General features: G+C 35.1%; 4 protein-coding genes across 4 annotated transcripts; 2 read left to right on the top strand and 2 right to left on the bottom strand.

Moving 5' to 3' along the window:
- Positions 1-12,189: 12,189 nt before the first annotated feature.
- On the bottom strand, positions 12,190-14,700 carry LOC113772652. Its single transcript, XM_027317252.1, has 3 exons — positions 13,536-14,700; positions 12,603-13,440; positions 12,190-12,460 (listed from the first exon to the last, which is right to left on the bottom strand). The coding sequence occupies exons 1-3, from the start codon at positions 14,698-14,700 to the stop codon at positions 12,190-12,192; spliced, it is 2,274 nt and encodes a 757-aa protein (XP_027173053.1).
- Positions 14,701-27,887: 13,187 nt separating this feature from the next.
- On the top strand, positions 27,888-29,437 carry LOC113779519 (spermidine hydroxycinnamoyl transferase-like). The gene has a single exon (XM_027325112.1). It carries the CDS (start codon positions 27,996-27,998, stop codon positions 29,358-29,360), a length of 1,365 nt encoding a protein of 454 aa, XP_027180913.1. The 5' UTR covers positions 27,888-27,995; the 3' UTR covers positions 29,361-29,437.
- A 20,885-nt stretch (positions 29,438-50,322) lies between these two features.
- On the top strand, positions 50,323-51,980 carry LOC113772636 (spermidine hydroxycinnamoyl transferase-like). The gene is made up of 2 exons (XM_027317251.1): positions 50,323-51,701; positions 51,809-51,980. The coding sequence occupies exon 1, from the start codon at positions 50,323-50,325 to the stop codon at positions 51,682-51,684; it is 1,362 nt and encodes a 453-aa protein (XP_027173052.1). The 3' UTR covers positions 51,685-51,701; positions 51,809-51,980.
- Positions 51,981-67,164: 15,184 nt separating this feature from the next.
- Positions 67,165-67,840, bottom strand: LOC113772620 (putative nuclease HARBI1). Its single transcript, XM_027317250.1, has 2 exons — positions 67,732-67,840; positions 67,165-67,613 (listed from the first exon to the last, which is right to left on the bottom strand). Exons 1-2 carry the CDS (start codon positions 67,838-67,840, stop codon positions 67,165-67,167), a joined length of 558 nt encoding a protein of 185 aa, XP_027173051.1.
- Between the last annotated feature and the right edge of the window lie 4,249 nt (positions 67,841-72,089).

Below are 72,089 nucleotides of genomic sequence, written 5' to 3'. Positions count from 1 at the left end.
TGTATTAATATTACTAATCCTAAAAAGAAAACAATTAAGACATATTGGAAGAAGGCCTGATACAAATTCTATGTTGAGAGGATATGAAATATGTCAATGAAATCCTTGATGGAAATCCTGCACACTTTATAGAAATATTACGAATAAGAAAAGAAATATTTATGAATTTGTGCACTCATTTTTGAAATAGAGGTTCGTTACAAAATAGTAGTTTTTCAGTTGAAGAAAAAGTAGCAATGTTTCTCACAACTATGGGTCATCATCATACAAATCACATGGTTAAAAAGAGATATAGTCATTCGACCCATACCACATATTTTTATGAAGTGCTACAAGCTATGCTACATTTTTCGAAAGAGATGATTGTCCCAAATTTTAATGGAAACCAACATGCAAGTCAACAGCAACGTTGACTTCTCCAAACATTTTAGGTATTTTCAAGTCTAAGTGATTTTTTTTTTCAATTTAAATATGTATCAAATTATTGATTTTTTGTCCTATTCAAAAGTGTTATAGGTGCATTAGATGGAACTCTTATACCTGTAGATGAACAAATTGCGTATCGATGGAGAGGAAAAGGCAATGCATGCAAAATGTACTTGCTATTTGTGATTTCAACATGATCTTCAAATTTGTTTTGGTAGGTTGGGAAGGTGTAGCACATGACTCTAGAGTTTAGTTAGAAGCCTTAGCAAACCTGACATGCAACTTTCCTATTCCTCCAACAGGTTAAATTTTTTTACAAATCGTGCTTTTTTTTGGCAATAGTTTTTCATCCACAAACATTTATGCTTTGATATATATATATATATATATATATATTTGTGTATATAGATTTTATTTATGTGACGCAACACTACAACAAAAATGGCCTTTAGCGGCATTTAAAGGTGTTAGTATAGAAATCTAACCTGACACTTTATCTATCCTGACACCTAGGGCGAGTGTTGTCCCTTCCAATGTGGGGATAGCCTCAAATCTTTAACAGCATTCAAATGTGTCAGGCAAACCATGCTGCTATATCTTTACCTCTGCCAACAAAATCCTTTTTTTGTGATAATCAAAAGTGTCTGTATAGCGTTAGGACATCAGTAAGGAATCAGTAGGATATCAAATTTATGAAGGCATCTTGAGTTGTCTTAATATATGGCTTTAAGGACACGTAGCCATGTGAATTTACAATGTGTTGGACGACATGCCCATTTGTTATTAGTGTTTTTTGAAGCTAAGCTATGCTGACACTTTTAATTGCCAGGAGAATTTTCCCTGGTTTTTTTTTATATGGAAGCAACCTGCAATTAGTCCTCCCTGCTGTACATTCCATCAACCAGAATCCCAAGGGACTTGTAAAATTATCCCAAAGAGCAGAATGCATATAGCAATGTAAAAGAAGAAGTTGATACTCAAATATAATTCATTGAATTAAAAGTCGATAACAAGTACAAACATAGCAAATACTAAAATCGCAAACAAGTGCTAAAAGCAAGTACTAAAATATCAAACCAGTACCAAAAGATTCTCATTTACAATAACTTGAAAGCTCTATCGGAAGCACAAAATAAAAGACTCTCATCCTAATAAGTTGAAAGAAGTAGAAGTAGCTTCCAAACTTTCCATTTTGTTGAGAGTCCTCAGGCATAACCACGAAGTCCCCATCATTCTTCAGCTGGTTCCACCTGTGCACAAAGACCAAGGGGATCATTAGATCATCATAACTAGAACTAAAATTCCAAAAAATCCGGAATGTATTTAAGTGCATATCTCACCCAATGACAAGGCCAAGCAACTGGTGCACCAAGTGCATCTTGAATCGTTTGCTGTAAATCATATGGTCTAATCAATTGCTCACGTGGAGTCATTGCAACTTGTATCTGTATTGTTGATCTTGATCCCTATCTTTTGATGTTTACAAAACAAATGGATATTACTAATGTCTCTTAAAAGATCTATTCAGTTATGAAGCAAATTAGTTCCAAAGATCAAGTGAAGCTGTCGGACGCTCAAGAAGTCAGGATCGGACGTCCGATAATCTTTGCACAACTTCGGACGCATGCTTCGGACGTCCGATAGGATCCTTCGAAGTCGACGAAACTATCGGACGCTGAATATGTCTCTACCGGACGTCCGATAGAAACAAGATAATTTCTCAAATCTGTTTGGTTGCTGTCGGACGCACAAAGAGCTTGCACCGGACGTCCGAAAGAATTGAAGAAAATCTCTAAAACTCACTGCCTGCTGTCGGACGCATACAACAGGGCTATCGGACGTCCGACACTCCAACGGCTAGTTGACTCTTCAGCTACTTTCTATCCGTTGGAAGCTTTAATGAGGCACTTTCTTGGTCCTATATAAATAGTGGTTGGTCAGACACTTCAAACAACTTTGGCACACTGAAGATACAAAAGATCTAGAGAGATTTTAGTGAGAAAATACTCCAAAAAGAATATTTGTAGTGTTAGTGGTGTGAGGTTCATTGTAAGCTTTTCATTTGTAAGTGAATTTTTCATGAGTGTAACTCTGTGAGGGTTGTCCTGAGGGATAGTAAAACGTCCTGGCTTGACCGAGTGCTGCTTGGGGCAAGGAGGAGGTGAACCTTCCTTTGTACACAAGAGTGATTGTAATTCATCAACTTGAAGTAGCTTGTTTCAATTAATCTACAAGCTCAAAAGGAGTTGGGTAGTTAATTGGTTTGCAATCCTTTCCTTTTATTTACTTACTGTTACATTTGTGATCTTTCCATTGTTTATGTTTGTCTCATTGGTTGTTTTCGGGCCTTACAATTGGTATCAGAGCTTGGTCTCCTAGAGATTAAGCTCAATCGGCTTTGGAGTAAAGATGACAACCAACAATGCTATATTTTTTGAAGGTCATTCTGTCATTAGACCACCTATGTTTAATGGGTCAAATTATGTGAGTTGGAAAGAAAGAATGATTATTTTTTTGCAATCTATTGATATTGAACTGTGGTTTATCATTAGTGAAGGTCCATATGATGCTTCTCTTATAGATGAAAATACTCAGAGATCTAGACCAAAAACAAGAAGTGAATTGACTGCTATAGATAGAACTCATCTCACCTTAAATGCAAAAGTTATGAATGTGTTATTTTGTGCTTTAGACTCAAATGAATCTATTAGAGTCAAAGGCTGCAAGTCAGCCAAGGAAATTTGGGATAAACTGAGAGAAATTCATGAAGGTAGTGAGAATGTTAGAGAACAAAAGAAGTCCATTCTAGTTACAAAATATGAATCTTTCAAGATGCAACCTCATGAAAATATTGATGAAATGTATTGTAGATTCAATGATCTCATTAAAGATTTAGAGGTGCTGGAAAAAGAATATTCTCTAGGTGAGAAAAATAGAAAAATTCTGAATGTCTTGTCCAATGATTGGGAAAATAAAGTGACTGCTATTGAGGAGGCTAAAAATTTGAATACTATGCCTATTGAATCTCTTATTAATTCTCTTACCTCTTATGAGCTGAAACTTAAGACTAAGGTGCAAGAGGAAGAGGATGCAAAAGTGCGAAAAAATATTGCTCTAAAAGCCTCACAAGATGAAGATGATTCTGCCTCCCTAGATGAAGAAGATGTGGAAGGTGATGACAATGATATCGCACTCATCACAAGAAGTTTCAAACGAATACTCAACAAGAGGAGATTCAGAAAAGGTGGACCTAGCAATTCATTCCCAAATCAGTTCAACAACTCGAGAAATAAAGGGAAGCTAGAGTTCAACAAAAGGCAAACTGATAAGTGTTTTGAATGCGGCCAACCTGGACACTATGCAAGTGAGTGTCCAATGATGAAGAAAGATGAAGGAAGAAAACCAAGATTCAACAAATTTCAATTCACATGGAATGAGTGCAACTCCGATGGTGAAAATGAAGAGGATGAAGAATCTGTTCAATTGACTTTTATGGCCATTGGAGATGATGAGGTAACATCTTCTAACTCTCAATTTGAAAGTGATGATGAAACTGATGATGATATTGAATCTTTCATTATAAAATTGCATGATAGTTTGAAAGAATCCTATGCTAGAAACAAGGAGTTAAAACAGAAAATTAGTTTTTTGCTTCGAGATAATGCAAATCTTTTTCAACAAAATAAAATGTTGAATGCTGAAAATAATTACTTCAAAAAGAGTGAGACTGCTTTACACTTTGAGCTTGATAGAAAAACAAAGCTTTGTGAGTTGTTCAAAAAGGAACAAGGTGATTTGAAAAGAAGAATGGATGGTTTAAATGAGTTGCTTAAACACAAGAAACAAGTCTGTTTTCAAAAGAATAGGTTGAATTCTAATTCCAATGAATTTGCTATCCATAGGAGAAGACAAGTAAGATTTATTAAACCTGTTCATGTTAATAACTCTTTGGTTATGTGTAATTTTTGTTGTCAAAAAAGTCACATGAAAAGTGATTGTTATGTGAGAAAGAATATGAGAAGAGGCATGAAATGCATGTGAATAGTTAGACATGATACTAACTTTAACAAGTAGGAGGTTTTGTCTAATCATTGCAGTGATTCTTGTTCATAATATTTTTTCTTTTGATACTTTGATCTGAGTTTTCGCTGATATCTTTGAATACTACTGAATCTATATGATTTCAAAAAGAGAGATAAAAGAATAATGCTGATCTCATGATGATTTGCTGTGATTGCTGTCATTTCTCTATTTTTTCTTGGAATATTGAATTCTCTGTTATTGTTGCTGGATTATAGTAGTTGATTTTTACTCTTATGATGACAAAAAGGGGGAGAAATGGATGCAATGTGTAAGGGGGAGTTATTCTGAGATTATGAGGGCGAGTTATTCTGAGATTATGAGTTTGGCTCTTAAAAGTTTTGGTTCCAATGATTGAGGGGGGAGCTTATACTTATTTTTGTTTCTTTCCATCCATTGTTTTGTCATCATCAAAAAGGGGGAGATTGTTGATCTTGATCCCTATCTTTTGATGTTTACAAAACAAATGGATATTACTAATGTCTCTTAAAAGATCTATTCAGTTATGAAGCAAATTAGTTCCAAAGATCAAGTGAAGCTGTCGGACGCTCAAGAAGTCAGGATCGGACGTCCAATAATCTTTGCACAACTTCGGACGCATGCTTCGGACGTCCGATAGGATCCTTCGAAGTCGACGAAACTATCGGACGATGAATAGTCTCTACCGGACGTCCGATAGAAACAAGATAATTTCTCAAATCTGTTTGGTTGCTGTCGGACGCACAAAGAGTATGCACCGGACGTCCGAAAGAATTGAAGAAAATCTCTAAAACTCACTGCCTGCTGTCGGACGCATAAAACAGGGCTATCGGACGTCCGACACTCCAACGGCTAGTTGACTCTTCAGCTACTTTCTATCCGTTGGAAGCTTTAATGAGGCACTTTCTTGGTCCTATATAAATAGTGGTTGGTCAGACACTTCAAACAACTTTGGCACACTGAAGATACAAAAGATCTAGAAAGATTTTAGTGAGAAAATACTCCAAAAAGAATATTTGTAGTCTTAGTGGTGTGAGGTTCATTGTAAGCTTTTCATTTGTGAGTGAATTTTTCATGAGTGTAGCTCTGTGAGGGTTGTCCTGAGGGATAGTAAAACGTCCTGGCTTGACCGAGTGCTGCTTGGGGCAAGGAGGAGGTGAACTTTCCTTTGTACACAAGAGTGATTGTAATTCATCAACTTGAAGTAGCTTGTTTCAATTAATCTACAAGCTCAAGAGGAGTTGGGTAGTTAATTGGTTTGCAATCCTTTCCTTTTATTTACTTACTGTTACATTTGTGATCTTTCCATTGTTTATGTTTGTCTCATTGGTTGTTTTCAGGCCTTACATGTATTTCACACCAGTTTGGCCCAAGAGCTTATCCCCCGACCTCATCCAATGGATTCAAACTCCGTAAATATCCCTTTGCCACAATTTTTGTTGGGTCAAACAAACTTTTTAGTTAAACCATATTCCCTACCTAGTAAACATCCAACAAGTACAAGAATCAAACTCATACCAAATTCCAGATTACAAATGCAAAAGTTTAGAAGTTGTAAATATTTACTCGAATAGGTCGCGTGGCTCGCGATGGAGCATGGCTCGACACATTGTTAGATGATGATGAAGGATGTCTCGGGCTGTCAATTGGAGAGCCCCTTCCATGTTGAACTAAAACCATTTTCTTCAAGCTGGCTATTTCATCATCTTGTCGCTGAAGCCTTTCCTCCAAACAGACCAATGTTGACTGTTGTTGAACACTTATACGGTAGCATGTGTTACGACTAGGAATGTCTTCCCATAAGTCCGTTGGATTCACACCATCACTAAACAAGCGAACATGACCATGTTTGTCTTGCCCAACCAGCTAGGCAAATATATCATCGTGACCAACTGGATCTTGCGAATCCGATGGAAGCTGATTTTTCAGCTCAGTCATTTTTTACTACATAATAAAGGAAAACACTTGTTATTGCAAAAGACTGTCTGAAAACATCCATGGTAGAATTGATAGGCTTGTGTTCTCGGATCCTTACCAAATTCTCAGCAACTATGGTACTTGATGGAGTTCCATCAACATGGCTATAAAACTTATTGAACATTTCTACTCTAGTAGGAGGTCTTCCTAACTGTTTGGCCTATAAGAAATTGAATCGTTTTAATTATAGTTTTAACATTTAGCATATAATTAAAAAACAAGCTAACATAATGAAACATGTACGAGCAAAAAAAATTAGCAACTAAAAAGTTGATGAGGTATCACCAAGTGGTTCCGAAGATGAGCAAATGACTTTTTTCCGGTTGTGTGGTTCATCTTCTTCTCCCCTCTAGCTTTCTTGTTCCTCTCACTTAGTTTCTAAATTTCAAAATCAAAAGCAAGATTACAACATTGAATAAACACAACTTTATGAAGAATGTTGTAGCTGATTTGTACCTTTGCTTCTTCACTTTTCCAATAATCCCAAAGTTTGATCCATTGCTCTTCCCGTACCCTTATGTCCTTTTGAAACCAAGCTTCAGCATTTGGCACGGCAGGATCAAAATAGTTAGCCTTTAAATCTGCCTTCCAGCTTCTCCATTTTTTGCCAATAGATCTTAAGGTCCAAGCTTCCAGTCCCATAGGCAAAGCAAACCTTTCCTGAAACGTAGTTAGCAACAAGAAAATCAACACAACTTCACAGTAATTTTTGTACAAAGCATACATAATACAAAAGCTACCATTACCTTTATTACTTCTAACATGTCCATTTTAAGTTTCCTTGGCATCTTAAGCCATGTTTCAACATCTATTGGACAATACATACCATTCCTAGCCAAACTGCCCAAGAATTCAGAGAAAGAGGTTTTCTCACTTATTGGGATCCCATTATCATCGAGTTTAATCTCAATCCGTGGAAGTTCCTTAGGCCGACCCCAAATTTCTTTCATAAATGTAGGGCCGCGGGTTTTCTGATGTACTTCACTTGAATCATTTGTAGTTTATTTTCCTGTATAAAATAAGAAAAAGGTGCAAGTTATGAACATAACAAAATGCACTTCTGGAATTGGTTCAAAACAGTTAGTAATACCTGCATTGTCCAAGTTGCATGACATGAAGGTGGTGTCACTGGAATGTGGACCTCGAGAATCCTGATTTGGACTTTCTTCAGTTGCTTCATGCCTTGTTCCAAGTGGAGATTGTTGAATTGGAGAGTTCTGGCACTGCTCATGCGACTGCGAACCTCCATCAGCTTGTTGAGTAACTTGGTCACCTGATTCATGCATTATTCCCAATGTAGAATTCTGAATTGCAGATTGAGGTGCCCGAGCAGCTTCTCCTTGCACTTGTTCAATTACATTTTCATGGCTTGTTCCAAGTGGAGGCTGCTGCCTTGTTTCATGACATGAGGGAGGTTGCTCAATTGGTTCATCTCTCAATCCATTTGCAGCGCGCTTACATTTTCGACCTCTACGGGCCATACCTGCATAATATTTGAGTGAAGAAAGGGACAAATGTAAATGTTTAAAATTTATTGAAGCAAACACTCTACCTATAGTTTCTTTAACTTACAAATGCTATTATAAAGAAGTACTACTTGAACAATAAACTGGCATGACAAGTAACAAATGGCATTCTTCAAGAATAAACCAGGGGAAGACTATGGAGTTGTCAACAGAACAGAGAAACAAATGGAGAATATACGATTCAATGCAGCAACTAATTGGAAATGAAATGAAAGCTACATGCTTAAGTGACTGCAAGAATATACATGGGAAATGCTTTGATCTACATCCTTTCAGCATGAAAGATATGCAGAATTTACTACTGCTAGACACGAAACTTTTTCCATATTGTTCTGAGAATGATGCCTATGATCAAAAGTTGGTATGCTTCTGCTCAATGAGGGTGCAAGTAGAAGAGTCCACGTAATTTTAACTTCAGTAATGGAGCAAACTAATAAATGATTGTCTTGAATTAACGAAATATACTTGGTCATGTGATAACCAAAACTTGCAGAGGATAATGTATTCTACCAACAAATACAACTCTTGGTTTTGTATGTTTAGGGATGGCAATCGGGTCGGTTATGAAGCTCTACTGAATACTTTTATTTCCAGATTCTGACATGGTTCTGCATTTATCAAGAACACTAATTCTATTGTTCTAAGATAGTGTCTCATCTAAACAAGAGCTCAAGCTTTACGTAGCATTGACGATTCCAAACCAAATTACTTCTCTTTTTGCCAGAGCCACATCCACAGTTAAGGGTTGACACTTAACAGTAAATGCACAAACACTTTATCCAATACAATTGTAACAGTACAAACAATACAGTCGTAGAACAGGAAGGAGACGAAGAGCATCACGGTAAAAGACTAAAAACGAGAACCCATCACCAAAAACAGATGGTTGAAATTGTACATTCAGTTCACAGTAGCAGTCTCCATTCGACCAGGCTCACCTAGAAATGTGCTTCTCAGAAACGTGCTTTTCACACCGCCACCACCCCCCAAAGCTTTTCACACCACCACCACCCCCCAAAGCAAACACTCTACCTAGAAATGTGCTTCTCAGAAACGGAGAAGGTGCTTGTCAGAGATGGGAATCGAATAACCTGAAAACTAAATCTACCATGCAATGCAAGAACATGTCTATCATGCAATGCAAAATTAGACACAAAATACTGAAATTACCTCAAACTATGGCTTGAATCCCTAACTTCTCGGTTTCCCCAAGCTTCAAGATCTGAACTCCACCCACCACCCAAGCTTTGAAGCCCTAATTTCTGATTTCTTGCCACCAAGCCAACACAACAGCCGAATTTGGGATTTGCATGGTGCGAGCTCAACCAAGTTACCCAAATGGGTGCGAGTTCATGGACGGCATTTGACTCAAATTGGTGGTGCGAGCTTGAAAGAGAGAGAGAGGACAAAGGCAGAGGACAACGAGAGAGGGAGAAGATGTCTGAAATAAAGGCGGTACTAATGACGCCAAAGTAAATTAGTCAAGCCTCTTGAATTTTTCAATTTGTCGCGCTACTAATGACAATTTTTGTGTGTTTGGGCAAAATTTTGTTCAAGCTATATAACAACTAAAAATTTGGTTAAAGCTATATACAATATAATATAACAACTAAAAATATAACAAATAAAAATTTTGCAAGAGCTATATACAATATAATATAACAATCAAAAATTTTGTTACAACCATATAACAACTAAAAATATAACAAATAAAAATTTTGTTAAAGCTATATACAATGTAATATAACAACTAAAAATATAAAAATAATTAAAAATTTTGAGAAGCTAACAAAAAACATTCTTTTAATCAAAATGTTTTCGGTACTCAATTTATTTTATGCTGCTAGCAATTATGTACGGCTTGTAGTCTAACAAGCCATTGGAAGGATCGAATTAGTTTATGAAACAAGAAAATTAACTTGTGAATACATGAACTTTCCATTGATAAACATTGGGATTAGAATTGATTGAACATAAACATTGAATATATATATATATATTCAATTCCAAAGCAATTGCCATTGAACTTTGTGTTAATTAGAAGCTTACTATCACTTACAAGATCTTACTATTGAACTTTTCAATGATTAACCTTAGGCTTACACTTACAACGCATTGATTGAACATAAACATATATATATATATTCAATGTTTTCAATTCCAAAGCAATTGCCATTGAACTTTGTGTTAATTAGAAGCTTACTATCACTTACAAGATCTTACTATTGAACTTTTCAATGATTAACCTTATGCTTACACTTACAACGCATTGATTGAACATAAACACATATGTATATATATTGAATGTTTTCAATTCCAAAGCAATTGCCATTGAACTTTGTGTTAATTAGAGCTTACTATCACTTACAAGATCTTAATATTGAACTTTTCAATGATTAACCTTAGGCTTACACTTACAACGCATTGATTGAACATAAACATATAGTATGATCGGTTTGATCGATTCGATCGTGCTTGATCGGTTTGATCGTGTCTCCTTTTCACTTTGAAGGATAATCTAAAATTGTGACTAAACCGATTAAATTCGATCAAAGATCAGTTGGACTAGAAAGCTCTATCGGAATTAACTTTTTGTATTGTTATTGGTTTAAAAAATAATTTTTTCATGGTATTAAAAAATTATTTAAGAAATTTATAGATTAAAGTTTCAAAATATTTCTATTGATCAAAAATTAGACCTCGGCTTATTGGGAAAAAGAATTGGCCATAATATAATGATTCACAAATGTAATATTACAGCTTACAATTAATGGAATTGCTTATAAAATAATGACCAGTATTTATCCAGCCCATTGGGCTCTTAAAATGAGTAATGGGTTCCTTGGAAAGTTGGATAGTTTTATGTTTGGTCTGAAATGATTTGCACATTCCGTACGTTGCCAATTGTTCTCCCCAAATCATAGCCTCGATTGCCAATTGTTGTCATGCCATTAAAAGAAAAATCATTCCAATACCATTTTTATGAATAAGACTGACGATTACTAACCAAGACTAGAAATCCAAAAACTGGACCATGGGAGTATCAATGAAAGAAAGGCCTTAAAGAGGCAAATTAATACACTAGTTTTAACTAATAACACCAAGTCTTTTATCACATCTGTCAGAAGGCTTAACATGACAAAAAACTAAGAATGTCGGTCATATTAGTAAAATACAAAAAAAAAATGCAAAACCCATCGACAAAAGGAAATAAAGCCTAGGCCTAGCAATTGAAACAGAGAAGAATAGGGCCAGTAAGCTTCAAAGCTATAAAAGATTCTAAATCAAATTATATTGGGACAAATCAACTTCAATCCCAAGTCCATTCTTACGAACCCAACTAATTTCCTCATTTTCATTCTCAACAACAGGATTGCCAACATCACTTTGCAAATATGTCTCAACATCCATAGTTGTGCCCATGTTATATCCAGCTCTTGCAGTGGTAGAGATAACCACTTGCCAATCCTTATCAGTTGGATCTTCCACATAAAAAATCTGTGATGCATGTGAAGCGAGTATAAATGGCTCAACATGAGGCCTCACGTTTGCAAAATTGACTAAAGTAAACCCATCAGCATCTTGTTTAATTCTCGAACCATTTGATATCCAATCACATTCGAATAACACCACCCGACGACCTCCGTAAATTAATTCAATCATTTTTTTCAAGACGCCGAAGTAAACTAGTTCACTCAAAACTGGATTTTGATCCCTTATACTTGCAAAACTGGATGTTGTTGCATTGACTGTAACACCACTATTCTGCGTTTTTCTTTTCTTCTCAACTTCTTTGGTGTGAAACCGAAATCCATTAACAACAAACCTGTCATGTTGGATTCCAACAACATCTGGACCTTTAGCAAGGAACCTCAACTCTCTCAACACCGAAACATTTTGAGGAAGTTCTAACTTGTCAATCTGTAAAAAAAAAAAGAGTAAATAAATAAATAAAAAAAAGATGAAACTATATTTGAAGTCCTACAATTCAAATTGTACTTAATATTCAGAATTTTACTTACATGTTCAGCAAACCAACATGCAAAATTTTCGCTGTGCAAGCGCTCTTTTAGATGCTGTGGAATTTGAGGATGTCATTCTTCTATCAATATACGATGCTGCCTAGAAGTACATGAGTCAAAATTGTAATCATGCATTGAATTCTACAATAAAATTTTAATGCATCAAGTTGTAGTTGAACTTACTCTATGTAAGGTGTGACAGCATCACAATTAAATAAAATATACTGATGTGCTTTACTCAAGATATGAGCATCAAAGACTGTTGGCTTGCCCCTCCCCAAAGGATGTCCTGATTCAGAGAATATATCTAAACCATCTTCAATTTCCTTATGTACTTCTTCATTTCTGCTTGGACGATTGAATTTTGTCTCAACATAGTCCGCAAGATACAATGAGCAAAAGTTAATGCATTCTTCTGCCAAGTACCCTTGAGCAATCGAACCTTCAGGCCTACTTTTATTTCGAACATAAGATTTTAATGTTCCTAAGTACCTAAAGTATCATCATTCCAACCTCTCTAATTAGTTCCACAAATCAAAGAAAGCAAAAAAGGAATAAACATTTAAGGCATAATGAGAATTACAAGCAGTACCTCTCTATAGGATACATCCAACGATAATACACCGGGCCACCTAATTTCACTTCAGTTGCCAAATGAACAACTAAATGCACCATGACATCGAAGAAGGTTGGTGGGAAGCATTTCTCAAGATCGCAGAGTATGACGGCAATTTCACTTTCCAAACGAACCACATCTTGAGGACAAATAACTTTAGAACAAAGCTGCCTGAAGTATCTACTCAATCGAATCAAAGGATAGCGCACTGATTTTGGCAAAGTCTTTCTCAAAGCTATAGGCATCAATTGCTGCATTAGGATATGATTATCATGACTTTTAAGCCCTGAAATTCTTGGTGGTTTTACTCGAACGCATCTTGAGACATTAGCTGCATAACCATCTGGAACTTTCACTTTTTTTAGCACATTGCAAAACATAGTTTTCTGTTTTTTATCCATTGCAAAGGAAGATGGAGGTAAGTACACCTTTCCAGGTTCTGTCTCAATGGGATGCAGCTCTTTTCTTATTCCCATTTCTCTCAAATCACGGCGGGAATTATAATGGTCCTTTGCTTTATCCTCAATATCCAGCAATGTCCCCCAAATATTTTCACAAACATTCTTCTCAATGTGCATGAAGTCAAGATTGTGTCTTAAGACATTATCTTTCCAATATGGCAAGTCAAAGAAAATACTCCTCTTTTTCCAATTGAAAGGCAGCTTCGGATTACCTTTCACAAGTTTTCCAAATTTAATTTGCAAGTCTCCCAATTCACTCACAATCATATCCCCGGTTTGCAATGGTGGTCGCTTTCCATGTTCTTCGGTGCCATCAAAGAATTGGGCTTGCTTTCTAAATTTATGCTTACTATCTAAGAATCTCCGATGACCATATAGCAATATTTGAAACTATGAGTCAACCGTCGTGCATGAGTGAACTTGTGACAAACAGGACAAGCATATTCACCTTTAGTGCTCCAGCCAGATAACATTGCATATCCAGGGAAATCACTAATGGTCCACAACAGAGCTGCATGCAATTGAAAATTTTCTTTTTGGGATGCATCATAAGTTTGAATGCCAAAATCCCACAATTCGGTCAATTCTTTAACTAGAGGCTGTAGATAAACATCAATATTATTCCCAGGAGAGGATGGTCCGGGTATTAACAAGGACAACATGAAGTACGGTTGCTTCATACACATCCACGGAGGTAAGTTATATGGTATTAAAACTACAGGCCAAGTACTGTGTGTAGAACTCATGTTGTTGAATGGATTAAACCCGTCAGATGCCAACCCCAATCTAACATTTCGACAATCCTTAGCAAATTCTGGATGTAGATGGTCAAAAGTTTGCCAAGCTGGAGAATCAGCTGGATGTCTCATACAACCATCTTTTGTACGTTTTTCCTCATGCCATCTCATTTGAGATGCAATTTTAGAAGACATAAATAGTCTTTGTAATCTAGGTTTTAAGGGAAAATGCCACAACACTTTTTGAGGAATTTTCCTTTTTTCCCCAGTTGGATCATTTTCTGAAGCAACCCACCTAAGCTCGTTACATGTTTCGCATGAAGTCCTTTTCTCAGCACTACCCCAATAAAGAGAACAATCATTAGGACATGCATCGATCTTTTCATAACCCAACCCCAATGTATTCATCAATTTCTCAGCCTCATAGTAAGAAGACGGCAAATTAGTCATGGCCTCTGGAAATGCTTCTCTCAACAGCTCAACAAGCATATTAAAAATCTTGTTACTCATCTTACCCAGGCATTTTAGGTGAAGCAAACGAATAATGAAAGACAATTTCGAGAAATTTTTGCAACCCCTGTACAAATCCTGTTGAGAATCATCAATCAATTTGTAAAATTTTTCAGCCTCTGAAACAGGAATGTCCCCTTCTCTATTCAATTCATTTGTTCCATGTGGTATCTCAAATACATCATGGACCAAGTCTTGCATGTCATTAGTCCCATTTGAAACCCCAGTTGATGTATTTTCAGAATTAGATGTGGCTTCATTGTAGTTTGAAAGTTCTCTATGTGCTATCCAATTATTATAACCCTTGATAAATCCTACCACTTTCAAATGATCATATGCTTCCATTTTTGTCACACAAACACCCATGTCGCAATCTTTGCAAGGACACAAAATCTTTCCGTCACAACTTGATCTAGAAAATGCAAAGTTTAGAAACATTTGAAGTCCTGTCTCGTACTTTTCACTTGTTCTTGGAAAATCCATCCATCTTTTATCCATACTTTGAATATAAATAAATGTCCTCCAACAAGCTTCCAAGAGCATGCAAACAACAACTACACATTAGTACTTAGAAAACTAGACAAATCCCATAAAATCATTGAGAATAAGAAGCGCCCTGATTTTTTAAACTCAGGCCATGGCTTACAAGTCCCTAATTTCAAGTTCAAGAATTTACAGTCTACTAAATAAAGCAGCCCAGCAAATAAAGGAAATCAACAAAATGCAAAATTTCTCAACAATCTGTAAAAACAGAATTTGCAAGCAAGCGGATAGAAATTTTATTTACCTAATACCAGAACAAAGCCCTTCGTACCAACTCCTGCACTCGCGTCTTCGCAAAACTCCTAACTTCAATCTGAAATGTCAAAGGTTAAACAAACACATGAGCATGAAGACTAAAGGTGAAATTCAAGAATCTTACTAAATTTCCATCAAAGTATAGATACATCTCTGGTGTGTAGTGAAATGTGAAAGAAAGAAGAGAATCTATCTAGCTTTTTATTTTATACTCATAATTTTTTTTTGGTCCCAGGAGTACAATTTCATGCACATAATCATAAAAATCAAGTCAACTGTGGGAGCAGAAAAGGAAATTAAACATTCTCCTCATTGTTGATTCATTCCCTAATCAGCTGACTACATACAAGAAATAGAAGTCATGAAAACTTTGCCCAGCTCTTCCTCTTGATTATTGAGTGGAGTGCAAAATTTTTAGGACTTCTGGATTGAGGACTTTCCCGTATCAAAATTTGAAATTATCCTTCAGGTAACATCAATGAACATTACTGGAGGTAAAGAGAGAAGCAGGAAGAAACAGAGCTATGCCATTACTGGAATGCAGAAGCTCAAGCTATTTGTAGCAAAATGGAGCTATCGATTTCTATATGCAATGCACATTGGCTGCTAAGAGAAACCGTTAATGCACTTTGAACACCACAGAAAAGAAAATCATTTGGATGATAGGAAGAAAGAAACTTACAATTAAACATAAGAGAATGCATGCAGCAGCCCCAGGGAACAAAGCGTACCAAAAGTTGAGGCGATGCAGTTTAGGAGCATCAATGAACAACAGAGGTAAGCCGGCAGCTGCCATTAGTACATATGATGTCCCATTTTAGTACAAGAACAAGATTTGGCAGGAAAAGGCTACTGAGATTCATGAGTGTTTAGTTAGATACCAGGTGGATGTATTGCACGAGTGCAGATCATGAATGCTATGTCATCCTGAACTGGGAGGGGTGGAAGTTCAACAAGAAAATGGATAGGGGAAGAAAAAAAAGAAAAAAGACTAAAAAATACAATACAGTTTTACAACTATGTTTCATATATTAACATTAAAAGAGATTCACAGAAAAAAATGAAAAACAGGGGGGAATTGACATTTTATCGAACAGGTTATGGGCAACAGCTTCATTGTGTTTACCACTTCAATTTTGGAACAAGATATGCGCGCCTGAAGTATCTTCCCGCTTTCCCAATGTAGAGCTCCGTTCTTCAGCTTTTACTTCCTGCCTGCCCTTCCAGATGTCTTAGCCGAGGGATTTAAAGTTGAGGTTAGAAAAGATGAAGATGGTTGTTTGCGGAGATAGCTTCGATTGCTACCAACATTCTGGACTGGCCGAGAATGCTTGTATGCTGAGAGGTGAGAGAGATGAGAAGAAGAAAATTTTCACCAAGTCCTTTTGCCGGCAAAATGAAACTTCACAGTACTTCAGCAAGTGTTTTGGAGCCAAAATAAAACGATGTCGTTTTCTGTGTTTTTTCATTTTTTTTTTGGTTCATCTCACAGTTTCCAGAGTGTCATCATAGGTAGCCTAAAGGCACATTATTATTTGTATATCATGATAAAATAAAAAAATTATAGTACATATTATTGAATTTATTAATAAGTGTCATGATATGTTTACTATAATGGCAGAAACCAGCAAATGTCCTTATAGACATGTCAGGAAAGGTCATTTTTGTTGTAGTGACAAATGATCAAAATCAATTACAGCCTCCGTATTATTATTGTTAATGTCAGGTTTCACTTTTTTACCATCCCCAATTGGAGTCATGCTACAATATTTCCTTCCAAACTTTTCATCTTTACCCTCAGAGGTGCATGTCACAGAAGTTACTAAAAATTTTAGTAAGACCCACTATTAAGTACCCATTTGGAAAATCTAGTGGTGTGTGCAAAACAACTTCTAATGGCAAGGCTTATGTTGGTTTGTAAAAAATGCATGTGTGGAGGATGGGACCCTTGGATTTATTATAAAATAGAAAAAACAAACATTATCTGACTACGGGCGCAAATTTGGAAGCAAAATCTCGGTTGTCCATAATGATCTACTGTATATTAAAAAATTGAAAAAATCGTTCAAAACGTCTCTCACATTTTGCAAGATGATTTTTTTCGTCCCTCACTTTTAAAAGTGTAATATTACGTCCTTTATGAATTCACATTGATTAATTTTGGTCCTTACCTAGATTTTTAACTAATTTTTTGTCAGAATCCACCAAGTACCTTATACATGATCATTTATTAAGAGCAAAATTATCAAATCAAATTTTACATAATTCGATTCATAGTCCCTTACATTTTGCAAAATGAATTTTTTCGTCCCTAACATGTTACAAAATGAATTATTTCGTCCTTCACATTTTATAAAATGAATTTTTTCATCCCTAACATTTTTCAAAATGAATTTTTTCATCCCTCATTGATCATGTGTACGAATAGCTTTTTTTTTCTCTTTAAATCCATATATATATATATATATCTATTTGATTTCACCTGAATAGTATGAATAACATGTAATATATCTTTATTTGATTTCACTAAAATAGGCCAATCGTAGTTGTATACATGCTATTCAACATATATATACGGGGGTTTAAAACTAACAATTTTGTTTTAGACCATATATATATCTAGATGATTTTACCATGTGAACCTATTTAACCTTTCTCTTTTGATAATAATTTATTTATTGAGTTGTATAATAATGCCATCTAATTAATAGATCCTAACTTAAATTCTACAGTTGTACTAACAAATTGCAGTTTAAATTTGAAATTTCTACTCGCCATTTTTAAAACCAATATTTGAATTACTTGCCTTGTAATTGTATTAAAATTTGAAAGTGCTAATGAGTTACTTCTTTTTGTCATACTTTTCCTTTGTTTATTTTTTGTGTCCAAATTTAATTCGATATAAACACTCGATAATGTTTAGGATTAAATGTCTTCTTTGTTTTCAATTTTCGAGTAAAATGAAATGATTATGAGTGAACAATATGAATAGCATGTAATATATCTCTATTTGATTTCGCCAGGTGAAATCAAATAAAAATATATTACATAATATTTGAACTGCTCAGGTGAAATTAAATAGATATATACATGTGTTTAAAAAAATTATTCGCACACATGATCAATGAAGGATAAAAAAATCCATTTTGAAAAATGTGAAGGATGAAAAATTCATTTTGTGAAATGTGAGGGGCGAAAAAATTTATTTTGTGAAATGTGAGGGACTATGAATCGAATTATGTAAAATTTAATTTGACAATTTTGCCCATAAAAAATGATCACGTGCAAGGCACATGGTGGATTCCAATCAAAAACTAGTAGGAAATCTAGGTATGGACCAAATTTGACTAATATGAATTTGTAAGGGATGTAAAATTACACTTTTAAAAGTGAGGGACAAAAAAAGTCATTTTGCAAAATGTGAGAAACGGTTTGAACGATTTTTCCTAAAAAATTGTAGTCTCAAGAAATGTCCTAAATTTGGGATAGAGGCAGCACATAATTGTTTTACTAACAGTGAAAGAATGGGGACAACTGACAAGAAGCTCCAAAACTTGGGCTGTGTGAAGAATTTCAAAACCTGAGGTGGGTATTTTCTTGTTATTCAAACCAGCATGAAGCTATACCAGTTTGTTGGATAATTTGAAGTGGGCATGGCTTATTGAAAATGGAAATGGTGACCATGTAATGATTTATGTAAGCACAGATTACTGAGCTACAATCTCCCAGACCTGATTGACCAAACATGATGACTGATGAGAAACAGCCTCCTGGGAAGTGATTTGCATCAAAAATATATCACTGGGTCGAGTTATCCACAAAAAGATTGTAATCACTTAGCTTCACTTTGCTCAGCTTGATGTTCAAGCCTCACTTCCATGTACTGTACTACTGCTGCCACATGAAGTAGAGATTCCCTGTCCAGGCTGCCAAGCCTTTGGGTGAGGGAGTATACCGCTCTTTGAAAACAATGAACTAACAGAACCACTGGAACCCTCACAGAAGACATTCAACTGGAGAAGGCATCCTTATTGGATGACAAATTAAGTTCAGGCCTTAAGTCCAATGAGAAGGATGATGGAGCCAAAGTACCCATTGAAGATCCAACAGCGTAAGGAGCAACAGGCACATCAGCAAGAGAAGATGCAGATGGACTATAGCTTAGAGACCCATTGGGTGATCAAACATGCATGAACGCCCAAATTTGGATACTTCATTTTGTAAATAGTGATGACAAACAGCCAACACCCGGACGTAGAGGTAGACCCCCGAGGCTAAGGACAAGATTTGCCTTCTGTGCACTCCATTCAGGTTGGTGATGATATCTACAGAAAGGCCAAAATTTACAGTACCCAGTTTTCATATAATACTGGCATTCAGGTTGGCCAGGACTTTCTGAAACTGCATGCTCCTTGTGGATGCTACCTGAAGGACCTGCGGCAGGTGGAATAGATAGATACTGTCCTTATATGCTGGGTGTTGAAGGAGACAACTGAGTTATTCCATAAACAGGACCAGCTCTCACTACAGGTTGAGTACTGGCAGTGGCTGCAAGACTTCAGGCGCCAGGTAAAAGTCCAACCCAGAACAGGAACCATTCCTGCATGGGGGGGATATGATTGCTCATAAAAGAAATCATGAGATGCAAATTTATTTGCCCTGTGAAGTACAATTTGGATTCGAAATTCAACTGAATTTTATTATTAATTGTTAGTTGCCCAATACTGTGAAATTCTCTGATGAGATTTAACAAAAATGTACAAAATCTCTCGAACCAAGTTTTAAAGTATTAATGCTATTGTTCATGCTTGTTTCATCTGGGAAAAGCATCAGGTGTTTAAATAGTTTCTTATTTAAAATATTGTTCTTTGTAAAATGGAAGCTATGGAATATTTCTACTACGTGCAATAAACGTGCTTTCAAAAAAAAAAATTCTGAACACTAATTTAAAGTCATTTTGTCTGTTAATAATCAGTGAACTTGCATAGCTTATTTCATTTACGTTATGAGTATAATTCAGATCACTATATTGGCCAAACCACTTGACTTCATACATGTCTTTTTTATTCCCCCCTTTTTTGGTGAAAAGGAATATGAAAATGTTCACAGAAAAGAGTTTGAATGCTTAGTTCCACAGATATTAATTCGAAATTGGTGGGTTTTCTTTGAACAGTTCTTTAAATTGGAAATGAATGATAGAGGTCCGAGATTTAGCTGAGGGGGCTATTTTTTGGATTTTGAAAGATGGCTTGGTTAATTTCTGGTTTGATAATTGGGATCATACAGGTCCTTTATATAATACTGCATCAGTAATTGCAGATCATCGGGTAATAGACTTTGTTCGAGATGGAGTTTGGGATCAAAATCTGTTAAACCAGTCACTGCATTCGGTTGTGGTCAGTCAGGTTTCACAGATTTCTCCTCCCTCCTTTCACGCTAATGATGATATGGTTTGGTCTCTTTTAACTACAGACAAGTTCTCCATGTCTTCGCCTTCACCTAGTGAGAAAAGCAAGGAAATCCTCCTTGGCGTTTGTGGATATTTGGCCCTCGAGTATTCCTTTAAAGGTTTTTTTTTCATCCTTCGGTGCTTATTTAATCGTTTGTCTTTGCTTGATACACTAAGTTTGGGATCCATGGTCAGTCTAAGTGTTGGTGTCGCGCAAATCCAGCTTTAGAGACTTTTGATCATGCATTTAGTGATGGGCAACTTGCTGCTTTAGTATGGAGTTTCTTTGAAGGTGTGGTTGGCATTTTGTCTTTGGGTTCTGCTAGTTAATTGGTGGTTGCAACCAATTACAAACCCTTTACTGGTTTTTATACATAGAGTAGTACTTATCTTCGTTTGCTGGATTTTATGGAAGGTGGGGAATGAGGCATTTTCTGAAGGGCGTTCCTCGTCTCTTCATCATCTTTGCAAACAAAATTTTAAGGGTGTTGCTAATCCATGTGCTGTCCAGTTCAAAGGAATTGGATTTGTCACTACATCTTGGGAGCAATTTTACCAGTCAGCCTCTTCTTTCAAGAAGAAAGTTGGGCCAAATCCTGTGAGATGGATCAGTCCACCTGCTGCTGATTTTACACTTAACTCAGATGGTTGTTCAGAAGGTAATCCAGGACTTAAAGGTGGCAGAGGGGTTGTTTAGAAGTTTCTTTTTTTTTTTTTTTTTTTATTGTTCAGAAGGTAATTCAGCACAATTTTCTTTTCCTTCGGAATCTCATTTTTGTCAACTTAAAAGAAACTTTTTTCAGGGCCGCCTACACATCATATCCCTAATTCATCAAGTCATCGCAAACCCGATTTTCACTTCTTGATACTACTGCGGTTGATGATTCTTTCCTCTTGCTTCTTGCCTTCATAGTAACTATCTATTACGTGCAAAGAACCAAATTTACAAGCACTTGAAATAAGAAAAACTAGTGGACATTTTGAAAAAGTAGACTGAGACAGTGTATTATATTGTATCAAACTTTAATCATGTTAACCGTATTACCATGCTTGTCAAGTCTCTTACAAGTTACAACTATTCTACCCAATGGAACAGTTTATCCTTTTCCATTAAAAGCGATCTTTTCAAGTTTTTATAAGTTCTCTACAGCTCAATAGTATAAAGCTCGAAATAAAATTCAATGTCACGTACTTGCACAACCCACGGCCTTATTTGAAAGAAGATCTTAAAGTAGTGAATGAGGAGTTTTTCGTTTTTGATTTCCTTCTATGGAAACAGGAAGAAAAATAGACTTGCATTGCTAAAGTTATAGAAGCATATATTAATAGAGAACCTAAATCATGTGTCCAAATCGCTGAATGTATTCCAAGTGAAAGATTCATAAGACACCATAAGATGCTCGAAAGAAAACTGTTATTGAGAATATGGATGTGAAGATAAATCTATAGCTTACAATTGAATGAAGAACGATGCAAATATTTAAGGATTCAAGAACTAAGAAACCGGCCCAGCTTATAAACCCTTCAGGCCACTCAACAAATTATTGTTGTCTCATCCTATGTTGTTCAAATAATATACCTTTACTATTTCACAAAGTCGCAAACTTGTGTCGAAATTATATTTTATTGAAAGGTTTTCGAAATAAATGAAAGGAGAAATTCCTGAAAGGAGTACGCTAAGTTTCTATTTAATCAAGTTGGCAAAAGAATTTCATTGGAATAATATTGCAAATTTCTATTGACTGACTCTCTCTCCCTCTCTCTCTTTGTGGCACTTTTTTCGGTTTTTTTTTTTCTCTGCACATTCTGCAAAGTAAACTTTTCCCAAAATAAAAATATTGAGTGTTGCCTTCCAATCTCAAAGAAAAAAGAAAAATCAAAATTAAAAAGTAAGTGGATTTTTTTTGGATAAAAAGAAGTTTGGGTGAATTTAACCTGATCATCACCATAGGTCAGGATACAGCTCCAGAACCATGGGTCGCTTATAGAAGTTCTACAAATCGTCCATTAACACAATTATTACATCAATAATGGATGTGTCCGAAACCATAAATGACTTACAGAGGTTCTTACAAACCATCTACCAACACAATTCTTACATCGATACTAAAATTTGAACATCCAATCTCTTGTGAAAATTGATCTGTTCTTGTCAAACGAGTCGACTTGCATTGACAAATGAATAGATACATAGGCTGCACGAAAACAACATAGATAAAGTTAATTGACGTTATCACTTTGTACAAGTTCATACTTATCTGATCTCTGACCAATTGGAGCCCGTTCGTGTGGGCCTGGATAGTTTTTTTCCCTTTCATCTAAAACGAGAATTTATAGCCCTTGTCCCTTGCTGTGTTGAATTGGAAATCAACTTCCAACTAGAGTCCCTTAAAGTCATTATCTAGCTGAAATACAAATCAAAGTTATTGATTATTCAATCCAGCTCATTCAAAATTGGTTTGTCAACTAATGCTGTTGGACGTGGACTTGAATTAGTAATAATTAAGATTTCAAAATTGATTTGATATTGATGAAACTTGAAATTCATCTGTAAGAAATTTAAGTTACCAGATATTGACTTCCTAAAGGTGTGAGACTCGAAAAAATAACAAATCAAATGTAAATCAAAATTTTAAACTTGTTAAAATAAACAAAATTGCCAACTAGCTCATTTTGATTAGCCTTGTTTACATGCCTAGTAACCTAGGACCAAAACATCAAAAATATACTTGCTCATATTATGAGGTTACATTAAAACCATACACAAACAAAACAGTTTTACTTGAATTTTTCTTCTTGTTCAACTTCTAAGTACATAATCGAGCGAAATACATCTTGGTGGATTAAATAAGGGCTACAAGTATCGTGGTTTTGTGATGACGGCAAGGAGACGCAGGAAAAGATCTTTGCTTATTGCGTCTAATGAGATGAACTAAATTGGTTCTTGAATATTTCGTTGAACTTTTTGCTTTTGTAATTGCTTGTGAGTGTGGTAAGACATTTACTATAATTGCAACAACCAAAGTACTTTCTTAAAATATATTAGTTTAAGAGCACGTACATGGCATTACCTGTCTCCAATATTAATGAGTGTGTTTGGATCGTTGAATTATTCCACATATTATTTTACTTACATCATAAATACATTTTTTGATCCACCTTTTTATGTTTCAATTATCTTTTTATCTCACATACATCACATCACAAAAAGTGCTACAATAATTATTTTAAATAATACTCTTTCCAAACACACTCAATAGTAGTTATTGTTTTAATGGTCAATGTTGATGTACATACATAGTTATTAAACCCAACCCGGGAAGGAACCCGGCGAAGGAGGAGGGTCAACGGGTTACTGGTTAAACCGGTGGGTGAGTGGTTAAACCGGTGGGTCACTAAATATATTTAAATATTATATTTCATAATTTTTTACATAAGATATATTATATTTCATAATTTTTTATATAAGATATATGATAAAATTGTAATAAATAATGCCATAGCAAAAGCTCATTCAATTTAATTTGCTATAAAATAATTAATTCATATAAGAATCAATCAAATATAAAGTTATTTAGTAATACACCAAACTTCAAGTGTAAAATTTTATCTATATATAGTGTAATTATCTAACTTATTTATGAATTTTAAGTGTAAAAAATTATTAAAAATAATATTTGTCTTTAAAATGAATTATGTAATATGTTATTTTTGAAATCCATTTTATAACTTATAGAGTTTGAAGGGTAATAAATTTTTATTAAAAGTTTCCAATATATTTGTTTTAGAGAAAAAAAAGATAGAATTGAAAAAATATTTATATATTATAATAAAACTAGTTTATTAGCATATTTCGAAGTAGCCTGGTGGTAAGTATGTTGAAGTGTTGGGAGAGGTTCAAGGGTCGAACTCCACAAAGGCAATAAAATTTTTCCACAAAACCGGGTTCAAGGACAAAACCGGCTGGGTTTTCAGTTTAATCCGGTCGGACCACCGGGTCGTTGACTAGTCAACGGTTCCCTTGCTCAAACGATCTGATTTGAAACCCGGCCCGGTCCAATGACCGGTTCACCGGTTCAACCGCCGGGCCGGGCCAGATTTAATAACTATGTGTACATATACCAAGAAGGTATCCATCAAAGGATCAAATTTAGTTACAAAAATTTTTTTATATCAAAAAAGGTTATGTTGAGTACCAGCAAATTCGTGATCGATCTTCATGTGCTACTTTACGTGTATCCTTGGGGTAAGGCTTTACACAACCTTAGGGGATTAGTTTGGCCAAAAGGTTGGGATACTCCTAAGTGAAAAAAAGGTTATGTTGAGGAAATTGTTTCTGGATACAATTTAAGAACTAAAGACCATTGAAAATAAATAATTAATTGCCATGGATTCCATTCTTTACAATTTGGCATCTCTAGACTTTTGAGCATTTTCCCTGATAAAACCACAAAGTAAAGATTTTTTTTATAGGTGGATTATCCCACCAAATTAACAAGCCAATTAGAAACTGAACTTGAAGTCAATGCACCAAATCATGAGCAATGGATCATACACATAAATAGGTGACGTGCACGGAGTATACATATAACATTTAGTTTATCCACAATCAAGTTTTATATTTATAAATTCCTAAATACCCCAACACGCGATTTTTCTGCAAGTATACAGGTCATTTATTGAGCATAGAGGTATTAGGTGTCAATGCCACAGAAAAGATTTTCAATTATTGGTGATTTTCAAACTCTTTTATTATTTAGATTATAAGCATGAAATAAAAGTAATAAAATTAACACTAAAAAACTCCTAGATGTATAGAATTCTTTACTGCTCTTGCAAATGAGATTACCGGTTAAGTGAATGCTATTAATGTATAGAATTCCTAGATGTATAGAATTCCTTTCTTAATGTATGTGAAACCTATTCTTGTAGTGAATCAACTATACTTGTAGCTAAACCATGCCTATTCTCGTGGTTATGAAATTAACTACAAGCTCATTTTTTTTATAAAATTACATGAAACGAATCATAAATCCACATAGGTGCTCCTCTACTCTCGTGAGTGAACTCCCTAGGTTTATCACTTCCTTGAGCTAGTGTTAAATTTCAATTCTCATTACAAACTTAACACCTTAAGATTATCACAACTAATGGCCGGTTAATCATGAATAGAAAAGCAAAAGTGATAAATAACTTGTTCAAAATAATATCATCAAATAACCAAGTAAACATCACTAACAAGATATAGAAAGTTCATCCATACTCTAGGCATAAACTTTAACTAAACATGAAAACAAGATCCAAACTTGTATTATAGTTAAACATTAACTTAAATACAAAAGAGAAAGTGATAGAAGAGAAGTCACCCTTGTCACATGAGCTTCAAACTCTCCATCTTTACTCCTCAATCTTCCTCCAAATCTAACTATAAATATAAGAAGGAAAAACTACACTGGCTACTCTATACTATCCTAACTAATGAACTAAGAAAATTCTAATGAAAGCTACATTTTTGGTGAGTTTCTCTAGCTTTCCAAAGTTTTTAAAATGGTTTCCAAAGGCTATATTTATAGAGGAATTCAAGAGCCAAACGAGTTGTTTCCAGTTGTCATTTTTGACTCTTGAAACTCTCTAAGATTGTTTCTCAAAGTTTTCATGCTAATCTGATCATTTCCAGCCGAAATCTTTGCAAAAAAAAAAAGTGGTCAAAAAGGTTGTGTGAAAAGAGCACAAGTTGCAAAGTAAGTTGCAGCCGAAATCCACTAAAATGCGGGTAGAAAACGTGACCTGTGCCCGCGTTTTGACCCCCAATTTTACTCTTTGCGGGTTTGCACTTTTTTGGGCAGAATTCATTCTTGCTTTATTTTTTGTCCAAATTCAACTGATATTTTCTAAATGTTAAAAGCTGAACTAGCTCTTGTGTAAAACAGAAAAGTTGTAGCCCTTTGAATTAGCTTTCCAATGCATCAAGAATCATCTAATTTGGAGTTCTGTAGACTGATAAATGACTAAAATACCCTTGACTGGTCAGAATCTTGTTTCAGCTTTCGACCATGAACATGCACTTTTGTATTTCGACTTTTTGACTAGGAAAATGAGTGAACTGAATTTTGATATTTTCATACCAAATGTAGATATATCTTTAGTTTCAAAATGGTATAAGAATCACCTCAATCTAATGTTGTAGCTCCAAATATAGCCGAAATACCACAAGATATCAAAACTGTCTTCACTTGCATTTCTTCCTTTGAATGTTTTGCACTTCATGTCTTCTTTAAACCACTTCAAATCATCATCAATCATCCAATTATCTTCTTAATTAACTCCATTAGATGATTGAATCATTAAACCTACCAAAGACATGAAGTTTTCACCATTAAAATCTATAGAAATGTAATTTTTACCACTTAAACCACAAAATGTACATTTTCACTAAAATCCTAGTTAATTAGCAAAAAACATGACTAAAACACATCAAAACTAAATAATAAAATACACTAAAAACACGTAAAATATAGATTTATCAACAGGCGTGGCAATCGGGTCAAAAATAGGGGTAACGGGTCGGGTTGAGATTCAGATATAACAGGAAACCTGCTGATCTGAACACGACCCCCCAACCTGCAAAGGGTAGGATACTTGACCTAAACCTGAAATTTTCGGATTGAGGGTCACTCGAATGACCTGATATGATTTGAAACATAATTTTAATTTATTAATATACCACTATGGTTTCTAAAAGAACCAATTTCACACAAGACTAATTACATAACCAAGTAATAAAAATCTCAATAAAATAATTCAAAAAAAGATCTGAAATAAATTAAGACACTGTAAAAGTGTTTTATCCCAAACCAGATCTAAAATAAATTGAAACACTATAAAAGTAGAAAATAATGTAATATATTATTTATCCAAATATATTAATTCCAACTTCACACAAATTAAACAAATTCATTTAGGATTAATGATTAATGCCTTGGGAAAAAAGGAATAACTTAGTTTAGTTAGATAAAACATTTTATATTTATTAAATTCTTTTTAATTCATAAACTAGTTATTGGATCAACCCGTGGGTGACCTAAATTCGACCTGTTTTCTTTTCAGGTTCAATCCGATTCTGATCCTAACCTGCGAAATTTCAATTCAAACCCATTAATTTCGTATTAAATTCATTTGGTGTTTTAAAATTGTATCAAAAATTGTCACCCCTACATGTAAAGCAAGTCTTCATAATTTTCACATGTGATGTTATATAAATCTCGGGTCTATATAAGCGTATGCTGGCGGCACTTTGCTACCACAGCCAAAATCTCACCCTCAAAATTTCCTTTCCTTCTCACAAAGTCTCCCAGCTGCGATACTTTTTTCCTTCTTACAACTCTCACTCCCATTATTCTCTTTCCTTCTCACAATGGTTAACTTGATTGCCTCTCACGTCGTCAAACCAGCAAAACCAATCCCCACAAAAGTAATGTTTTTATCTGAGTGTGATCAACGTGTGCCCGTGACTCATGTAACTATCGTCCATTTTTACAAGCCAGAAAGTCCAGAATTGCTAAAAGATGCCACTGGGGTTTTGAAAGAATCACTAAGCGAAGCCTTGGTGGCGTTTTATCCGCTTGCTGGACGTTTATACCAGAAAGATGGGGGCCGAGTTGAGCTGCAGTGCAATTCCATGGGAGCTTTACTTGTTGAAGCACAATCTGAACTCAAAATCCAGGATTTCGGAGACTTCTGTCCAACCCCACAAATCCGTGCCCTGATCCCACCTATAGATAACAATAATGCTCCCCTTCATGAGGTACCGCTCCTTCTAGCGCAAATTACAAAGTTTGCCTGTGGTGGTGTTTCTATAGGCTTGGCCGTGTCACATGTCATTGCGGACGGCCACAGCGGGTGTCATTTTGTTTCCGAATGGGCAAAGATTGCACGTGGTGAAAAATCTGATGATCAACCATTTCTAGATCGAACAATTTTTCAGAAATATGAAGACGATCACCCATCATCAACAGCCCCAAAATTACAATACTCGGACTTTTTCCCACTACCCGTCCTGATAGGCCAGTCTAGCAGCTTGGAAGAGCGTAAAAAGGCTACCATCTGTGCCATGCTTAAGTTAAGTAAAGACCAAATTGAGCAGATCAGGAACAAGGCCAACTACCAAGATTTGATGATTCACAAAACTAGCAATCAAAGCCCCTTTAGCCGGTTTGTAGCAGTATCTGCACATATATGGAAGTGCTTATCCAAGGCCCGTATGCACAACCCCGCCCAAGAAACGGTTCTATATGTGAATATGGATTTTCGCAATCGGCTTAAACTACCCTTGCCCGGAAGGTACTTTGGAAATGCTGTCTTACCTGTACCAACAAGAGCCATTGTAGGTGACCTCCAATCGAGGCCACTAAGCTATGCTTCAAGCAAAATTAAGGAAGCAATAGAGAATGTTACAGATGAATATGTAAGGTCATATCTTGTTTGTATGAAGAACATTCCGGAGGTATCTAGCAGTCGACATTTTCACGCCGTTGGTTGTCCGCAGGGGTTGTTCTTAGGAAATCCCAATTTGATCTTTACAACTTGGGTTGGTCTGGGCTTGTACAAAGCCGATTTTGGGTGGGGAAATCAAATTTTCTTGACCCCTGGGTCAGTTGCTTATGATGGAAAACTCTTCGTTATTCCTAGTCCTAATGGAGATGGATCGTTATTTATACCATTGTGCCTACAAGCAGAACACATTAATGCTTTTAAGAAGCATTTCTATGATGATATATGATGATGTAGACTTACAAGGTTGGTTCTAATCTAATTTGTGTAGTTTCATGGGGCTCAGTAAAAAGCTTAGTCATATGTAATGTAAAATTTAGGTGCCACAAACATTTGAATTTATTTGTTGGACAGGGAACCTACAAATTGGCAGCTGGTGGAGAACAGTTGAAATTGTTGGACGTGGAACTTTTAAGAAATGGAAGATGGAGCAAAGGGAAGCCAAAAATTTGTCTCCAAAGTAGTAGCAAATAAGGAGACTTTTACTCCTTTGAGATAGCTAGTATGACCTTTACGATGTCCTTTTTCTTAAAAAAAAAAAGGATTAATCTTGTATGTATCAAAAGTGGATACATTAATGAGTATGGATACTTGTTATTTCATCTCAATTTGAACTGACTCTCAATTTCAATTTTTACACACGTTGTATATATCTATATCTGTTATTGTATATACTGTCAATATATATAAGATTAATTTTTTTTCTTTAGCAAGAGCAATAGCCCTCACTTTTTTTTTTTTTAGTGTAAGCAAGAGGATTCGAATCCAAGATCTCTTACTTACACTCCCTCTCCCCGTATCACCCAACCCATTCCTCTCCCGTATATAAGATTAATTAAAAAAAATATGATGTATAATCTTTTTCATGATATTATTACTTTTTAGTGTCAATCTATAAAACATGCTTCTTATACAGTAAAATTTGAACTATGATGAGCAATGTGTATTGGGTACTTAATTGTCATATTCCATCCCATAGCAAAGAAACTTGTAAATTGCATAATGGCATATCGACTACTAGATTAAGCTAGGAATGGAGTGGCTTTGGAACCACCATGGACACTACAAAAATGATCAACCATGCGCTTGAATTAATTTAGAGAAAAATGGTGACCATGTAATCTTTTTTTCCCTCTCTTGTGGAATAACATTTATAACCTATCTTATCTTAGTCTGAGGGGAAGAAAGAATCCAAGTGAGCTATATGAGGGGTGAGAGGGAAAGAACCCATATAAAGTAGAGGAGTACACTATTAGACATCTTAAAGCAAAGGACTTATAGTCCAAGAGGAATTTTATATTCCTTCTCAATGGCCAACTTCCCAAATCCAGATTTCTATGTAATCAACTCAGTGCAGAGTTCCCTTCATGTCGTCTAGCTTCAACCATTCCTGTCCATCTTGTCTCAAATTTAGAGCTGCCTCCAAAAAAAAAAGAATAATCATACAAAATTACCCCTGCTTTTTCGAAATTTGATATATAGAACTCTTTTGATTATTATCCAAAGTCTTTAAGGTACTTTACCATGTCATAATTCTCTCTCTCTATTTTTTTTTAAAAAAAATTACTTACATATTTGTAAATTCCTTTTTGGTTAATTGCCCTTTTCTTTGATGTTAAAATAGGCAATACATAATATTGCTGGAATGAGATTGATGTCAAAGTAATGAAATATCATCTTCTTATTAGCTTGATATTTTTGGGTACATTCTATCTTTGATATTTTAATTCGAGGAGCCCACCATCCCTTTCAATAATTGATATTTGTTAAGTGTAAAATTACAATCATTATTCTTTGTCAACATCCATTTTCCAAGAGAATTTTATGAAAAATTGTGAGTAAATGTAAATCTCACAAAAAGATCGCCATCCAATTTATCAACTTAAAAGGAGGTCTTCATAATCTCTATATTTGAAAAAAAAAAGAATAATTTCAAAAATTTTAAGTGCTATAGACTTGTTCTTTAAAAAAAAAAAAAAGGTACCGTTAAACCCCTATATAAAGGCCTGAGGTCAATTCTCTTCTTCGGCAAAAGAGTTGAGATTTTCAATCCATCAACATCTAATTTGCTGGCACCATTAATGCCAATTGTCCTTCCAAGCCCCCTCTAGTCAGTGTTTATAAACTCGGACCGGACCGGCCGGGCCGACCGATTCAACCGAGAACCGGTCCGAGCTGCTCTAAAAACTCGGATGATAGAAACTCGGTCAAGCTCGGGTCAAAACCGGGTTTGACCGGAAACCGGTAAAACCGATGAGAACTCGGTTTTTTTTTTTGCCATTTTTGTTGCCTTTTTTTTTCTTTTTTTTTCTTTGCCTATCTAAATTCCTCCTGATCTCTCACCTCTCTAAAACCCATTTTCACCTCCTCAGCTCCTTCAATTTAGCCACCACAATCAGTGCTTGATATCTTTTTCTAAATAAGATTTAATCTTAGATATGGGAAAAGACCAAAAAAAAAAAGATGAAGAAAAGAGCAGTTTGAAGAAAAAAAGATAAAAGTTTGATTATTTTTTAGTTTTGAAAATAAATACCTAAGGATATAAGAATGGAAATCCTGAAAAGAAATAAGAAATAAGAATGGAAATAAAACTAAAAAAAAAAACGAAAAGCAGAAAGAATGGACAAGACTAGCTTGTCCACTTTGTTCTTGAAGTTGCAATTAGAACCCAGAACAGACAAGACTTCAATGTCTATTGTAAAGCTTACTCTTGCAATGAATCCATGTCAAGAGAACTAAAAAATCAAGAGCATCGTCAAAAATTCGCTGGAAAAACTTAAAGATTGCTCAACCTCTTCGAATTCGTCCATCTCAAAACACAGGGGAAATGTTTCTCAAAACATTCGGAGTGGCTGCCTAAGAGCTTTTGCCACCGATGGGCTTGAGACTTGAGAGCTTATGCGGCCTTCTATGTTCTATCCTTCTTTGGATTTTTTTTTTTAAAAAAAAAAAGAAAAAGGAAGAGTGGAATGAACGGAGAACAGGAACAAGAAAAGGTAGCATTAGTTTAGAAAAGCCTTTGTAGGCGGTTAGAGGTAAAGGAGGAAGGAATTGGGGGAATATTAATGTAGGGTTCAAAAAGCTTTTTCAATATTGTATTCTAACCCCTTGGATATTGAAAAACTATTAACATATCTAGAAATGTTTCATAGTCTATAAATATTCTCCACAAATTTAACTTTGAACTTGTAAATATGCATTAAATTATATGAATTACTATTTGATTGTTCTAATTTCTTTGCACTTTCTTGTTAAACAGCTTTGAAACATCAAACACATATGTATACACCTTTATTGATATTAGCATGCTTTTAGATATTTTACATAATATTTTAATTTCTAAATAATTTTTATTAATAACATTGAAGTTATGACAAATCTAAACTTATGAAGTTGTAAACCACCAATTTAAAGATAAATTTTATATCTTATTTTGATTAAATATTATTAATAAATATTTATGACATATTTATAATGTCATTTAATTTGACTCCGGTTGAACCCGGTCGAACCCATTGACCCCTGACACCTGAGCTCAGCCGAGTTAATACCCGGTCCGAGTCTGAAAACATAGCCCTCTACGTTATTGGACTTCGGCCTAATCATAATTAGCCCAACCAGATGAAACTTCCTTCATCGGAAATTACACGTGGCGGCTTTCTGTGCAGCCGACATATATACATTTATTTTTCCCTGGTCCCTGTTGATGGTGTCATCATGGTACCACTACTTATGTCAGATGGAAAACATGGAGAGTTGCCCAAGCCCACCTTTCAATTAGACAATGACCAGGAAGAATTTTCAAACCAAGCGTACTGCCACAATTTAGGAGCTATATACATAGAGATAATTAACTTCCACAATGCATATAAAAGTGCCAAGTGATATATTAGTTGCTTAATTAACGAAAAATTCGATACTAAGCGACATTGCAACTAAACAATAGAAACAAATTAAAAGATAATTCATTTCTTTGATTTTAGGATTCTCATGTTTGTATCTATCGTTTAGTAATGTCGTAATTTATAGTCACTTTTTATAGGTGAACTCTTAATTAATAATATCTCCTAGAGATTGGTATTCCAATGCTATTTACTTGTCTAACTTAAATTTTCTAAGGCACTGCAAATAAAATTAGAACTTGCCAAGTTTTTTTGTCAAGCAAAACTATAATTCATGGATATGAGCTAGAAGGTTTCTAAAAGAGAATGAAATCTCAACTACATAAACCTGTACTATGTACATGAAGATATAGACTACACAGCCCTAAAACACTTCAAGAACAATCTGTTGGGTTCATGAGTAAGGGGTTGTGTCCCACATCGGTCCGAGAGATGGAAAAAGAGCGGTTAATATGTAAGTAAGGGCTCAAGACCTAATAGCTTAAGCTTTTGGGTCAGAGTTGGGTTCCTGACTTACATATTGGGCTTTTTTATGGACTCTCTCGAGGTGTCTCGCCCTAACAAATTGGTATCAGAGCCTCAGGTTGCAAAACTGGGCTACTCATGGGCAAGTGGATTCTTCTCGGAGTTGGACCGGTGAAAATTCTCTTCTTGGTGGTGGACCGAAGTGCCAAGGAGTTTGGTTGGTGTTGGACCAGGTGTGCCATGGGTTTGGAAGGGGGTCCGGTTGATGTTAGACCAAGAAGCCAAGGGTTGGCAGGGGTCCAAAATATAGTTTGGATGTTAAAAAAGAGTGGGTCCATGATTGGGAGAAGAGATGACCTTAAGTGAAAATGTGGGCTTGCGTTGAGTATTAAAGTGGGCTCGAACAAGAGCTTGTAAATTTGGGTTTAATGTAGGGGTTACTCATGAAGGGGGAGATTTGTTGGGTTCATGAGTAAGGGGTTGTGTCCCACATCGGTCCGAGAGATGGAAAAAGAGCGGTTAATATGTAAGTAAGGGCTCAATACCTAATAGCTTAAACTTTTGGGTCAGAGTTGGGTTCCTGACTTACATATTGGACTCTTTGATGGACTCTCTCGAGATATTTCGCCCTAACACAATCCCCGCACCAAAGCTAGCTGCTAGTTTTCACAAGTTATAAGGTATCTTGCGAACAAGAACCATGTGATGGCAAAAGCAATAACTGATGCAGATCCAATAAGCGCTGCATTGTTATCCATCTTGTTTGTCTCACTGATAGGTTACAATTTTATCATTTATTTTATTATTAACTTCCCCTATTACCTGATCCGATGTGGATTAATTATCAGATTCTATCCACTTTTCATCATTTGCATTTATTTCAGGGAGTAGATCGAAAATACCACAACCAATGCCAATTTGACAGTCATCAAGAAAGAATTCAAATAGAAGGCATGCAGGGGCATTTTTGGGAACAAAAGATACGCAAGCCCTTTTTGGTCATTCGGTGGAAGTCTTCCTCTAAAAAGAAATGGGAGCCGCCGCACATAGGGAGACTGATTAGAGAGGAATTAGAATTAGGAGCAGGAGACTTCTGTTTCTTCTTTAGCTTAGCTTTTGTTGACTTTTCCATGGGATCTCTTTTTGCTTTTTGATTCTTACGCATGGCAGGAGCAAAGGGTAGAGCCTTTGACTTTTTCTTTCATCTTTAGTTGCTTTTTTTTTCTTTTCCATAGGAGTAGACAAGGGATGAGTTAAATCCCTTTGTCTAGTCAAGGAACAACGAAGGTTTTGATTCGCCTAAAAATTGTAAGATCGATTTAATTTTATCTTTTTCTTTTATTTATTGGTATTCGTATATTCTTGATTTCAGTACTTATGGTTATTTAATTAATTGATTGTCCTGAATTCGGATAATTAGTTAATTTGGTAATCTATTGTCAATTAGGACATTAAATTCGTAATTGTTTAATTGTCTTGATATAGTGACAACTGGCATGATTAGATTCGTGTCGGGGAAATACGCGGGCTAACCTAAAATAACCCTGGTAGTGTGTTATTTGATTAGAATAGGGCTCCTCTAATACGTAAGGCAATTGGAGAATTAAATCTTATGGGCGTACCTAGCATTATTTCTCAATTAGAGTAGTGGTTAACGGGCATACTTTAATCACCGATACAGTAAGGAGGAGTTGACTGTCATCGCTTATTTGGCAGTTATAACCTATTTATTAGTGAATAATTGGAATTGACTTTGTATCGATGATCAATTAGGTGAACCATTACTGAAGTTATTTCTTGGCTAGACCCTTAATTATCACTCATTTAATTTTAGTAAATTGTTATTTAATTTTTAGTAGCTTCTTAGATTTTATTTGAATTTCTTTGATTGTCATCTTCTGCACAAAAACACCCCCTTATTACTGTGAATTTGAAAAAAAACAGTTACTCCCAGTCCCTGTGGATTCGACCCTGCTTACTACTATTTACAAAAATTAACTTTAGTTGAGCAGGTTTTTATTATTGCACAGGCTGACAACTTGTCAATTTTTGGCGCCGTTGCCGGGGACTAGTGCCAGATTAATTTGTTTCTTTTTTAGTTCATCTTGGTTTTCATTTTCTATTTATTTTTCTCTTATTTTTTTTATATAGTTTATGGCTGCTAACATTCCATATTTTGATGATAGACTTGACTTTATTCCTGAATGGGGTTATGAGACTCATGTTTTTCCTAATGATCAATGGGCTGTTGCAAATTGTGGAACTTATTTTGCCTCAAGTTATTCAATCGACACATATCTCGCATTTTAAGATGGCCTAAGTGTTCCAATCGATACTTTTGGAGATTTTTCACCTCAATATCAAACGTGGTATGACCCTTACTCAAACAGGTATGATCAAGGATGGTGGGATAATTTCAATTTTAATTATGCGACCAGACTAATGGATTTTCAACAGCAAGAGTCTCAACAACCATCATCCGTGTCAGGTATGTCTCTTGAAGAAATGATTGAATTACTAGCTGCTAATACATATCAAACTCAGCAGGACACACAAGCGATGGCGGATCAAGTGCAACTATTGATATATGGGATGGCAGATCAAATACATCTATTGACATCCAGGATAACGCGATTAGCTTCTCACCTTGAAGAATTGCCTTCACAAACCAATATCAACCTTGAAGAAGATGACAATGCGATTATCCGACCAAATGACATGGAACTGCAAGAGTTTCAAGGAAACGGATCTAAAGATGCAGTTGAAAAGGAAGCTGAAATGCAAGAAATGAGACTCCAGGATCAACTCGTTCAAATGAATGAATCCAGTGAACAATCTCCAAATGCGGTGACATCTCCTCCATTCCTTAATCAATATTCTCCTGACTCTTAATCTTCAATTCCTGTTAGTGAGATTGACTTTGTTATACTAGAAAATTTTGAATTTCATGACAGGAATAAATTAAGAGTGGCGATGGAAAGATATCTTGGACCAATAAATGCGCGTGATGGAGGAGCGAATGGAGAATTCAGATCATTGTTGACTTGTTTGACGCCATGGAAGACCGTAGTTCGTGTGCTCAAGGATTACTCTACTTACGAGGACTATCAGGATTACATAGAGAATGAAGCACTGAAACGAGCCACAAGATTTTATCCTTCCTGAACAAACATGATAATGTCTAGCCAAAATCATTAAAGAAAGGCGCTCATTGGGAGGCAACCCAATTACTCTTAGTTGTTTGTTCGATTTTGTTTGTTAGTTTAAATATGTTTTTCCTTGGATTTGACTGATTTTTTTGCTTCAATTTTCGTTTTTGATGATTCATAGGCATCCCTCTGACATGACGCGCCCGCATCAACTGGGCGCGTGGCACAGTGCGATGTCCTAGTGCTTAGTAAAAAGGGGTTTCGATTCCCTTGACGTGCCCACGTCAAGTCACCTGGAAAGCTACTCATTCTGTACCTTCTTGACGTACCCGCGTCATGTTCGCGGGAAAGCTCCCGCCCTGCACCCCACCTCGCTCTTCTTCTGCCCGTTCGGTCCCGATTGACTATGAGTCCGGCCTGTCGACCTCCGCTCATCCCCCTCCACCACCAGGAGCTGAGGACTGGCACCAGTTTCGAACACAGGTTGAGAATTTAGGGGCTTGGATGATTAACATCGACAACACTGTGGCTGCCATGGCACAGAATCTAGCGGCATTCATGCAGCACGGGGATTTTCCACCCCAAGTCCCGGCCCGCTCACCACTTTGACCCGATTTCAGGGGAGTTTTGTTGCCCTTTCTTCTACTTTTAATGTTCCTTTGCTACATTGAGGGCAATGTATCGTTTAGGTGTGGAGGGGACTGGATCAGTTGAGGTGCCAGTTTTTTAAATTTTCAGTTTTTTAGATGTTTGTTCTTTATTTTTAGTTTGTTATTTGTTCATTTTCGCTTAGTCTCTTTCTTTCTTTCTAGTGATGAGCTCTCATATGAATGCCAAAGTTTGATGTTGGACCGTTGACTCTAAATCTACTATTGCCAAGTTTTAAGGGTTAATTCCACTTTATCCCCCCAAACTTTGGACGATTATCCACTTAAATCCCTAAACTTCAAAATGGGATACTTAAGTCCCGAAACTTATAAATACCTCCAACTTAAGTCCCTAAACTTATAAAATGGGACACTTAAATCCCTAAACCCTTATAAAATGGGACACTTCGACTACCAACGGCATTCAGGATTTGTTAACAATTTTCCTTAAGTGAGAGGTATTTATAAGTTTAGGGACTTAAGTGTCTCATTTTGAAGTTTAGGGACTTAAGTGGGTAATCGTCCAAAGTTTGGGGGGACAAAGTGGAATTAACCCAAGTTTTAATAATAAAAGTGTATCGAGTTAATGTGGTTGAGTCCAAAACATCTCTTTGATGAATATCGATGACTGCTTGACTCTTTTAATTTCTTTGTTAACTTTTCTAGTCATAGGAAATGACTATTAGTATTTTCATGTAAATTGGTCCAATATTAACCTTAGTTTTTCATGTTTGAAAATGAGGCTAACTGATGCAAATTTTCTTTTAGTTTTTGTGTTATATTGAGTTTTTATGTTATTTAGCTGTGAATAAGAGTTGACTATACTCCGCTAATCTTTACTACCGAGTAACCGGAGATCTTCATCAAAAGTGTCGATTCTCGCGTCAAAAATTAGTAATTTCTATGAGTACGTGATCGTATAGCGATAGGAGCTGAGTAACCGAGCTCCTTCATCTGGCAAATGTTGGAGTTCGCGTCAAAAGGCTCCAATGGCTAGAGACTAAGTCTTTTGTACTATTGCTTCAAAAAAAAAACAAAAACAAAAAGAAAAAAATTAGAAAACATGAAAAACAAAAAGTGAAGGTTGTGTTAGGGTGTGATAAAAGTCAGCTTGCCGATTTATGGATTTAATGTTGAAATTTTTGTTAATATTTGGACCATTTGCTGGTAATGTTGAGCGACCATTCCTTTTTCTTAAATTAGTTAATCTGGAATTAAAGGAGTTTGTGGTTTAGAGGCTAACCGGGATGATGTTTCTCGGATATTAATCACTAGTGCTTGATATATGATTTTTCTTGGTATCGTGGCAATATGGTAGATAGAGCAATGACCATTGGCAAATTTTGGTGTTTGTTTACCGTTCTTATACTTGAGAACAAGTATGGTTTAGGTGTGGGGGGAATTGATAGGTTACAATTTTATCATTTATTTTATTATTAACTTCCCCTATTACCTGATCCGATGTGGATTAATTATCAGATTCTACCCACTTTTCATAATTTGCATTTATTTCAGGGAGTATATCGAAAATACCACAACTAATGCCAATTTGACAGTCATCGGAAAAGAATTCAAATAGAAGGCATGCAGGAGCATTTTTGGGAACAAAAGAGACGCAAGCCCTTTTTGGTCATTCGGCGGAAGTCTTCCTCTAAAAAGAAATGGGAGCCGCCGCACATGGGGAGGCTGATTAGAGAGGAATTAGAATTAGGAGTAGGGGACTTCTGTTTCTTCTTTAGCTTAGCTTTTGTTGACTTTTCCATGGGATCTCTTTTTGCTTTTTGATTCTTACGCATGGCAGGAGCAAAGGGTAGAGCCTTTGACTTTTTCTTTCATCTTTAGTTGCTTTTTTTTTCTTTTCCATAGGAGTAGACAAGGGATGAGTTAAATCCTTTTGTCTAATCAAGGAACAACGGAGGCTTTGATTCGCCTAAAAATTGTGAGATCGATTTAATTTTATATTTTTCTTTTATTTATTGGTATTCACATATTCTTGATTTCAGTACTTATGGTTATTTAATTAATTGATTGTCTTAAATCCGGATAATTAATTAATTTGATAATCTATTGTCAATTAGGGCATTAAATCCGTAATTGTTTAATTGCCTTGATATAATGACAACTGGCATGATTAGATTCGTGTCGGGGGAATACGCGGGCTAACCTAAAATAACCCTGGTAGTATGTTATTTGGTTAGAATAGAGCTCCTCTAATACGTAAAGCAATTGGGGAATTAAATCTTATGGGCGTACCTAGGATTATTTCTCAAATAGAGTAGTGATTAACGAGCGTACCTTAATCACCGATACAGTAAGGAGGGGTTGACTGTCATCGCTTGTTTGGCAGTTATAACCTATTTATTAGTAAATAATTGGAATTGGCTTTGTATCGATGATCAATTATGTGAACCATTGCTGAAGTTATTTCTTGGTTAGACCCTTAATTATCACTCATTTGATTTTAGTAAATTGTTATTTAATTTTTAGTAGTTTCTTAGATTTTATTTGAATTTCTTTGATTGTCATCTTCTGCACAAAAACACCCCCTTATTACTGTGAATTTGAAAAAAAAATAGTTACTCCCAATCCCTGTGGATTCGACCCTACTTACCACTATTTACAAAAATTAACTTTAGTTGAGCAGGTTTTTATTATTGCACAGGCTGACAACCTGTCACTCACTTATGGCACATTATTTCTGATGTAGCCAATGAACACATTGTCGATGGTTGGGGGTTAATGTGATGTTGATTGCTTGCTTCTTAGTATATAAATCTAGCATGCAAGTCCAATCAGGAAGGAGATGGACCAAGATCTAATATATAATTCTAGGTACATCAGCTCTTCAAAAAACTGAGTAAATTATTCAAAGGGTTAATTACGAAAACTCCCTCTAAGGTATCAAATATGCAGTTTGCTGCATGAACTTTATTAGGCTCATAATTGGTCTACAATGGACTTTAGTTACTTGGAAGCAGTAGGGATTTGAGACAATTGCAATGCTATATTAGATTTTTTTCTTGTTTGATCTTCTTACATGATTTTAAATAATCATTTTGTATTTTCTTGTTTGCTTTTGCATCTAGATATTAGATTTTTTTAATAGTAAAAAAAATTAAAATCTAAAATTTATCCAAGAATGGCTTTGATTCTAAATATTCTTTATATTTAATTTCAGTTAATCTTATATATACTAACAGTGTATATACTATCACGGTTTGATGCATGATTCATATGTAAAATTTGAATTTCAAATTCAAGTTTAGATTATGTGTCAGATATCTAATGATAAAAATATATATGTACTCTCAGTGAATAAAAGATTAATCCACTTAATTTTGATAAGCAGCTTTTTACAAAAATGTACTTCAAGCGGGAACATACCCATCATAAGCCCAAAACTGTGTTACAAATGCACAATTATGACCATTCGATATTTGTTTGGCATTTTGGACTCCTCATAGCCTCGGGCCGCCTCAGAATAGTGGTGCAGGATCCAATAAAATTCGTCAATCAGTTGCATGTCAAATATAAATTTGAATATTCTTTTTCAATAATTATTAGGTCAAGTGAAAAGAAGTTCGATACCCTTAAGCGAAGTTTTGGATTCGAAACTTGTGAACAGAGAAAACAATATTGGGAGTAGCACCCTAAAAGAAAAAATCCGACATTGATTGACTCCAGATTAGTCGGGGCACTATGAGGTCACTAGCCACTGAGAGTATATGAAAAAAAGTATATGTTTTTAGTCTTGAATGTTTTCTTATAGCTCTTTTAATATGTATGTAGTTTTACATTAAAAAAATATATGTAGTTTTAGAAATATGATGGACAATATTGATATTCCACTTTTCCTTTTTGGCGTTCTATCCTTTCTGTAGTCAAGTATTATTCAACGTGCATGAAGCAAAAGAAATGTCAATAACTATGGATTCGACTTTTATGAATGGAGAAAACAGTGTTGAGATAATCATCCTCAAAAAAGAATATGACAATACTCGAAGCCTAATTAGTCGAGCTCAATGCGGTCACTAGATATTGGGAGGTATAAAAAAAAAAAAAAGAAGTACATGTTTTCAGTCCTGAATCTTTGCTTATAGCTCATTCAACATGTACGTAGGTTTACATTAAAAAAAAATATTTATGCAGTTTTAAAAATATGACGGACGATATTGATATTCCACTTTTTCTTATTCTACTTCCGACCCCCACTCTCCTTATTGCCATTCTACCCTACTTGTAGTAAAGTATTATTAAACGTGCATGAAGCAAATCAAATGTCAACAACGGACAGTTTAGTGCGGATACAGTACCCTTCATATCCTAACAAATACAGGTGTGTGAATGGGTTGGGTGAACACTGAGTTTGGTCCCTCAGTAACACCATTACTGCTTGGATTCTTTCATCATTTCACACGTATTTTGGGTTGCAGAAGTAGACTTGGCTTTACGGTCTTTTGGTTCCATCATAGTCATTCAGACACCTACTGCATTATCACATAGCTCAGGTTCCGATTTGGTCTCGTTTGGACGGCCCCGAAAAATGACACCGTTTTTCTCGTGATCATTTTTTTTATTATTTTTTTTCACGTACATTAAATTATTATAATAATTATTTTATAAAAAATTCAAAAAAATGCAAACAAAACCTTAGCATTGCGGTGGAGTTCTGTTTTTCCTTGCTGCTGCATGCTCATTTGTTTTGTCTTTACGCTGGACCAATTTGTTTTACCTACACCAGGTATGGCTTAGTACTCGCTCAGCTACCTTCTCTACGCATATTATCAGTTTTCTGCTTGTTAAACAATAAAAAATTCTACTAAATGGTATAGCGGTTTGTACCAATACGTTGGTAAGGAGTACGGATCACGTGTAAGGTACGAATACAATTACTGACGTCAAACCTGTTTAGATCAGGTACATGAGGGGTCAATTTTACCTGGAATCATAAGGCTTTTGTAAGACCCAGATTGAATGGACATAAAGATGATTGAGAGGACTGAAAGTGCAGAGCTTTTGTTTTGGGAATAATTTCAGAAATCTCCCTGAGGTTTCTAACAATTTTACTGAGTTTCCCTAAAATTTAAAAAATTACACTTATCTCTCTTGATTTGATAGTTTGACTAACAAAACTTTAAAATAATATTGACTTGAACAATTTTTTAAATGAACACCCAAAAATACTCTTGTGGAATGAGTTTTAATTTATTTTTCTATACAATTATAGGATTATTTAGTATAATTATACGAAAAAGGTATCAAATTTTTCATGTCCATGTCTACTATTTAATAAACAACTATAATAATAATTTTATTATTATGATATGATATTTTTAATGGTATTTTATTATAAATTTAGATTTATAAGATAAAAAAGAAAATGTTGAAATAATTCATTTAGAATTTATAAGTTTTTGGAAGAGTGAGATTATCATAATTTAGTAGTGCTTTTGGGCCATTTCTTTTTGATTTATTGTTAATTTTAATACCAAAAAATAGAAAACAAAGATCAGAAAAAATATTGGATTATATATAAAATTAATTTTTCAAAAAAAATCACTAATTCAACATTTGGTTATAATAGAAATCTAGAGTCAATAATGGTAGTTATACAGTTTTATTGGCAAAAATTTTTTTAAAAAAAGGAATAAAAATGAAAAAATAATTTTAAAATTCATTCTAAATACAAACATATCAAATAAGAGAATTGCATAAAATATTTGAGAACAAAATTATTATTTTAAATAATTAAAGAGATATATATAATTTTTTAAATTTTAGAGGAACTCAGTAAAATTGTCAAAAACCTTGGGAGAGGTTTCGGAAATAATCCGTTTGTTTTGTTATGGTGGGCAGAGTTGAGGAAGTAAAAAGGCAACTTGTTAGTGGTTGAAGCAATTAACGAGCACAATTTGACTTGACTAGCGGCAGAATACTAGGGGTGGCAATTTCCGATACGAACCTAACACGAAATTAATGGGTTTGAGTTGAGATTTCAGGGGTTCGGCTCAAAATCGGGTCGAACCCGATGAATCCGAAAAGAAAACAGGTCGATTTTGAGTCAACCCGTGGGTGACCCGATATGACCCGTTTACGAATTAAAAATAATTTAATAAATATAAAAATTATTTTATCTAACTGAACTAAGTTATTCCTTTTTTTCAAAGGCATTAATTACTTAATCCTAAATGAATTTATTTAACTTGTGTGAAGTTGAAATTATTAGATATGGACAAATAATATATTATATTATTTTTTACTTTTATACTGATTTAATTTAATTTATATTTGGTTTGGGATAAAACACTTTTACGGTGTTTAATTTATTTTAGATTTGGTTTGGGATTATTTATTTAAATTTTTATTACTTGATTATGTAATTAGTTTTGTGAGAAATTGATTTTATCAGAAATTATAGTGGTAAATTAATGAATTAAAATTAAGTTTCGGGTCATTTCGGCTCGATCTGCCAACCCGAAATTTTCGGGTTCGTGTCAAGTATCCTGACCCCGTTTCGAGTTGGCGGGTCAGGTTTGGGTCAGCGGGTTTTCTGTTATACATGGGTCTCAACCCGACTAGCCAAATCGAATTCGACCCGATTGTCACCCCTACAGAATACCATGTACAATTGTGTCAGCTTTTTACCTCAAAGATGGTAGAGACTATTAGAGGAGGGTGGCAACTGTTTCTAAATGTTTATTGTCAAAATTTGGCCAAAAAAAATGTAAGGTCTAGATTGTATTTTGTACATTATTTTTTATATTATATGTGGGACTCATAAAATTTTATTCTATAATTATACGTTATTGAAAGTAAGTTACACTTTATGAATACAAAGTTACATCTTGTGTATTTTACACAAAATCAACTCGAACGATTTTTCTAACAACTATTCAGCCCCGTGTCCTGGACTACCAAACCATACTGTACACTAATCCTTAAACAATATTCTTATACTTTATAAAAATGAGTTTTAGTCAAACTCATCTTTGAATTTCAACTGCATTAAGGGTTATCTTTGTCTTTTAAAGTAGGTATTGATATGTGGTGAAACTTGGAATACAAATAATGAAAGCATGAAATTTTGTTAACTTGGCAGTATTATCTTGCTTGTGCTTTGAATGTGTGGTTATGCATGTGACATTTAATTAATTAGTACACTATTTATGTGTGAAATTACTTTTCCATTTGATATGGCAATTAACACTCAAAGGTTCTACAACTTCGTGGATTTTATGTCATTTTGAATTGGTAATTAAAATTGCAATATCCTGATCATTATGTGAAGTAAAGATATAACGGTTAAGGGAAACTAGAATCTCTCTAATTATCATATAATTACCTCTTAATACCATTATGATAATATGCAATGGTTTTTCTTCCTCTTTTATTTCTTTTTGTTATTGCATAATAGCTGTTGCCTTTGGGTTTTGATAATCGGGCATTTTTTATTCCAGGTATGACTAATTGTTTTCTTTTTTGTGAAAAAATCTCCCTCTTTTGGCATGCTTATTGATTTTAATTTTGAGGAAAGATCCCGCTGCATAATCCTGTGATCCTTGGATTTTGAGCATAGCATGAATAAAGAAAGAGATTTTGAGCATAGCATGAATAAAGAAAGAATTTTGTTCAACATACCATTATTTCAAGTTCCTAAGGGACTCGTCATTATTGTCTCAACCCCCACTGCCTCGGAGCTAATCAATAAACTTCAACTAATCAAAATTCTTTCTTTTTGTCTTCCATAACCCACAATCAATTGAATTAATTGTTATCTAAGTAACAATTGTTTCTAATTATACACATTTATCCATTTGCTTCTTGCTCTTCCATTTTTCCCCAACATTTACGAATGTAGGATCTTTCTTCTTCCTAACCTTAAATTGGCCCAGTTATGTATACTACTCTATAAAACTAAGATCAGTTTCTTGTCTTTTCCAATTTTGTTCTAAAGTCATATATTTCTTTGTGTTTCTTATAAGGGTGAAAAAGCCAATTGGAAGGAAAGATATAAAGGTAAAATTAATGCAAATTATTATGAAACTTATGTTGGATGATCATTATCACAATCACGACAAACTTGTTCCAATTCATCTTCTTTATTTCCGATTTAATTGTATAAAAGTTGTGAAGCTTATAAATTAGAATTTTGCTGATTTAACTACTCCCTTCACTTTAGTACAACCTTCCAATGAGGTATTTTCTGTTCCACCAAATTTTCATTTGCTTGTTTTCACAGAACTCTGTGTATGATTGTTTTCCACTAGCATAATTTCATTATTCATATGGAATTTTTGAAATATATAGTGAATGTTTGATCATCATTGCAGGGTTAGTAGTGAAAATACTACATCTGCAAGCAAATATTAGGAAATATCATTAACCACTTTCTACTTGTGGCTTCCAACTCCAATTTATGTGTACAATGTCTTCTCATTTTGGTTTCGTGATGGGGTTGTTTTACCAAATAAGCTCTTTTTACATGAGGGTGTTTTTCTATTGTATTTTACCATTACAATTCAGATGTGCTATCAAAGAAGAAACAAATTTTCACATTTTCCTATAGTGTGAATCTTTCAAGAGAGTGTGAAGTGCATTCTCTTTAGAGTTAAATTGTGATAATGGGTCACTTATTCCTTTCAAGAATGCTTTATGAAATAGACACCTTGAACTCCCAAAGAAGTTTTACTCATTTTTGTTTGTCCAAGGCAACAAATTTGGTACTGACATTACTGATTGCTTTAGGAGAGGCAAAAGTACAAAAATTATCCTCAATAAATTCTATGAGCTAGCTCTTAACTTCAAGTTATTAGTTCTCAATGGATTTCCATCAATATGAACTCATAAATTTATTTCCTTCTAAAAATCCTGTTTTTGGATCATGTTATGTTCTCTTTTCCTATTGATCAGAACAATTATAAATTCTATGCTCCAATCCACATCATGCTTGACGAGACCAAAAATATATTAGGCATCAACTTGCTTGGATTTTGGATTCTATGTAGACAAAAAACTTAGGGACTTCCTCGATCATAGTTAAGATAGATTGTCTAATACTTCCAAATTATTTGCGTGATACTTTTGAGCTTTCCATAATATATTTACAAGGTTGACTCTTTCTTTTTGAGTGTCATGTTTGTCAAAATTGATGTGGATAAGATAAAACTGGCTAAGAACAAAGCTAAGGGTTAAAACTTTTTTAATCTTATAATGAGTTGTAGTATAAGGATGGGAATTATCTATTTGACATAAAAAAAAAAGTTTTTGCTCTTGTTTGTTATGTTGATGTTAAATAATAAAAAGTAATATATTATAGCTTCAACTTTGGATGTTTTCTTATTATGTTATTCAGTTAGCCTTTTTTGACATTTCTTTCTAGTTTCTTAATTAACGTATGTAGAAGAAATACTATGTGCATTTAGAAATCAACTTTATTTTTATGTAGAGTATAAAATGATTTGTTTATGGGTAATTCTATTTCAACTGATATGATACTTACTTTAAATACATGTTTTTTTTAATAACTTATATCTGCAATACATTCTATTTTCTCAATTTTATTGTATTTTTTAAAAAAATTATGTAAAACATTTTAAATAGAGGCACCCAATACCCGCGCGTTATGCGGCCTTTCATCTTCTAGCATGAGAACATAGAAATGAGCGCAAACAATCGCATCATGAATTTGAGAAAACCATTCGCCTTCAAGTTTGCCTCCAATCTTTCAAGCATCTCATGAGTCATACCAAGCATATCTTTTCTCTAGAAAATATTTAAACTGCCTGCTAGAAAATATTTGTTTAAAACTGTTGTGCTGATATCCCGGCCTAATTAAGTTGTGAACCTTTCCATTATACACACAATGAAGAGAGGGGTCAACCACTGAGCTTCAGTGGCAATAAAAAGGGACTAAATTCCTATTTGGGTTGTAGGTTGGAGGTTTGAATCCCACTTATTTTGAAAAAATTCAAAAAAAATGATAGAACACCCATTTGATCTAGTCAGATCTACATACCTACTAATTTCTTACACAGCTTCTTTAGACTCCCCTTTTCTATAAAATATGATAGATTAGATTATATAAATATTATTATTATTTGAAAATAAAAAAGACGAGAGGGGTCACCTGACTTTCTAAAATAAAAAACCATTGATTTTTTTAAAAAAATTTCTCTCAAAGTAGTTCCACTTCCCACGCGAACAACTATGACATCAGCAATACAAATGTAGAGACCATTGATAGGGTGCATTTTAGTGGGTATTTTGGGCATTATTGCACAACTAATTGACTAAATACTTTCATTAATTGGGTGGATTCTACTGATATTTTGTTTTGATGCTAATTGCAGGAAAGGACGCTGAAAAGTACTTAAAATCAAAACTTAGAAGATTTGTCGCTGTGGGGTCCGCTTGAGAAGCTGAAGAAACCTAATTGTAATAGATTTTATTTTAATATATTTCTAGGGAGTCTGGCTGCAATTTTGGACAAGTAACAATTCCCGGCTATTGGGGATACTATTTATCTCTCGCGCGGCTTAGGTTAGAGGGAGAGTTCTTTTTCTCTTTGTTTTGGTTTTTTCCTGGGCTCTGGAAGGAGACTAGACAGCCGCAGCTTTGTAGAGGGAGCAGGAGACATTAGCACCTTTTGTTGACTTTGGGGATTCTATGAACTATTCATTGTTCTTTGACCAAATTGAGAAGTGAAAAACAATTACAATCTTCCAATCTCTCGTGTGTTTTCTTGCGTGAGAGAAGAGAGAAGTTAAAGAGAGCCGCAATCGTGGACTTTGGTCATTGCTTTTCATTCTGGCTTTGACCGAAGGAAATTGAAGCAATCGTAATCCATTGTCGTTCTTTTCTCTCTTCGGTTGACCGAAGTGAACGAAGGTCAAGTCTTCCGTTTGCCTAGATTAAAGAATTGACGGCTTCCTCCAGCTTTGCCGCATGGCCTGTACTCTAATTATGAGGAGCTAATTCTCCAATTCTAGTCAAGGGGATCACTGACGATTTGGTTCAGAAATTACTGTGAGATCGAATTTATTTTAACTATTTCCTCCATTTATTAATATTTATATATTTCCTGTTTCTAAGTGTTATAGCCTTATGTGTGATTGATTAGTGCGCAATAATTAATTGTTCATATAGGCTATTTTGCTATATAGGGGTGTTTGAATCCGTAATTGTTCGTTACTTCTATTCCAGTAGCAACTGGCACAATTGGATTTGTGTCAGGGGAATATTTGATATGGCTTGAATGAACCCTCGTAGCGTGTTTGTTAGTCAGGATTGGGCCTTTCTAATTGCTAATGCAATCTAGAAATTAAATCCTACAGTCGTACCTAGGGTTGTTTTTGGGTTAGAGAAATAGCTAACGGTCGTACCTTAGCTATCGATAAATTAAGGAAGGGTTGGTTGTTTAGCGCGTGCGAGACAACTATAACCAATCTATTAATAAGTGTTGGAATTATTTTTGCATCAATGATCAGTGCATGAACCATTTCTGAAGTATACCCTTGGCTAGAGTTTTCTCTCAGTTATTTCTTTTAATTAATTACTTTCTGCATTTAATTTGTTCAGTTGGCTTTTGATATCAGAACCCCCCCCATTAATCTTGATTTGAAAAGAAACAAATATCTCTCCAGTCCCTGAGGAGACGACCCTGCTTACCACTGTCTACTAGTTAGGGAGTTCAGTTAAACAATTAATTCAGGTATATCGGATTAAGCAAACTCTTCGGGAACAGGGTGAATCAAGTAACCCATTGCACACCTAGAGTCCCTGCTCCAGTACTCGAATTGATTACTAACTGTTTCAAGTGGTAGTTAGGATTTATTTATTATTATTGCACAGGTTCGGCACCTGTCAACCATAATAGTATCATAGTCTCCTGAAATAGAAGATCAAAAATAAAATGTTTTAGGGTATAAAATTTTTTTTTATGACACCGGAGGTATCTGGGCTTTCGACCCGACTAATTTTCCTAACTCAGGAGAGGGCGCCTCAACCCACTCAAAACATGATAGCTACGGAACTCGAACATTGATCCATATTTTAAAGAAGGACTACATGACCGATCAAGCTGACTGCAGGGGCTTTAGGGTACAAAAGTATTCGCCAGGCAATAACTTGTCGGCTATGTTTTCAGAACCGGACCGGATAGCGACTCGGCCGAGATCAGGGGTCAGGGGTCAATGGGTTCGATCGGGGGTCGATAGGGGTCGAAACGGATGACGTCATAAATAAAAATTATTTAAAAATTAAAATATTATATATATAATATCTAATAATATATTGATATTAATAAAGGTATATTCATATATATTTGATGTTTCAAATATATTTAACAAGAAAATACAAAGAAATTAGAACAATCAAGTAGCAATTTATATTATTTAATAAATATTAATAAGTTTAGAATTAAAATTATGAATTTAATTGAAAAATAACATCAAATTTTAGGACAACATTTATAAAGTATCAAATATTTGAGGTATATCAATAAGTTTTAACAATTTAGGGGGTCAAAACATAATATTAAAAAGTTTGATTTTTTTTTTAAAATTACTATTAAACCGGAAAAATCGATTTTTTTCGATCAAACCCGATTTTTGACTGGCTTTGACCGGATTTTAAATTTTCGATTTTTTAATATGACTCGGACCGGCTACTTGGCCGGTTCCCGGTTCGACCGGCCGGTCCGGTCCGAGTTTTAAAACAGAGCTTGTCGGAGCACATTCTTTGACAAAGCCTAGCCAAAGCAATCACATAGCAACCAAGCACCCACAAAATTTGACCAGAATACTTTCGTAAAATATTTCGTTGAATATTTCGTAATATATATTTGCAGAGTCTACACAAGTTTCACATGTGATGTAGTACAAATCTCGGGTCTATATAAGCGTGTGCTGGCGGCACTTTGCTACCACAACCAAATCTCACCCTCAAAATTCCTTTCCTTCTCACAAGGTCTACCAACACTTTTTTCCTTCTTACAACCCTCACTCCCATTATTCTCTTTCCTTCTCACAATGGTTAACTTGATAGCCTCTCACATTGTCAAACCAGCAAGGCCAATCCCCACGAAAGTAATGTATTTATCTGAGTGTGATCAATGTAAACCCTTGACTCATGCAACCACCGTTCACTTTTACAAGCCAGAAAATCCAGAATTGCTAAAAGATGCCACTAGGGTTTTGAAAGACTCATTAAGCGAAGCCTTGGCAGCTTTTTATCCTCTTGCTGGACGTTTATACCAGAAAGATGGAGGCCGAGTTGAGCTGCGTTGCAATTCCATGGGTGCTTTACTTCTTGAAGCTCAATCTGAACTCAAAATCGAGGATTTTGGAGACTTTTGCCCAACTCCACAAATCCGTGCCCTGATCCCACCTATAGATTACAATAATACTCCCCTTCATGAGGTACCCCTCCTTCTAGTCCAAATCACAAAGTTTGCCTGTGGTGGTGTTTCTTTAGGCTCGGCCGTGTCACATGTCATTGTGGACGGTCAAAGCGGGTGTCATTTTGTTGCCGAATGGGCAAAGATTGCACGCGGTGAAAAATCTGGTGATCAACCATACCTAGATCGTACAATTCTTCAACAATATGAAGAGTACCCATCGTCAATAGCTCCAAAATTACAATACCCCAACTTTTACCCACAACCCGTCCTGATAGGCCAGTCTAGCAGCTTAGAAGAGCGTAAAAAGGCTACTACCTGTGCCATGTTTCAGTTAAGTAAAGAACAAATTGAGCAGCTCAAGAACAACGCCAACAACCACCACGATTTGGTTCACAGAACTAGCAATCAACCCCCATTTAGCCGGTTTGTAGCTGTATCTGCACATATATGGAAGTGCTTATCCAAGGCCCGTATGCACAGCCCCGACCAAGAAACGGTTCTATATGTGACTGTGGATTTTCGCAATCGGCTTAAACCACCCTTGCCCGGAAGGTATTTTGGAAATGCTGTCTTACCTGTACCAGCAAGAGCCATTGCAGGTGATCTCCAATCGAGGCCACCAAGCTATGCTTCAAGCAAAATTAAGGAAGCAATAGACAAGGTTACAGATGAGTATGCAAGGGCATATCTTGTTTGTATGAAGGACATGCCAGAGGTATCTAGCAGTCGACATTTTCACACTGTTGGTTGTGCACAGGGGTTGTTCTTTGGAAATCCCAATTTGCTTATTACTAGTTGGGCTGGGCTGGACGTGTACAAAGTCAATTTTGGGTGGGGAGAAGCAATTTCCATGACCCCTGGGTCATTAGGTTATGATGGAAGACTCTTCCTTATTCCTGGTCCTAATGGGGATGGATCGTTGATTATCCCACTGCGCCTGCAAGTAGAACATATTAATGCTTTTAAGAAGTATTTCTATGAAGATATATAATGATGTAGACTTGCAAGGTTGGTTCTAATATAGTTTGTGTAGTTTCATGGGGCTCACTGAAAAGCTTAGTCATATGTAAGTAAACATTAATTGCCACTAACATTTGAATTTATTTGTCGGACAGGGAACCAACGAATTGGCAGCTGCTGGAGAAGAGTTTGAAGAGCTACTATTGCAGGCAAACGGGACGTGGATTTTTTCAGAAATGGAAGATGGAGTAGACGGAATCCAAAATTTTGTCTCTGAAGGTGGTAGCAAATAAGGAGACTTTTACTCCCTGAGATAGCTAGTATGACCTTTACGATGTCCCTGGTCCATGTTACACGTGACGGTTTTCTGTGCTGCTGACATATATACATTTATTTTTCCCTGGTACATGTTGATGGTATCATGGTACCACTACTTATGTAAGATGGAAAACGTAATACAATCCTTAAGCATTTTCAAACTAGGAAGAATTGTCAAACCAAGTTTAATGCCACAATTATGTATGCGGGGCTGGCCATATTTCAACCTTTATATGGCATAGTAAATATTTGGAAATTGAAGTATATATAAACCTTCAAGTTGGGTGAAGCAATCAGCCTGACAATGTAGAAGCTATTTATTTAGAGATAATTAACTTCTACAATGCATATAAAAGTGCTTAGTGTTATATTAGCTGCTTAATTAACAAAAATTCAACACTAAGCGACATTGCAACTAAATGACAAAAATAAACTGAAAGATGATTCATCTCTTTGATTTTAAGGATTCTCATATTTGTATCTATTGTTTAGTAATGTCGTGATTTACATTCGTTTTTTGTAGGTGAACTCTTAATTAATAACATCTCCTAGAGATTGGTATCTCTCCAATGCTATTTATTTGCCTAACTTAAATTTTCCAAGGCACTGCAAATGAAATATATGTAGTTTTAGAAATATGACGCACAATAGTAAAGTATTATTAAATGTGCATGAAGCAAATAAAATGTCAATAACTATGACAATACTCGAATCCTGATTGATCGGAGCTCAATGCGGTCACTAGATATTGGGAGGTATTAAAAAAAAAAGAAAAAAGAAGAACATGTTTTCAGTCATGAATCTTTGCTTAATTATAGCTCTTTCAACATGTATGTAGGTTTACATCAAAAAAAATATTTATGCAGTTTTAAAAATATGTCACGATATTGATATTCCACTTTTTCTAATTCTACTTCCCACCCCCCCCCCCCCCCAACTCCCCTTGTTGGCATTCTAACCTGCTTGTAGTAGAATATTATTAAACGTGCATGAAGCAAATGAAATGTCAACAACCGACAGATTAGTGCGGATACAGTACCCTTCATATCCTAACAATATAAGCGTGTGAATGGGTTGGATGCGCAGTGACTTTGGTCCCTCATTAACACCTTTACTGCGTGGATTCTTTCATCTTTCACACGTATTTTATGTTCATGGGTTGCAGAAGGAGACTTGGCTTTAGGGTCTTTTGGTTCCATCATAGTCATTCAGACACCCATTGCATTATCACATAGCTCAGGTTCCGATTTAAACACTTAGCATTGCGGTGGAGTTTTGTTTTTTCTTGCTGCTGCATGCTCATTTGTCTTTCTTTTGTCTTTACCTTGGACCAATTTGTTTTACCTACACCAGGTAAACGATGGTTGGCTTAGTTACCTTAGTACTCGCTCAGCTACTTTCTCTCTTCATATTAGCAGTTTTCTGCTTGTTAAACAATAAAAAATTCTACAAAATGGTATAGCGGTTTGTACTAATCCGTTGCTAAGGAGTACGGATCACGTATATGTAAGATACGAATACAATTACTAACGTCAAAGTGGTTTAGATCAGGCACATGAGGGGTAAATTAGCTATTTTTGGGGTATTTTTAAAACTTTTTGCTGTAGCAGAATTTTTAAATTATATTTTGAAATATTTTCAAAAAATATTTTGAGATATTCAAGAGTAGAAGAGTTTTTAGAATATATTTTGAGATATTTTTTAAAATTTTAAAAAAATTTAAACTAATTTTTAAATTATTTTTTAAAGTACTTTTTAAAAATTTTTATTATATTTAAAAAACTATTTTTTAAAAAACAGCCCCATCCAACAGAGCTAAGGCATTTGTGAGACCCAGATTGAATGGACCTAAAAGATGATTGAGAGAACTGAAAGTGCACAGCTTTTGTTACGGTGGGCAGTGTGACGCCCCCGCTTCTCCCAAGGGCGAACCCTAGGGTATCGGCGGGACGCCTGCCTAGCTCGCGCCAGGATTCGAAATTTCAAAACAATAAAACGTAGATAAACCAAAAGCGTACTATTCACAATAGCCAACTCCAAAAAAAGTTCTATTTACATCCCCAAAAATAACTAGTCAATCGACTATATTACACTGTGATAACAACTAGCAGAAAGTAGACCCTAAGGAGGGTCCTTCTAAAAACCACCAAAACAAAAACAACCATCTTAATTGTCCAACTATTACAAACAAACCTAACTATACTAGTGAATGTGCCAAGTAGTTCCCCGTGTCGTCCCCTGCTAAGGAAAACAAAGAAAACAGGGTAAGCTATGTGCTTAGTAAGTAAACAGGGGTAAAATCGTAAATTGTACATGTAGATAAACAACTATTTCACAAAATGTCAAGTCAAGTGCAAAAGTAACAATACAAATAAAGGATACAGGTTGGCTCCAAAGCCAAGTCGTTTGCCATGCGTGACCTCCTGCCGACACTCCGTCGACCACAAATAAGGTCCGTAGAACTCCACTTGTACTCCTACCTAACACCTTATCACCCTCACTGGCCAGTCACCTCACAAACTTGCTCGAGCGAACGAAATCACAAACTTGAGCTTGAGTCACAAGCTCGGGTCACAAACTTGGTTCACATTCTCGGTGAACCGGATTCACAAACTTGGTAACCTCAGACTAAGTTGGACTAGCTTCGACCAAGCCCTGACCGACTCGAATAGTCCATCTAGGTCGGAAGATCAACCCCAACTTACAAACGTCACCCCGAGCTACAAGCTCAAGGGGTTCAAACCCAAAATAATTCATGTATACACATCTCATAAAGAAACATAGGAACAAACTAGGGTTTAGGTCGAGTGTGATAAAGTACACTCTCGCCTAAGTCCCCTTTTTATTCACATCAAAACACATAAGCAGTTTATACACATAAACGGTCTGAATACTTACTCCAAAAGTACGTATAGCAAAAATACAAGGATCACGTCACGTATACGGCTAGTAGGCCCCACGGGCACCGTCTAGCCTGTCACCCTCTGAAATAGAAGATTGCATCACAATATATCACAAACGGCCACTAGCATGCATAACTCAAGTAAAACGGCAAAATTGGTACATGCAAGTGCGGAAACGGCACACGGAAATGGAGACGGACACGGACACGGAAACGGAAACGGAAACGGCCAGATTTGCCATCCCAAACCGTTTTGATCAAAAATTAGGCTAGGAATGTCGGATCAAGGTGGGTGAGACACCGTTTTGAAGCTACGAGGAAGGGCTACAACTTTTATTTAGACATCTCAACCCAGATCTCAATAGGTATTGGTCAAAAATGCACAAAATAGTTCCAGCCATCTCATTTCAGGTTACCAAACAGGCCCTGTTTGAAAGACCGTAACTCACGACTTAGAAATCGGAATCAAGAAATTCCAGAGGCGTTAGAAAGCTCATTCATAAGACTATAACTTTCATGTTTGGACCAAAGGCTGAATCAATACAGAGCATGGGGAAAAACGGGTCCAAACATCCCTGTCAGAATTGTCCAAATTCGAAGGCAGTTCTGACAATCGATCTTGTTTTGGTCATAACTGGAGCTATGGAACTCGGATTGGAATGCACTTTATACCGTTTCGAAGCTAAAACCAAGATATACATTTCTTATGAAGGAATCAACACCCAGTTCGCACATTATCAAAACAGACAGAGCATGGTCAGAAGCAAAATTCAAAAACGTAACACAATCTAGTGTACAAAACAGGTGCAAGTGTTTTAGCTATAACTCGGGCTACACTGATCCGTTTGACCTGAAATTTTGTAGGAATATTTAGGACTTAATAGGCTACAACTTTCATGAAGACCACTCAGTCCAGTTCTCACCCTAACTAGGCCAAATGTACCAAAATAACTCCAGATTTTCCAGTTCGAAATTCACTACAGAAATCAACTAGCAGTCCTGCTTTATTCACTCATATCTCAGCACACAAAACTCCAATTCAGGTAATTCCAAAGCCATCCGAAAGCTAAGATACAAGGCTACAATTCTTAAGAAGATATCAACAACCAAATCAGAAGCATTCCCAATCAAATTAACCAATTACCAAAGCTGATTACCAAGTTCGGACAGAAACAGGGCAGCAGGGGTATTTCAGTCTTTTCACAGGATACATTGCTCCGATTGAGCTGAAATTTTGTAGGAAACTATAAAACATCATTCTATACAACTTTTATGTTTTGTGCTAAGGCCAAATCCGCCTATATCTAGGTGTAACAGTACCGGCAGAATTGGGGAAAAAAAATGAAACCCTAGGCTGAAATTCCATCAACCTTTACCAATCTAGGTTTTCATCCATAAAACTTCTAAGATTCAGGTCATCTATCCAATAAAATACAATATAAGAGGTAGAAGAAGAGTTTCTTAGTTTAATACCTTCAAATCTCAAGGAAATACACAAGAACAAGGCTGCCCATGCAAAAATCACTCCACCCAAAGCTTCCTTGTCACCTTATTGCAAGTTTAATCGGTTTAGTTTTTGTGGTTTCAACTCAAACAAGGTAAAATCTAAGATGGAACTTGAAGCTCTCCCTCTCTTTTCTCCTCCCAAATTTCGTCCATCATGGAAGGCAAAGGAAGAAAATGGTGATTGACTTAAGTTGGATAAGTTTTAAGCTTAATCTTGGTCATGGTCTTGGTCAAGATTGGCTTGGTGCTTGACAAGTGGCACAAATCCAAGGGAAGTCTATCTAATTCTCTCTCTTAAGCACTCAAATATCTATTACTCCTCCAATCATCTCTTAACACCTTTTGTCACATAATTTCTTTTGCACAAAATTCCTTCTAGTCGTTAAAATTTTACCGCACTAACCGTACTAGCGGGTCCCACGCCCAATATGCACTACTAACGTCACATGAACTAATTTATACTAGAAAAATGTCTTAGAACTTAATTCCCTTATAAAAATAGCTAGAATAATATAATAAAGGAAAGTATAGAAAATGTAGGCACAGAATAAAAATAAGGGTTAGAAAATAAGAAAATATCGGGTTCTCACCGTTTTCCTTAACTCGCACGTAATAGAGTTTTAACTTATAATTCACTAACTTATTATTATCACTTCTAATCATATAATATTTCCTCATCCAAAAGTCACTCTTAGCTACCAAATTTGATCCTCACTCGGTACCGAATAGTCACACTACGAAAAAATGTGAAAACCCTAATTCGCTCTTTCCTGAAAACGAAAAGTGAAACCCCACTTTCTAGGTTCATTTACACTTATTGTGGGATGCTTGGACAGTAGGACCATATTAAATGAATAATTTCCAAATAAAAGGGCATTTTAAAGAAAAATATAAGGATGTTGCAAGTCCTCACAGGCAGAGTTGGGGAAGTAAAAAAGCAACTTTTTAGTGGTTGACGCAATTTGACTTGACGTGCGGCAGATTGGCAGAATACGATGTACAATTGTGTCGGCCGTTTACACAAAAATGGTAGAGACTACTGGAGGAGGGGTGGCAACTATTTCAGTATTTCTATGGTTTATGGCCAATATTTGGTAAAAAAACAAAAGAATAAGGTCTAGATTGTATCTTGTATATTATTTTTTATATTATATGTGGGATTTATAAAATTTTATTTTATAATTATATATTGCTAAAAGTAAATTACATCTTGTACATACAAAGTTACATCTTGTTTATTTTGCACAAAATCGACCTGTACGATTTTTCTGACAACTATTTAGGCCCGTATCCTGGACTACCAAACCATACTATATAATCATCCTTAAATAATATCCTTATATTATATAAGAATTAGTTTTAGTCAAACTTATCTTTGAATTTCAACTGCATTAAGGGTTATTTTTGTCTTTTAAAAGGGGTATTGATATGTTATGAAACTTGGAGTACAAACAATGGAAGCATGAAATTTTGTGTAACTGGATTGTATTTTCTTTCTTATACTTTGAATGTGTGGTTATGCATGTGACATTTAATTAATTATTACAATATTTATGTGTGAAATTACTTCTTTGCCATTTGACGCGGCAATTAACACTCAAAAGTTCCACAACTTCGTGGATTTTATGTCATTTTGAATTGGTAATTAAATTAGCAATATCCTGGTCATTATGTGAAGTAAAGGTACAACGGTTAAGGGAAACTAGAATCTCTCTAATTATCATATAATTACCTCTTAATAACATTATGATAATATGCAGTGGTTTTTTCTTCCTCTTTTATTTCTTTTTGTTATTGCTTAATAGCCGTTGCCTTTGGGTTTTGATAATCGGGCATTCTTTATTCCAGGTATGACTAATTGTTTTCTTTTTTTTTTTGTGAAAAAATCTCCCTCTTTTGACATGTTTATTGATTTTGATTTTGAGGAAAGATCCTGCTACATAATCTTGTGATCCTTGGATTTGAGCATAGCATGAATAAAGAAAGAACTTTGTTCAACATCCTAACAATATAAAGGTGCGAATGGTTGGATGAACAGTGAAGTTGGTCCCCATCAATGTCATTAGTGTGTGGATTCTTTGGTCATTTCACATGGATTTTATGCTAATGGGTTGCCACGGTTGCACATATTCTTGGCTGCAATTCGTTGATGCCTTTTTCCTTACCATGCTACCCTTGAATTTCACTTTTACCCCTGATGGGGTAATTAGCCAAAAGAAATGGAGTTGGCTTTATGGTCTTTTGGTTCGGTCCAACTCTTTTAGACACCTGCTGTATTATATGACATGGCTCAGCCTCCAATTTAGCGGTGTGGTGGAGCCTGCCTTCAAATGAGTTAGCACACCTCTTTATGTTCCTACGACGATGGATAGATTATTTCTGCACAAGTCCGCTTACAAGATGTCTGAATCTTTTCCATATAATTATCTAAGGTAAATATATCTTATATTTGGGTTTTGTCGGAGGGCCATTTATTATTACCTGAATCTTTTTATATTTCTGCACAGGTCGCAGTTTTTTACTGCGTGTAGTCAAAGAAGCATCTATAGCGCAAGCTTTTTGAACAGAAATATAATGGTCAGCTATTCTCATATTTATAATGGAATGAAAAGTTTTTTTTTTTCTTTTTGGAGGGGGACGAAGGGTTATGCCTGGCTCTACAAAAATTTAAAGAAAGAAATAAAATACAGGATCACTTTTTTTTTTTCATCTTCTTAAGGTTTATTAATATTAAGAGTACCTTTTCCTCTTATTCGAGAAATCATATGTTATGCAAAATCATTTGCACATACCAATAATGTATGTACATATGTTATGAACTATCACTCTTTCATCATCAGATTGATGCACCTACTCTTTAACTTCACAAATAATTTAACCAAAAACTGGACACCCACAAATAAACTAGTAAGAATGCAAGTGTGTGAATGGGTTGGATGAACACTGAGTTTGGTCCCTCATTAACACCTTTACTGCGTGGATTCTTTCATCATTTCACACGTAATTTAGGTTCATGGGTTGCAGAAGTAGAATTGGCTTTAGGGTCTTTTGGTTCCATCATGGTCATTCAGACACCTACCGTATTATCACATAGCTCAGGTTCCGATTTAAACACTTTGCTGCAGTGCGGTGGAGTTTTGTTTTTTGTTGCTGCTGCATGCTCTTTTGTCTTTTTTTTTTTTTTTTGTCTTTACGTAGGACCAACTTGTTTTACCTAAACCTGGTAAATGATGGCTGCCTTAGTACTCGCTTTGCTACTCTCTCTGCACTACTTCTCCTCGTATTAGCAGCTTCCTGCCTGTTAAACAATAAAAAATTCTACAAAATGTTATAGCGGTTTGTACCAATCCGTTGGTAAGGAGCACGGATCACGTATATGTAAGACACGAATACAATTACTCACGTCAAATTGACTTAGGTTCCGTTTGATAAAACTGAATCTGAATTCTGAAGTTTGAATTTTGAAATCTGAATACTAAAACAATTAATTTGCTGAATTTTAAGCACTGAAAAGAAATATATGAATGTCTCAATTTTAAGGGTTAATATCAAAAACCTCCCCTGAGGTTTCTTCTAATCACATCTAGTACCCCCCATATTTTTGAAATCACACTTAGCACCCCTGGCAGTAGAATGTGACAAGTTGTCCTAATCAAAAGGTGAGAAATTACCCAAAAACCACCAACACCAGGCAAATTTTTAAGCGGGGAAATGCTGGAAAACCAATGCTGCTATAAACAAGCAAGGTATAATTCCCTTTGTACCAAATGCTCAAACTACTCTAAATGGTGGATCTCAAGCCGAAACTTCTGTTAGCATTAATACTGCTGCAATAGTGGCCTCTAACACTATTACCAGCAGTTTCTCTATGATGTTTTGAGAGTGCTAAAGGTTCCCCGCAATCCTTGCTTTTGGTATCTGAAGTAGTTTAGGTACTAGTCTTCTTAGCTCCCAGCAATACTGAAGCAATGTTAGCTTTTGTGGACAATTTTTTGATAAGTGGTGCAATGTGCATCTGATTTATATTTCCTGCCACTTATGGTGTTGTTTGACTAATCTTAGAACTACTTGTGTATAGTTTTGTGCATTGCAATCCTCACCATCTAAACAACTAGTTGTAGATGGTGTTTTTGTTCAGAATTGGATTGCAATATAAGGCTTACGTATCATGTTACCAGACCGATCCAATGAAGTATCATGGACTATGTAATTAGTGGAGAACGGGCAGGGACGGTTACTGCTGTTAAAGGTAGTATAATTACTCGCTGTTGTTCTAGTGTTACAACGTGTACAAATGATGTTACACCGTGTGGGACGGTTACTGCTGTTAAAGGTAGTATAATTACTCGCTGTTGTTCTAGTGTTACAACGTGTACAAATGATGTTACACCATGTGCAAAATGCTTGTATTAAAGGTAGTATAATTACTCGTTGTTGTTCTAGTGTTACAACGTGTACAAATGATGTTACACCGTGTGCAAAATGCTTGTGTTAAAGGTAGTATAATTACTCGCTGTTGTTCTAGTGTTACAACGTGTACAAATGATGTTACACCGTGTGCAAAATGCACACAAGCTTCCGGAGTGCAACCGTTCCGGCCCCAGGTCTATAATTAGTTATGCATCACTATATCGCCAAAATCTCTGATAATTAGTTATAACATTCTTTTTATTACACTTTTACACCCTCAGCTTCTAAATTAATATCATATGCCTATTTATTTCTATTTTTATCTTCTAAAATTCACTAATCATTTTGGGCTTTGGGTAAAAGTGGAACAAAAATAAAGTCTCTCTCCTACAATTCATTTTTTACTACCATTTTCAAGTAGAGGGGCTGACAAGATACCAAAGTTGTCATTCCAGGGGTGCTAAGTGTGATTTCAAAAACATGGGGGGTGCTAGATGTGATTAGAAGAAACCTCAATGGAGGTTTCTGATATTAACCCCAATTTTAATGCTAAACATATTTATACTGTTTGATAAACATTTATAACTGAAGGCTTAATAAGTTAAATTTGACAATTTTGCTGACAGGTGCCGAACCTGTGCAATAATAATTACTAAAAAGTCCTAATTACCACCACAAATAATTATAGAACAAATCCAAGTACTGGAGTAGGGACCCTAGGTGTGCAATGGGTTACTTGATTCACCCTATTCCCGAAGAGTTTGCTTGATCCGATATACCAGATTAGTCTATAAGAATATTACTTTTGTGTACAATGGCAAGTAGGGTCGATTCTATAGGGAGCGGGTAGGAAATTATTTCTTTCCAAATTAGTAGAATGGAATTGGGGGATTTTCAATGGGAGGCAAACAAATAAAATAAAAATAAAAATAAAGCGAACTAAATTCAAAACCAACTCACAAAGCACAATTCACTAAAAATAGCAATTAATAAAATTCTACCCAAAGGATTAACTGCTCAGGCACGGTCCAATCAAATGATCATCGATGCAAAGATATCTCATCCATTCATCACTAGGTTGGTTATAGTTATCAACAAGCTCTGACAACCAGTTCTTCCTTACTTTTTCGACAGTCAAGGTACGACCATTAACTGCTTCCCTAACCAGATAACAACCCTAGGTACGACTGTAGGAATTTAATTATCCAATTGCATTAAAGCTAGAAGAACCCAGCCCTAACCAATAAACACGCTAAGAGGGTTTATTTAAACTAGATCTTACGCTTCCCCATCATAAAGCCAATTATGGTGGTTGCCACGAGGTGTTAACTAAATGAACAATTACGGATTCTATTTAATTAACGTGGCAATAGGCTATTAAATTAAATCAAATATCCGGCCGTTGATATTCAATTAATATAATACTCATGAACAATTAATTCAGGAAACGCACGAATAGCAACAAATTGGAAGAAATAATGAAGATTCGATTAGATCTCACAGATATTATGGACCGCGCCCTCGCGTCAACCTTTGGGTAGAAGAGGAAATTAGCCGCTCCTCATCGTATCAACCTTGCGCGAATTAATTAATTTCATCCACGCAAACATCAAAGAATCTGGAACAGTGAAATAGCGAAGAAGGAAAAAGGCAAGCGTCTTCCTTATCTCTGCGTTGGCATTCGTACTGAATCCCGGAATTCAATGCCAAAGCCCACACAAATTGTACAGATCCGGAGACAAAAGTGAAAGAGTCAAACGTAAAGGCCAAAAGCAAGGCAAAGAAAAGTATTTTGCGTTTCACCCATTCGGCCAAAAAAATGGGAAAAGCTAAAGCTATCTAATTTCTAATGTAATTGCTGCCGAAGAAGAAAACAAAAGCCAAGAAAGGCGTCTGACCAAAAAGTAGAAAAAGAAAACTAAAGCTAAAAAGTCCTCCTCCTGAATCTCGCTTTTTTCTTCTTTTTAATGCCGCCGCCAGGAGCTCCCAAATGTCTGGCCCAATTCATCTTTTCAAACATAAGCTAGCCTTTTGGAGTTTTAATCCTGTGCTTCTCGCGGTTCACGTGGACCAGGGTCCGGCTTTCGGTAACGTCTACTTTTTAAGGCGTGGCCACGCCCTGAAATGAGAAGTCTTCTGGAAATTCACCTCAAGATATCATTTTTAATGCTAACCACCTACAATTCACACAAATATCAAATATGAGTGAAATTCCATTTCTTAGCACCATGAATAGCCAAAATTAGGACAAGATGACAATGCAAAACGTGCCAAATAACTGCTCTATCATTTGCCCTTATATCTTCTCATCAAAAAAAGAAATAAAACCTATAATTTAATTAGCTAAAAATGTTAGGTATGAAAATGATAATATTTATTTTTAAATCAAATTAATATAAAGATGAATTATATTATATGAGGAGTATGAAGAAGAAATGAAAGTCATTCAAAAGAGAGAAAAGAGAAATAGAAAATCATTAGATAGAGAATATTAGGTTGTTTAATTATATAAGAATTTTGAACATAATTAATAAAAAATGGTAGATTTGGTAGATAAGATAAAGTAGTTGAAATAATTCTATTAATTCTTATCAGAATTAAGCATTTAGGGTCTGTTTGATAACATAAAAAAGTGCTGAATCTGAACTTTTTTAGACATTCAAATGTTTTGAATGTTTGATAAATGAAAATCCATTTGCTGAACTTGTTAAGTAGTACTAAACTTGTGTGTATTTTTTTCAGCACAAGAATCTTAACTGAATGTTTAATTCTGATAAGAATCGATTGAATTACTTCGATTACCATATCTTATCTACCAAATCTACCCTTATTTATTAATTATGTTCAAAATTCTTATATAATTAAACAATCTAATATTCTCTATATAATGATTTTCTATTTCTCTTTTTGCCCTTTTGAATGACTTTCACTTCTTCTCCATACTCCTCATATAATATAATTCATCTTTTATATTAATTTGATTTAAAAATAAATATTGTCATTTTCATACCAACGTTTTTAGCTAATTAAATCATAGGTTCTATTTCTTTTTTGGATGAAAAGATATAAGGGCAAAATTGTCAAATTTAACTTATTAAACATTCAGCTATAAATGTTTATCAAACAGTATAAATAGGTTTAGCATTAAAATTCAGACATTCATATATTTCTTTTCAGTGCTTAAAATTCAGCAAATTAATTGTTTCAGTATTCAGATTTCAGAATTCAAACTTCAGAATTCAGATTCAGTTTTATCAAACGGAACCTCAGTTAAGATTCTTGTGCTGAAAAAAGTACACACAAGTTCAGCACTACTTAATAAGTTCAGCAAATAGATTTTCATTTATCAAATATTTAAAACATCTGAATGTTTGAAAAAATTCAAATTCAGCACTTTTTTATGTTATCAAACAGACCCTTAGATCAAGCACATGAGTGGTAAATTTTACCGGGAGTCATAAGGTTCAGTATAGGTTGAGGGCAACGAGGTGCTTTTGTGACAAGGTTGTGCAACCCAGATTGAATGGACATAAAGACGACTAAGAGAACTGCAAGTGCAGAATTTTTGTTATAGTGGGCAGAGATGGGGAAGTAAAAAAGCAACTTGTTAGTGGTTGAAGCAATTAACGAGGACAATTAAACCAATCATGGGTAGGAGGAAAATGATTGTAAATTAATATGTACAATTAACTAAACCAATCATAGGAATTAATAGTTGTAAAGGAGTAAACGAATGGTTAATTAATTAGTTGAGATGGAATATTTGTAGGAGAAGTAATATGATGTTGCATGATTGTTTTTTATATTTGCGGGTAGAACATAAAGAAATGTTTAAAAAATACATTTGTAACGGTATTAGACCAAATTAATGACAAAGAATTGATGACATAATAACCATAGTGCATCACAATTTTAAATTAGACCATATTTATCACTTTTAAATTTTCAGCATTATCATCACAATCATTTAATAATACTTTTATCATCTGATGAACATGTTGCCTATGTATTGTCAACCAATAGCACAGCTAACTTTTACTAATAACCAACCACAAACATTATAATTACCAAATTCATTAAAATAATATTAAAAAAGCTTTTAAAAGATCAAAGTTCTTTTTTCATTAAAATTTTATATTGATTTCTTCCATATAAAAAGTGATTTTTTTTTTAAATTGCACATAGATTGAGTGAGCTCTTTATCACTAGTAATACTAATGGTATTCGTACCAATGTAAACATGCTTGAAATAAAAATTTTTTGTATTGATTAGACTATGTAGTGATGCAGTTAAGAATATTTTTTAATAGGTGTAAATACAAAAATATAACTCTTCAATGTCTATTCTAAAAGTAGGACAACAAACAATCTTCACATTAAAAGTATTCCATATATTTTCATGGATAATATAATACAAGATGACATAACTGAATTTACTAATAAATGAATAATTTTCTTTCAAATAACATAAAAAACATTTTACAGTTGTTACCCCTAAAATTGAACATTTTTTTAGGCAAAAAGAGATAAAAATTTATGATTAAGAGACAAAATCACCTCCACTTTATAAGTAAATGATATCACAATAATATTAAAACTAAATCATCACTAAACCATTATGAAGAAAATAAGAATAAAAGTTGTAATTTAAATCAATACATGACATAGGTCCAAAATTTTGGAAGAAATACAGTTCTTGTTTATAATATTTGGCATGGGTATAGGACTAATCATCAATGCTTTGACCAAAACAAATTTGGTGCCCAAATTTTCAAATCTTAAGTATATTTAGGATAACTGATGAAAAATCAACAATGACTAAAGATCAAAGTCAAATTGCCGCTACTCAATAGTTTTTAAATAGCAATATTAACGATTTTAAAGAAAAAGATATGCAATTAGATTGAAATTGTGTTGAAAAATGTGCAAAAGTTCAAGAAACTTCTTTCTTTTATTTTTTTAATTTTGTTTATTCATCCCACTCGTTTCTCATAGAATTTAACTCTTGATAACTAGTCAATCTTACTTTAGTTTATTTTGTTCATTTTCTTAAGAAAATCATCTTTTTTCCAATTCATTTTAGAAAATTAGGCAGAAAAGAAAATTAGAAAAAATAAGAAAAGAAAAGAAATAACAAAATCAGTTTTTTGAAAAAAAAAAAAAAAGGGTGTGGAGCCTCACTGTACGCGCGCGGCATCTCCATGGCCTCATACCAGAAGCCATGGAGATGGCTCTGTACCTGATTTGCAGAGGCTATTTCTTGGCCATTTCCTTTCATTTTTCTTTCATTTTTTTTCCTCCATTGGATCACCCCAGTACCTGGCCACCTGGCCTTAATCCAAAAACCTCAGATTCTTGTGTAACAAGAGCCATCTAAGGGCTCAAATTCTGGCCAGAAAAATGCAGCAAACTTGCACCTTAGATGCTAGGGTTGGAGGGATTTTTGAAACTATAAAAGGCTGAGAAACACAGCCTTGGAAAAGAGAGAGAGAGTAGAGGTGGCGGACGAAGAAAACAACAGCAAGAAAGGAGAGAAAATCGAGGGAGAAAAAGAAAAAAAAAAGGGTAGAAAATTTTGGTGAGGAACTTGAGCCAGGGTTGGAGAGCTGTCGAATCCGACCCCGAATCTAAGTCTTTTAGGCATTCTTTTGTCATCTGCACTATCTACACTTGTAGTAGTGTAACTTTTATTAAGAAAATGTCTCCAAAAAACTTCCCCAGTACCCCCAAATTTCAGCTCCAAGTCTGCCCGTCACCAGCTCTTGGACCTTCATCAGCAGGAGTTGGGTGGTGCAAAATCTCGCTTTCAGAGGCATTTTCTTCGACCATTCCACGTTCATTCGGCATCATAGAACATTAGGAGGTAAATGAAGTAAGAGTGAGTGTCGATAATATGGTTGCATGATTTGGTTGACAAAACCAAGGTTTCGTTTGAATTACCTGTGTTTTAGAGGTGTTTTTGAAAAACACTACTATAGCTGTTTTTTGAAAACTCCAACGTCGCTTGGATTACCTGTTTATGAAAAAATGTCTATTTTTTTTAAGACAACTACGTTTGGATTAGCTATTATTGAAAAATAGTTATTTTTTTTGACTTTCTTATACTTTGCATTACTTTTGTATTACTTTTGAATACAAATTAAAAACTTAAAGGCTATTTAACAAAGACCTAAACACATTATTTAGAATTTTGTGACAAAAAGTATATACCCAAATAAATTGAATAAAACCTTTTTGGATTAATAAAATTGCGATGCGGAGTTTTATAGGGATACGCGATCACTTAGCATGTCCGTGGTAAATAAACTAGTGGAATAGGTTCACAAATTTCCTTCGTGTTACAGCTCGATTCCAAAGCACAGCTATGACTAACATCTAATGATAATGGTGATAATACATGTGATTGGCTATTGCTCGTCGATCTTCATTCCAATTGGCAATTCCTTGTGCTGACATATCAACTGGTTGTTGTCCCAAGACTTGTTGTCCGTCGTGCAAATTATCTGCCCAAGCTCCAACCGCTTGTTGTTCATTAAAATATGCATCATTTGGAACGTGCTCCCACATGAAGTTGTGCAAGGCACAACAAGCAAGGACAATGTTGTTCTGTGTTGCCATCATGTAGTTCTGCATTGGCCCTTCCAATATCAGAAAGTGCTTTTTCAACACACAAAATGTCCTTTCTATAATATTTTTTAACGATGCATGACGCCTATTGAAAAGGGCTTTAGCTGAACGTTCTTGTGGGGTCTCCCGTGCCCCTCTAAAAAGAGCCATAAATCCTGGCATATTTGTGTATGTCGCATCCACCACATAATATTTGCCTGCGTAGCATGAGAAGATAGAGCTTTCAAAAATCTGTCACTCACAATGGATTAATAAAAATCAAGCCCTAGCTAGGATTTTGTATTTCGGGAATACAACTTCATAATTTCCACAAACCTGGTGGTGGCATTGGAAATTCATAGTTGGGATCCAGTAAGGTATTACGTAGGATTCTAGAATCATGGGCACTACCTTCCCATCTTACTCTTACATAAGTGAATCTCATGTTATGTCACACACAGCTAGGTTATTTTGCGACAAGCCACCATGCCTGTTTCGATAACAGTCTCTGTCTTCGGCTGTACACCATGCGGAAACGTGTGTTCCGTCAATAGCTCCAACACAATCCTGGACAATTAGGGTCAATGCAATGTATTTAGTAGGCACCAAGATAGCGCTGTATATACAACTGAAGGAGCCTTACCCTGAACCACGGCCAAAACTGAGCACTGTTCAGGATTCTATGATGCGTGGCGTGATAATCTATAGGCCTGACCAAATCACGACCCAATCGAACAAGCGCTCGAAGGCAACGTCGAAGATGACGATCCACTGTCTCCAACAAATGTTAGAATCTCTCAGCTAAAACTCTGTGACGTTCATTATGACTAAGGCATATAAGGGCAATGGCAATAGACTCATGGATTCCTACCCTTTGTGTGGGGTGCAGCTCCCAATAACCCTGCGTGAGCAAGAGATCACACAATTGTAGGAAGAGTGGAGCTTCCATGTGAAGGTTGTCAAATATTCTATCTCGATGCCTATTAATCAACTCCACAACCCATTGTTCACCTGATTGTGCACCATCATGTATCTGTCGCCTCGTAAACAGGTTTAGAGATGGGTGAAATAGAGACAGCCCTAAGAGCACAATCATGGCAAGGGTCAATACTAAATCAAGGCTGTAGCACTGAAACTACCACTGAACTTAAAGGCTACTAAAGCACGGCGGACGGAGTAATCAAGGCTGTAACGAAGCAAAGACGGCGGCCTGTTCAAAGCTACTGAGGCACGGTATGGAGGGTGGTTGCAAGGTGATAGTCTTTCTTTCTCATCTGGCGCTCTGTTTAGGGCTGAGAAATGAAAGGCAAAAACAAGAGATTTGGTTCATTATTGCAAAACGACGTAGTTTTGTCTCCATGTACTATGCACTCATATGTTGTCCTATTACATGTGTTCTGTAGTTCAACTGCAAATACAGTATTTTTGAAAAATTGCATATCCAAACGGAGCCAGAATTATCTTTGTTTGTGCTTTATGTTAGATTCAGTCCAAAAAATAAAATATAATATAAAAAAGAAAAACTCAATTATCTCTACTAATGAGGTTTCAATTCTCAAAAAAATGAATAGTTAGATGGACAAAATTTATATGTGATGAATCATTTATATTCCATTGTTAACAGAAATAATACACGAAATAATACGAAGAGTTCAATTTCAAAGGCTATACATCTTTTCATTTTTCAGAAAACAATGCATATAAGTTCATATTTGAGGAATTCCATTAAGATACTAATAGATTCAACTTACGTAATATGAAAAAATAATAATGGTAGAGCATGCAGCCGATATTTATGCAAACAATTATTTTTTATTTTATTTTTTTCTCTTCTACCCCTTCCCATGCCCTTTCTATCTCTAGTTGTTAGACACAGTATTTGAAGAGAACTCTAAGAGCCCTACCTTGACCACTGAGCAAAGCAAACAATTAACTTTTGCTTAGCGTGTAAATTTAGGTCATCCAACTCTAAAAGAAAAATTAAAAAAATTGTTCATATATTTAATTAAAAATCAAAAAATTTTAGTGGTATTATCATAATTTGTTTGTCATGGGAAAAAAAAGAAGTATCAATATTATGCATACTATTCAAAATATTGATACTTTTGTCAAATCATTTCATATTTGGTCAAATCTTTATTTTTTTTAAATATTAATTTTCATCTTCTTTAATTAATTGTCCTTAAAATTGTTATTTTAAATTGAAAGACACTGAAGGTATCCTCATTTATTAAAAATTCTCTAGAGATTTTATACAAATTCGTAGATATAACATTTTGTGAACTTTTTTTTTTTGCTTTTAAAATAATGGTTTTAAGAATAATCAATTAAAGATGATAAAAAATTAAATAAAAATAGAAAATATGCAAATATTAAATTTGTTAAAATATTTTTTACAAATAAAATTTAATGTATAAGAAATTTTATATTTTATGATATTATGTTTGCACGTGACCTATTACTGACTTTCGCTATTGATTGTGCGCGGTTAATTCCTCTCCTTCCCCAACCACCCAAAACCAACAATTTGACCCCAAAACCTGTTTATTGCTATTGTGTTTGTCTACTGTGTTTATTGGTCTTCAGACTTTTCATTGGAAATTAGGATCGGCTGCACCAACCCCAACCACTCTAGTCTCGAGACGTCCTCTCCCCTTTGTTTCTTATGGGAGAAGGTTACCTGCTCCCAACTTTTCAGTAATAGTTATGGGTTCCCTTTTCTCCACTGCTTTCATTAGCCATCCGACTCCCTCTCTCTAACCCTTACTTTCTCTTTCTTCTCATCTTCTTCCTCATCGTCAGGAAGAAAGCTGCACTTTTTCTCTCTTCAATTTCTTTCTAATAGACGACAACAAAATCAAAAAGTTGGCTGGAACGAACTTTTTTGCTTCAAATACTCTCATTGCTTCATTTTTTCCAAAGTATCTTTATTAGTCTTTTAGTTCTTTTTTTTCCTCCTATTATTTATGATTTTTTTCCCTTTCTGATGGACAGAAACAAAATCAAAAGATTGGCTGGAATCTTTTTTACTTCAAAAACTCTTCTTACTTCTTTTTTCTAAAGCATCTATATTAGCCTTTTGGTTTTTTTTTTTCTCCTATTTTTACCAGAATAGTTGTCTATTTTTTCCCTTTTATTATGTTGTGATGCTGCAGGTACATATATTGGAAATTTCCTCCACCATCTTCATGCGGTTTTGTAAGTCTTGTTTTTCCCTTTTGAAGGTAGATTCTATAAAGTTATTTTCTAAAAAGGGTGTATTCTTTAACATTGTTTCCCATGCCTCTCGAACCCTCTCAGTTTAAGGAAGAAAATAGAAAAAGCAGATCAACGTTCCTGAAATAAATCACTTGCTCTTCATCTTGCTTTACCTTTATGGATTTCTGTCTGAATGTTTATCATGTGGGGTTTATCTTGTGGGTAGTTTGGTTGACGACTTCTATATATTTCTTGTTCAGTTTTGGAGTATGTGGAAGGCAAATGAGTCTTTAAAGTTGCTCGCCCGCCTGGTGGTTTTGGAGAAAGTACCTCACAGAAGTATTTCTAAGAAGGATTTATCAAGTTGTTTTGTATTTCAACTTCTCCTCTACAATTTTACCAAACAATTTATTTGGATTAACCTGGATTTCAAATGCTCAAAATCCTCCGTGAAATCTAATTCCATGAACCTAAACTGATTTTTGTGGGAGTTTTCGTACATTTGATCGTTCTTAGTCCCATTTATTGTGGTTTGTCTACCAATATAATCTGGTGTTTGTATCAGTGATGTTGGAGTCCTTGATTGGATTTCAAGAAATTGTAGGTTTTTGATGTACTGCCTTGTATACTAGATCATATGGTATATAATCTTGTTTTCAAGTTAAATTGGTCCTAATGATAGGCCAATGTGATTTTCATGCTGAAAAAATCTTGTGTCGTTGATGGCTCTATAATTTTTGGGAGTTTAGTAACCTGTTGTAAGTAGTATTTTGTAGTGATAACGGTATTATTCGCTATGGCATTTTAAGAATTGTACCTGACCATATGGATATTTTCTCATCCTGGTGGTTTAGTGCTTTTTCTTTTTTAAATACCTAGAGGCTTTTTTTGATTGAACTATTTGATGAATTGACTTGTTGCTTATGGTTATATGTTGGTTTGTTTTGACATCCGTGTGTGTGGAAAATCCCATGGTATTATCAGAAAGTATGGCCTGATGTGCTGCAAACAATGCTTCGGCAGCAATGCTAAGGAGATTGGATTCATTAAGGTAATGGATATGAAGTTTTAACAAAAGGAATGATCATATTGTTACCTTCTTTTTAAAAAAAAAAAAAACTAATAGAGCTACTATGATGTGGTTGTTGTTTTCATTGTCATGTCAATATTCATATTCATGTTAGGATCTGGTTTTGCATTTAAATTTTCTTGTGCCTGTGGTTCTAGATACGAGTATATGCCAATTTAAGAATTTTGTAATTGGTTGTTGGCACTCTGTGATACTGAGTTATGGGTCTTGTTTTTCCATTTTTGTGTCCGTCTTGAATAAATTACTAAGTCATTCTGAATTTTCTTGCATTTGTCGTTCCAATATCATTGAAAGAAAAGGTTGTTGCCTCCTTGCTAGCGGATTTTGTTGAGTAAGCTGCCATTAGAGATAAATGGATCCCAAGTTGTTACTTGCTTTGTATTTTGAACAATTTTAGCAGTTCTAA

This window comes from Coffea eugenioides, chromosome 1 (assembly GCF_003713205.1).
Source record: "Coffea eugenioides isolate CCC68of chromosome 1, Ceug_1.0, whole genome shotgun sequence".
Taxonomy (NCBI): domain Eukaryota; kingdom Viridiplantae; phylum Streptophyta; class Magnoliopsida; order Gentianales; family Rubiaceae; genus Coffea; species Coffea eugenioides.
Note: the sequence above shows the minus strand (reverse complement) of the source record. Positions and strands in the feature narration are given on the sequence as shown.

What these genes read in the sequence shown, in the direction of transcription:
- LOC113772620 (XM_027317250.1), bottom strand. Translation starts at nt 67,840, where the DNA reads ATGAGATTCACTTATGTAAGAGTAAGATGGGAAGGTAGTGCCCATGAT. An exon ending in ATTTCCAATGCCACCACCAG is followed by an intron (nt 67,614 to 67,731) that starts GTTTGTGGAAAT and finishes CATGCTACGCAG; the next exon opens with GCAAATATTATGTGGTGGAT.
- LOC113772652 (XM_027317252.1), bottom strand. Translation starts at nt 14,700, where the DNA reads ATGGGTGTTTGTGTGACAAAAATGGAAGCATATGATCATTTGAAAGTG. An exon ending in ATCTGGCTGGAGCACTAAAG is followed by an intron (nt 13,441 to 13,535) that starts GTGAATATGCTT and finishes GGAGATTCTTAG; the next exon opens with ATAGTAAGCATAAATTTAGA. An exon ending in TGGATGTATCCTATAGAGAG is followed by an intron (nt 12,461 to 12,602) that starts GTACTGCTTGTA and finishes AAATAAAAGTAG; the next exon opens with GCCTGAAGGTTCGATTGCTC.
- LOC113779519 (XM_027325112.1), top strand. Translation starts at nt 27,996, where the DNA reads ATGGTTAACTTGATTGCCTCTCACGTCGTCAAACCAGCAAAACCAATC.
- LOC113772636 (XM_027317251.1), top strand. Translation starts at nt 50,323, where the DNA reads ATGGTTAACTTGATAGCCTCTCACATTGTCAAACCAGCAAGGCCAATC.